This window comes from Equus caballus, chromosome 7 (assembly GCF_041296265.1).
Source record: "Equus caballus isolate H_3958 breed thoroughbred chromosome 7, TB-T2T, whole genome shotgun sequence".
NCBI classification, from domain to species: Eukaryota; Metazoa; Chordata; class Mammalia; order Perissodactyla; family Equidae; genus Equus; species Equus caballus.
In genome coordinates, this window is record NC_091690.1 from 46,021,078 (window position 1) to 46,082,025 (window position 60,948).

Consider the following 60,948-nt stretch of genomic DNA (forward strand, 5'->3'; position numbering starts at 1 on the left):
CCCCTTTATATATATGTGAGGAAATGACTCCCAGAAATTAAGTGACCTGCTCAAGGTCACTCACCTACTAAGCAGAAGGCCTAGGACAGCCCCTGCCTCTAAATCTAGTGCCATTAGCACTTATCATAACACATCATATCTGTCAGCATTTTACTAAGCACACCTACATTCATTAGGAACTGGGATGGGTACCCACCAGCAACTCCCCCTGCAGAGGACTGGAGATGACAAGAGCCAGGGAAAGGAGTGGGTGGTGAGAAGAGGTGACACGGTACAGGCAAAGGTGAAGATGACTAACCTTCTCCCAACTGCTTCATCTCAGGTTGCAGAAGAGTTGCTCATGGCCACCTGTACTCCAAGGGGCCTTATTTCAAAGAAAGTTTGGGGGGAAGTAAGCTTTTATTTAAGAGGACGCAGCAATTATTTTCAGAAATAATTCTCATAAAAATATTAGGAGATGGGACCCAGCTCCCTCTCACCTGCCAGCCATGGAATGGGGAAGAAAGTATTACACACTCAAGGTTCTCCATGGTCCAGTCTTTAGCCTCCTCTCCAGCTTCATCTCCCCTCATACTCTGTTTTACTTGATGCTTAAATACAACAGCATCCTTACCGTGCTGTCACATATCTCTGTACATTCAGTCATGTAGTTCACTGTCTAGTTCACCCTTCCTTCCCTTCCCTTGGCGAACTCTTACTCATTTCTCCAATCTCAGCTCAGCCACCATATACTTCAGGAAGTCTTGCTCAACAACCAAATTGAGAACTCCCAGAGGACGCCTCCTCTGTGTTCCCCTATCCTACCCTCAGTGCTTACCTCGCCTCAACATTTCCCTTATTACGTGAGATTATCTCACACTAGAGATACAAACAAAATTATCTCCTTAAAACCTCACTCATACCACGTCACTCTGGCCCATAAAGTGCTTCAAGAGGCATCCTATGGAAGGTAAGAGAAGATACAGGCCCCATGCTCTGGCCTTTAAGGCCCTAAATGGCCTGGTCCCTGACCTTCTCTCCAAACTCCTCCTTCGTCCTTGCTTACTGTCATGCCACTGTCTGTTTTCAGATCCATCACCCTGCCAAACCCTCTCATGCCTTAAGACTTATTTCCTCAGCTCTTAGCACAGTTGTTCCTTTTTATTCTCTAGGGCTTTGCTTGAAAGTTGCCTTTTTACAGGCACCTTCCATCTCCACCTCAAGAACTGTCATCCTTTCCCACTGTTCCCTATTTCTTTTCTTCACTGCAACCACAGAATTTTATAAGTAAGATATTTATTTACTTATTCATTTATTGTTTTCTTGTTATTTAAATCTCTAATTTAGTGGAAAACACACCCTCAACTCTTCATGTTACTGGAAAGCACGATCCAGGCTTTTTAATCTGTATCCTTCCAGGGTGTTTTGTGCACTGTTACATCCTCAAATTTGCCAAGTAAATGAATGAGCAAGCAAAGTTCAGGAATGACATAAAAAGAGAGGGAATTACAAAATAGCAGAGATTTAAAGAAATTAAATGTTAGTGTTAGTTTCCATAGTGACTTGCATTGAGGGAATTCTGAGTGCTTTAAAAATATTAATTTACACTCTGTTCACAGGAAGAACTCATTATCTCTAACTTACAAGCAAAGAAAGTCAGCCAAATGAAGCGACTTTTCTAAAAGGAATATAATGTGTTAAATAGGGAGCTTGGTTTAAACTCTGAATAGCTTTATTTTATACCCTGCCCTGTTCCCAAAGTATTTCAGATGGCTTTGAAAGACACAGACAGTTACACAATTTAGCGTGTTCACAAAAACAAAACAAGCCGGTTGCTCAGGAGAAGCACGATTATTCCTGGTACAAGGTCTGAAAGAAACTTCTTTCTTGGGCCCACACAAAGTGCAGCAAACCACATCCTCAATCACATCCTCCAGGCAAGGAAGCAGTGGGGCTCACGGGGTTGTTTGCGGCACTCCTCAGTGTGGGCCGATGGAGCGGGGCCAAGGCTCAGATCCACAGAGCAATTCTCCAAGGAACCAGATCAAGACAGTCCAGGTGTGCAATTCTCTGATGGCCTGTCTTAATCCAAAAAGAACATCTGGAGATTCTGGAGGAATCATTTAACAGCACACTCTTCATACACTGAGCTCTGTGAATTTTACTTTTCACCCAAAAACTTCTAATAAGTATTAAGTAACAGTGAAATGGAAAGTGACAAGCATCTGGAACACGGTCAATGTTGTGTAACAATGAAGAGTTCCATCTGATTTATTAGTCAGGTGACATGGGGAAGGGTATAGTAGCTAAGGTGTAGGTTAAGCTGTTCTAACAAAGAGACCCCAAAGTACAGTGACCTAGATAAAACCACGCTAACATTTTGGGAAAAAACACTGGGAACTTCTGGTCCTGTTGCCTGTGTTAACTAGGCCAAGAGGCTATGAAGCACAATGAAGTTACAAAATTAACCAACAGTACAGTTGAGGTGTTATAAAGAAGAAATCTCTGGGCAGGTCCAGTGGCACAACAGTTAAGTTCACACGTTCGACTTAAGTGGCCCAGGCTTCACCAATTTGGATCCCGGGTGCAGACATGGGACCACTTGGCAGGCCATTCTATGGAAGATGTCCCACATGTAAAGTAGAGGAAGATGGACACAGATGTTAGCTCAAGGCCAGTCTTCCTTAGCAAAAAGACGATTGGCAGCAGATGTTAGCTCAGGGCTAATCTTCCTCAAAAAAAAAAAAAAAGCAAGAAATCTCAATGCGTGCAAGAGAGTAACACACCGTGCATATGTAACTCACATGGGGAAGGTTTTTAACCAGGAACTATGACTGACTGATTAGCCTAGAATTCATACATAGAGAAAAGAACAAATGAGCGTCTGTGGGCAGTCTTTTAAGTGCCTCTTATCTCCTTCAATAAGCAGAAATCTCACATTGGGGAAGAACCCATTGAATAGAACTAGTGTGAGATGTTTTCACTCACAGGTTCACAGTGACTTAACATATGTGAAGTCACGTGGGCCCAGGAGGCCCAACTCCATAAGCTGTTGGACCAACTGAGGCAGCAAAGCCATGAGGAAAGACTGAAGTTTCACCTGGAAAATATCCAAGATATTCTCCAAAACATGAAATACTGGTAGGCAAACCAGATTCAAAAAGACAGAAGGGGATGGCCTGAAATCCATAATTAAGGTCAGATGAAGCCTGCTTAGGAGCCCAGGGGTGTGCCCAGGAAGTTCAAGATGAAAATCTTGCCTCTAACTTCGGAGAATGTTGTGGACTTTGCTGCTCTGTTCTCAGCCAACTCAGGAGGTTCCAGGGAGAATTTTGATCTGAATAGCTTATGGAGGGAGGTTTCAAGGTCATGTAATTTAAACAAGTGCAGTCAAAGAGATGGCTGTAAGTGAGGAAAGCAGGGCTCCTTGAGTGGTGAGAGTCACTAGGACAGATGGGAGAGATGGGGGGCTGGGGAGGGTGTGGGTGCACCAACGATGCACTCCTCGGGTCCCCAAGATGCCAGATGTCTGGGAAGCAGCTGCCACCATGGCCTTTACCACTGCAGCCACCGCCAGTGCCATTTCCCCAACCGCCAAGTACACCACCGCAGTAGGCTGGAAAGGGAAGTAAAAAGTAGGTTCCAAGTTCACCACTGTGGTCTCAAATCTGGACCTGGGCATGTTGGGATTGGGTCTGATAGGAGCTGTGGGGCAAGAGGAATTACCCTGAGGCAGGGGCATGAAGATCCCTGAGCTCCTCTCCAAGTGTCATTTGTTGCATTTGCACCTGTTGAGCTGAGGTGGATCCCTGCCCCAGAGGTGACCAGAGGCAGCCCCCTCCACATGCCACACCACAGGGGGTCCCACCCCACACAATGCTTCCCAGGAGGCTGTGGGACACCACCCCCACTGCTGGTGCCCTTACACCGGCTGCTGCCAAGTTCGTCATCCTCCCTCGGGAGCCCGGCCTGGGCTGGAAGGGGCCCGAATGTGGAGGGGCTGAGACACAGTTTGGGCACACTAGCTGCCTGGCAGCCTTCTGCTCCAACCAGGCTGATGACAACTGCCAGGGTACTTTCAGGTCTCAGGACCCTTTTCCCCATCCTAGACCCCAGACAGAGACTCATCCCAGGAAGCTGGAATGGCTGGCCTCCTTCAGACAAAGCAGGCTCCCCCAGAGCATACACCTCTCCCTGTGCCCTTCCACAGTGCACCCAGGGAGACGGCCAGGAGAGGGCCTGCCTTGGACCTTAGTCATGGATTTCTCTCAAGAGTAGAGCTCTGGGCAGCAGGAGGGCATGGCTTTAGTGACTCCAGAGTGAAGGGAGGTGCCTGCCCATGGAAGGGCAGGCCTGCCAATTTCCCCACTATTTCCACAGGGGGCGTGGCATGCCTAGTATGGCCACACTCCTTTGGCTAGTGTTCCTGAGCCCTGTTCACTTGTCAAACATTTACTGCTCCCTGTGTTGAAAAGTTCCTTCCTGACGGGAGGCCTTGTTCTGTCAAACAATAAAGGAGGCCCCGGATGATCAGCATGCAGGATGGATAGCCTTGCCCTGCCCCCTGGTCCCTGATGGGCAAAGAGGGAAAGAAAGCTATTTTCAAAGGATGGGAGTGGGACCTGAGCAGAAGGGGAGAAGGGGATGTGAGACAGAGTTGTAGAAGTTGTGAATCCCAGTTCACCAGCAGATGCACCCGGCCACCACCAGTGGGCTCCCCCACACTTTCAGTGCCACAAGGACCTGTCCCTCAGCAAGCCCAAGGGCCTTTCTGAGACCAGTCACCTTTGCTGTGCATGCGTAGATAGAAAGAAGGGTTTTCCCTCCATGGAGCAGGACTTCCAGAGTGCTAACAGTCAATAAGACCCATGGGATTTGTCAGTCAGTTGGGGAGGGGCGGGTGCACCCACCATCCTCTCTTCATTTCCCTGAGATCCTAGATCTGGTGAGAGTCACTTGAGGTTTCCATGAAATTAGTGGAGTTCTCACTGTGTTGTAGGGGGTCTTGTTGAGGTAATGGTTGGCCTCTGTGATATCAGGTCTTGGTGAGGTCACAGGGGGGGTCTCTATAATGTCACTAGAGGTTTCTTGGAGGTCATGGGAGTTCTTTGTGTGTTCAGGGAGTTCTCTGTGAAATCAGGAGACCTCACTTTGAGGGAAGAGGGCTTCACTATGAGGTCAGTGGAGGTCTCTGGGTGGTCAGACAAGTCTCTGTGTGGGCATGGGATGTCTCTATCTGGTCAGGGGGAGTGTCTAAAGTGTCAGGGGATGTCTCTGTTAGGTCAGCTGAGATCTCTGTCTGTCAGCGAGGGCAGAAGGGGCCTCTATGAGGTCAGAGGTGGTCTCTGTGAGGTCATGGTGTTACCAAAATCAAAGTGGGTTGAATCCTTGAGAGTTAAGTTGTCACGAGCACACTAAAGCTATTTGGGGACATAAACCTTGCCTTGTTTCTTTGTCATCCAGCCCTTGACTATTGGGGACTACTGATAATGCTGTGTAGTAGCTTCCCTAACTTCATCTGTAGTAAGTTCACAGAAGGTGTCAGTTCACACAAGGGCAGTGTGGAAATTAATGGTAACTACAGAAGCTCTCCTGATGGAGCGGCCATTTTTGCAGCTGCAGCTGCCACGTTATGTCCTTTTGTGGAATCTGATTCCTCACTTTGATGGGCTTTACCATGGATCCCAGCTACTTTCTTGGGGACCTGTACCACTTCTAGCAGTTTAAGCATCTCTGGCCCATGTTCAACGTCCATGATTCACTCTGGAGATCTCTATGGCTGGAGGTCACTTCTGGGCAAGCATGGCTTAAAGACCCATTGGAATCAAGGAGAAGAGCAGCAGCATTTAAGATATGACAGGATTTTAGAGAAATCTGAAGGGAATCTAGCATCATATCTTGATAGTGCACTATTCTCTTTTGGGATAGCCAGAGGCGTCATCAGTCACTGGTAGACTAGAGAATTGATGTAGGGGTCCAACCCTCATAGGTAGGCCCATAGCCAATTTTTTTGCTTTCTTGATTAAAAAGCAGGTGGCAGCTACAGCTCTCAAGCATGGGGGCTATCCTTTCACCACGGTGTCTAGCTTACCCCATTCAAAAGCGTCCATTTCTGGTCTGCGTAGTTTAACAGAGAGGCTGATAGCCATGCATCCAATGTAAAGAATCCAAAGTAAAAAAAACACAGCCATACCTTTAGACACCTTATATCCCTTACTGGTCAAGAAGTTGAGCATACTTACCTCACATCTGACTCTATCCTCTTGGGGATAGAATCACACCCCGCAGGATTACCCTTCTCCCCGCCCCCATTTTTGGGTGCCAATTGCAAGCTCAGGTCGTGACCTGTGCTCCTGACAAACCCGCCAGACCGCAGGTTCCCACCACCCTCCTTGGGTTTGAGGGCTCTGATAGAGCGGCTCACACAACTCAGGAAAACCTCTCACTTCTTAACAGCCACATGGAAGAGGCGCATAGAGCAAAACATGTGCAGAAGGGAGGAGGGGCTCCCCGAGCCTCTCTGGGTGTGCCACTCTGCTCGAACCTCCACGTGTTCGCCAACGCGGCAGCTGTCTGAGCACCATCCTTTCCGAGTGTAACGGAGACTCCATCGCCTAGGTATAGTCGATTCGATCACAGGCTGTTGGCTACTCAACGCGATCTTCAGCCCCTCTGCCCCTTCCCCCACCCCAGGGCCTGAAACTTCCAAGCCCCGAATCCAATCGCACAGTTGGTTTCCCCGGCACTCAGCCCCCACCCTTAGGGCCTTTCCAAGGCTCACCTCGTTAGCATCAACTCAGGTGGCATTGAAAGGGGCTTGTTAGGAATAACACCAGACAAACCACTTCGCCTTTCTGGCTCTGGACTTATTTCAGGAACTGAGCACTAAAGTAATTCTCGTAACCAAAGATGCCCCATGTGGCTCTCATATGGGCAATGACAGGAATTTTAGGCGCTCTGTGCCAGAAACAAAGGGAAGACGTTTACCATTATAGGCCCAGGAGCGCACAGCATTGAGAGCACTAAGGTCTCGAGCAAATCTAGATTCCCCTGTTCTGAAAACTTACTGATCCCAGGAAAGATTCCTCCTTCTGGCTTCTGGCTTCCAGGGGTCTATGTTTTACCGGGGGCCAGCCACCTACCTGCCTCCGTTTTACCTTTCCTGGCGTGGCACCGGCTGCTCACTCCACCTGTCCTTGGGCCCATAGTTCCGAGTTAGCCCTGCTTGAAACATGTAGGGGAATCTCTTCCTTCTCAGGGGCTGCTGTATCCTGTAAGAGGGCCAGCAGCTCACCTCCCCCACTTTTTGGCCCTTGGATCTCGATTTTCTCTTGTTCCCGGCCTGTGGAGGCCCCTAACTTACATAGCATGTCCCTCGCTAGAAGTGGGTGGGGAACGGGGCATTCTGGTACACACAGTGTGGAATCCTTCAGCAGTTTGGACCCTGTTTCACAGGTCCAGGGCTCCAGAAATCTTTTGGTCTCTCCCTTTCCCGAGACCTCCTTCAGTTCACACTTTCGTTAAGAAAGGTTTCCCTTGTGGGCATTCAACACCAAGAACATGGCTCCACTAGAGAACAAAGATTCAGCCTGCTCTCCTCCTTCCTGCCAAGGTCACTGGGGCCTCCTGTAGTCAAGGGAAACTGCCACAGCTCGGTCTTCTTCGATCCCTTCCCTTCCTGGGGATAGTTTGGACAATCCTGCCACCAACACCCTTCCTGTTGGCGGTCCGCACACCGGTTAGCCCCCGCTGTTGTTGGTGGCCTCCTGGCCCCTCGGTGGGGGCCGGGGTTACTCACCCATGGCATATGCCTCCTCTCCCTCAGGTTACCTTGAGGAGACTGGTGGGCCACAGCGAGCAGGGCGGCCTGCCTTTTCATCTTCTTGTCTTCCTTTTCATCCTCAGCTTCAACCCGGTTATTGAGTACCCTCCACGCAGCCACTCGTAGCTGTGCAGGACTGGTAGCAGGACCGATGGCCAACTTTTGGAGTTTCCCATGGGTATCTGGAGCACTTCTGAGATCTGAAATATGGATTCAGGATCACTGTACTGCCCCAGGCCTCCAGGTCCCAATTTGTGTATCGCCTGAGGCAGTCCTGCGGCCTCTGGAACAAAGTGTGTGTGTGTAGAGGGGGAGCCGGCTTTCCTCAGGGCCCTATTGGACCTCTCTTAATTTAGGCCACATAATGAGTGGCTGGCTTACTCTTTTCATGGCTTTCAGAAGCGGACCCTGAAAATATCCCCCCTTTCCTCGATCCTCAGGATCATTGGGATTCCACCCTGCCTCGGTCTCTGGCACAGCCTGTCCACCAGGCCTGCAGATGTCCAATCCTGGGTCATCTTCCTTCCCTGCTTGTTCTCTGGCTTCGAATGGAACGGATGAATTTGCCTCAGGCATGCTAACCTTCTCCTGCAGAAGCCCACAATTCATATGGGATGAGAATTCATATGGAGAGAGGATAATAATATTGTTAATAAAGTTATTTTTATTATTAATAGCTAACAATTATATAGTGCTTACTATATTCCAGGCAATATTCTAAGTGCTTTCTAAATATTAACTCTTTTAATCCTTGCAAGTGCTCCATGAGGTAGGTATTATTTCTTTCAAATGAGGAAACTGAGGCACCAGAGAGAGGCTAAAACCAACATGTAACTGATAAATGAATTCATCAATAAGGCTGGGTAAAATGCAGACTCTCTGCCTTCGGAGTCTTGGCTCTTGATACTCTATACCTGTGCTCCTGCAAGTCCTATGAAACTCAGAAGCTTGTACGATTGTGGTGAGGCACAGGGGCTTTAGGCAAACTGCTGAGTTCCACAGTTGACTCCACCCTTGGCTTGGTACTGAACACAGTCCTGGATTTGAGAAGCTCAGTATCTACCGCCCTCTCCTCTAGGACCCAGGAGAGGTGTGGGATTCAGATGCAAATATGGGGAGGATTTTAAGTTCTAGGGGCAGGTTGTATCCAAAGAAGCTCAGGGCCTTCAGGTAACTTCTCCTCTCCAGTTTAGCACCTCCCCTGCCCTTCAGCCCCCATCCATGCAGAAAGGCAGCATGAGCCTGGAATCACACAGGCCTCAATGGAAATCCTGGCTCTGAAATGCACTGGCTTTGGGTAACAACTTAGGCTTCATGATCAAGGTAAAATCAGAGGAAGATGGTGCTGCTGAATGAGCATCCCAGCAGCTGAGTTAAAGGGTAACCAAAATGACTGCCTGACTCAGGGGCATAAGGCTTTAATGCACACACACTTCACATGTCCCAGGCACAGGCTAGACATTCTACACGGCTCATCCCTTTTCATATTCCCAATAGCACCAGGAGTTGTGTTGTTCTATACCCACTTCACAGGTGAATAAACTGAGGTTCAGAGACCTTAAGTAAGTTGTACCAAAAGTTGGGCTTCTTTGAATCCTTGTTACCATTATGGACTTAATTGTATCCCCCCAAAATTCATATGTTGAAGCCCTGACACTTAGCACCTCGGAAGGTGATGGTATTTGAAGACAAGGACTTTAAAGTGGTGATTAAGTTACATGAGGCCATTAAGGTGGAGCCCTAATCCTGTCTGACTGGGGTTCTTGTAAGAGGAGGAAATTTGGAATCACAGGGAAACATCAGGGATGCGCTCAGAGGGAAGAACATGTTAGCACAGTGAGAAAGTGGCCATCCACAGGTCCCCTACTATCAGCACATAATCAGGAAGGGCAAAGAGGTTTTCTAGTGCCATTTTGTCCAGAGGCTTTATCTTATATTTGGTAACTCCTAGCAGCTCTGAAAAATAAATGTTATGAATGTGGAAATATCAATGGATCTGGGACTTTGTTGTTGCATTATTGTCATTTCTCAGAGGGTCAGAAGATGTTATAGGCATAAGCCTGTCTCTCCTAAGAAGGGCCTGGAAAGAAATTACAGAAAGTGTAGAAGGCAGGAGCTACTTCTACTATAGCTCATTTCCAGATTCGGGCTAATATCAGATCTTCATTGGATTATTAGTGTTTCTTGGGAGTGCTACTTCCTCAACTTTCTCTTCCCTTCCTAGGCCTCCAGCAGCTGATACGGTCATCAACTGCCTAGCTTGTGGCCCTGCATACCTATGCCTTACCTATTCATATGTCCAAAGTGACATGAAACTCAGGAGGCCATATTTTCTGATTTGTGGTATCATTTTAGGAAAAGTTGTATGAGGTATAAACAAAGCAAACTAGTTAAAAATCTAACAATCATTTTTATTTGAAGAGAATAAGATCACATGACATTAGAACTCCTCTGGAAAACCCAGGACATATATCTCACAACTTGCTTGACTTTTTTTTAAGATTTTAGTTTTTCCTTTTTCTCCCCAAAGCCCCCTGGTACATAGTTGTATATTCTTAGTTGTGGGTCCTTCCAGTTGTGGCATGTGGGATGCTGCCTCAGTGTGGCTGGATGAGAGGCACCATGTCTGCACCCAAGATCCGAACTGATGAAACACTGGGCCACCTGCAGCAGAGCACGCTAACTTAACCACTCGGCCATGGGGCTGTAAGTTGTACCTTTTGATAGGTAAGAAGGAGATAGAAATTCTTACCAGTGGCTATCTGGTTGCTAGAAACAGAAACTGCCTTTTGTTAACATAAGCAAAAGAAATATTTTTAAAGGCTATGGAATGACATATAAAATTGAGGGATAATAGAACTTCAGGAAGAACCAGAACCAAAAAATAATGAGAGATACAGATACAGAGACAGAGAGTGGGAGGAAGGGAAGAAGGGAGGGAAGGGTGGGTGGAAAAAGTGATAGAGTTAATTAAACAAGGTGGCCACAGCATAGGCTAAGGGAGGGTATGGGATATTGACAGTAGTCCGTGATCCCAGAGAAGAATGTATTTATATATAAATGGAGGAAGGATACTGGACAAGCAAGTATAAGTGATTTTCACTAACAAAGCATTCCTAAAGTACTCATAAGCATTACATGACTCCCTGATTGTCACATGCACAAGTATTGCTCAATGAAATTCCTGCTTGGGGACTTCACCAAATGTCATCTATTTACACTCAACACCCATTTCTATCCCCTTCTACATTCTTTCTTGTGTTGCAGTACTTCCCATATTTGAGAGGGCTAAAAAGAACATTTCCAAAACTCCCTTGATGCCACGCTTCTAGAATTGATTTAAGTTCCATCAATGTAATGCAGTTGCATGAGATTTGAAAGGCAGAAGGGGTAGTGAAGGGCAGCAGGGACATTTCATATATTTATTTTCCTGCATTAGTAGCAACTCCAGGTCCTGGCAGGCATCAGTTTTTCCAGTGGCCCAAAGGCACTTTGCACTGCCTAGTCACCAACCTCATGGTCAGGGGCACTGAGACATCAGCGAGAATTTCCTGCTGTTCCCCCATCTCTGGACTACATCTGCTGAGGCCTGACCCTGAGCCTGAGCCTAGCAGCAGACACCAAACTCCATTCTACTAGCCCTTGCAATAATTCTGTGGATGTCTAATTTCCTATAGTAAAGCCCTTTCTAGTGGAGATACTTAAAGTAGTTTCTGTTTCCTGCATGCACCTTGAATGATACAAGTATCAAAAACTCCTTCAGCATCAATTTAATTTCCAGCTTTATTGCACATTCTTTCAGTGCAATGATATGGTTCACCCATCTTATGGCTCCTTTCCTTGCACAGATGACACAGTTTTCTTGAGTAATTGAGCAGAGTGTCCTCTGACTTGCCTACAGGTGAGTTCAGTTATTTTGTTCCTTGAGACCACTCCCACTTCCCAGAACTATTGTTGACTATGCTGCTTAGCTTCAGTGGTTTCCTTGTTGTGTTTCATCTCATTACTCCCAGAAATGTAGACGCCTCACCAGTGAAGAAACACTAGGAGTGATGATTGCCTTGATGGCTGTTCTTTTAGGCCAGTTGGATCATAAAAGGCATAATTCTCCAAATATTATTATATAATGAAGCAGTCTCTGGTGATAGCCCTGTGATAGGTACACTTATAGAAGAAGTTAGAGTTGGTATTATGTATTAGAATTTCAGTCACATAGTCCCTTGGATCTAGGAATCCCAAAGCTAGGTACTTATGTTACTGATATCTCACAAAAAAATCCTCTCAGATTTACATATAAGTTTAGTGCAGGAATTTTTTTTGGTAAGTGTTTTTAAAAATGAAAACAGCAAAACGATCCTTCAGGGACCATTTAATTGAATTACAATATATTCAATTGATAAAAGTATTCAGCTGTAAAATAGCATGGTTGGCCCAATACAGGAAGATTTCCAAGATGTAATATTAAGTGAAATTATAAGGATGAATTGCACAAAATATTTAGCAATTAGCAAGTTTTGAGTATGACAGGTGAAAAAAATATGCATTGGTATTAACTACACACATGAACTGTTCACTAATTCCCCTTGGGATCAAAATACAAGGTTCTGAGAGTTTAGAGTGGGGGTGGTATATCATTTTGTATTTCAGTGGAGAAAGAGAAACATTACCAGGTATTTCAAACAGAGGGAATTTACAACAGAGGATTGTGGGTTGGTTATGCCAGGATTGGACGACTGAGAATGAGGGTATTCATTTCCTAAGGCTGCTGTAACAAATTACCACAAACTTGGAGGCTTCAAATAATAAGCATGAATGAAAAAAGAGAATGAAATATACAAAAAGAAGTGTACATGAGACATATAGGAAATGCTGACAATACCCAGTACACACGTAATCAACGTTTCAGAAGGACAGGAGGAAGAGAATGGAGCTAAAGCAATATCTGAAAGAATTATGGCTGAGAAATTTCCAAAAGTTATAAAAGACTTCAAGACACAGATCCAAGAAATGCTATGAATTCTCATGAAGACAAATACAAAACATTTAGAGAAGAGTGGGCGGAGCAAAATGGCAGGGTGAGCTGACCCGGGATTGTCTCCCCTCCAAAATACAACAAAAGATTGGAAGAACTGAATTTCAGAGAATAAACATAATGCCAGCTCGTTAGAGACCTACAATACCAAGAAGGCGGAGATCATAACCTTGCTTACACCCTCGGAGGCGTTGGAACGGTAGGCGAGAACATCGCTCCCTCCCCTAGAGTCTGCGATCACTACGGCGCGGGTCGGGAAGGAGCGGGGGAGGGGCCGCATTACCGGGGGATCATCCAGGACTCCTGCCGCTGATTCAGTGGAGACCCGCTGACGGGGGGAAAGCTTCCATCCGTGGGGACCCTATAAATCAAGGGCCTTGGGAGACCAGAGAACAGAACTGATCTGAACCCAGACCAGTGCATGTGAGTAACAGCCCCTCCCCCCAACCATGCCAGTGGGCGCAGCCATCTTACCCCAAGGCGGAGAGCTAACATGCCGCTCTCGACCCCCATCTAGTGGCGACAGGCTGTAACTGCAACTGAATTCTACCACCATGAGAAAAAACCGCTCCTCTACCATCCAGCAATTTATAAAAGCCCCAGACCAGAAGGAAAACAATAAAAACACAGAATTAAGTCCTGAGGACTTGGAATTAGGTAAAGTAAGTGATAATGAATTCAGAGCAGCTATAACCAAAAAACTCAATGAGGTAGAGAGAAAGATAGAGAAACAAGCCGAGTTCTGGAGTTACTTCACAAAAGAGATTGAAATCATAAAGAAGAATCAAACAGAATTACTTGAGATGAAAAACACAATGGACCAGATAAAACAGAATACGGATTCTCTGAATGCCCGTGTAGACAACACAGAGGAGCAAATCAGCATAATCGAGGACAGACAGGCTGAATGGCACCAGACAGAGGAAGAAAGAGAACTAAGAATTTAAAAAATGAGGAAAATCTCTGAGAGATAACGGATTCAATGAGGAGTAAGAACATAAGGATCATAGGAATTCCCGAAAATATGGAAAAGGAAAATGGAGCAGAAAGTGTGCTTAATGAAATTATTGAAGAGAACTTCCCAAATCTAGGGATCAATGGAGAAATGTGTGTAGAGGAGGGTTTTAGATCTCCTAGATTTGTCCATGTAAAAAGACCCACCACAAGGCACATAATAGTAAAGTTGGCAAATAGGAATGATAAGGAAAGGATACTCAGGGAAGTAAGAAAAAAAGAGAATAACCTATAAAGGAGCCCCTATCAGACTGTCAGTGGATTTCTCTACAGAAACCCTACAAGCTAGGAGAGAATGGAGTGATATATTCAAAGCTTTAAAGGATAAAAACCTTCAGCCAAGAATACTCTATCCAGCAAGAATTTCCTTCAGATATGAGGGAGAAATTAAATCTTTTCCAGACAAACAAAAGTTAAGGGAATTTGTAACTAAAAGCCCTCCATTACAAGAAATCCTCAAGAAGGCTCTCATACTTGAAAAAAGAAAAAAGAGAGAAAGGGGACACAATCCACAGACTAGGGAGACCGATGGATAGAACCAGAACAGGATAGCAAATATTCAACTATAGCATTAGGGTAAAAGTAAGGAAACTACCAAAACAAGGACGATCTTAGCACTCTAACTACAAATTAATAAGACGAGTTGGAATAAAAAATGAAAATAATTATTTAGGAGGGGAAGAGCAAAGGGTCTAAATCAGTATTGGTCGAGTATGTAAGAGACCACCAGAGAATAGACTATATTATACACGAGATTCTAAATACAAACTTCAAGGTAGACACTAAAATAAAGTACAGAACAGAGTCACAAATCATAGATGAGGAAAAATCTAAGAAACCCAGCATAAGAAATTGCAGTAGTAAATGGGTAGTCTAAAGCACACAGGAAAAGAAACACAGGAAAACAAGATAATGAGCGACAGATTGACAGCATTAAGTCCACATGCATCAATAATCACTCTCAATGTGAACGGATTGAACTCTCCAATAAAAAGACACAGAGTGGCAAAGTGGATTAAAGAACAAGATCCAACAATTTGTTGCCTCCAGGAAACACACCTCAGCCCCAAGGACAAACACAGACTCAGGGTGAAGGGGTGGAGGACAATACCTCAAGCTAATAGCAAGGAAAAAAAGGCAGGTGTTGCAATTCTCATATCAGACCAAGTGGATTTCAAAATAAGACAGGTAAAGAGAGACACAGAGGGACAATATATAATGATCAAAGGGACACTTCATCAAGAAGAAATAACGCTTATAAATATCTATGCACCCAACACAGGAGCACCAAGATTCATAAAGCAACTATTAACAGACCTAAAGGAAGATGTTAAAAACAACACAATAATAGTAGGGGACCTCAACACCCCACTCACATCAATGGACAGATCATCCAGACAGAAAATCAACAAGGAAATAGTGGAGCTGAATGAAAAACTAAAACAATTGGACTTAATAGACATATATAGATCACTTCACCCTGAAGGAGCTGAATACACATTCTTCTCAAGTGCACATGGAACATTCTCTAGGATAGACCATATGTTGGGAAACAAGGCAAGCCTCTACAAATTTAAAAAAATTGAAATAATAACAAGCATCTTCTCAGATCATAGTGCTATAAGGCTAGAAATTAATTACAAGAAAAAAGCTGAGAAAGGCACAAAGATGTGGAGACTAAACAACACACTACTGAACAAGCAATGGATCCTTGAAGAAATTAAAGACGAAATCAAAAAATACCTGGAAACAAATGAAAATGATAGCATGCCATACCAACTCATATGAGATACAGCAAAAGCTGTATTAAGAGGAAAATTCATCGCAATACAGGCACATCTTAACAAACAAGAAAAATCCCAAATAAGCAACCTTAAAGCACACCTAACTGAACTAGAGAAAAAAGAACAAATGAAGCCCAAAGTCGGCAGAATGAGAGAAATAATAAAAACCAGAGCAGAAATAAATACTATTGAAACGAAAAAGGCAGTAGAAAGGATCAATGAGACAAAGAGCTGGTTTTTTGAGAAGAAAAATAAAATTGACAAACCACTAGCCAGACTTACAAAGAAAAAAAGGGAGAAAGCTCAAATAAACAAAATCAGAAATGAGCGAGGAGAAATAACAACAGACTCTGCAGAAATACAACAGATTATAAGAGAATACTACAAAAAACTATATGCCAACAGAATGGATAACCTAGAGGAAATGGATAAATTCCTGGACTCCTACAATCTCCCAAAGCTCACTCAAGAAGAGGGAGACAATTTGAACAGACCAATCACAAGGAAAGAGATTGAAACAGCAATCAAAAACATCCCAAAGAATAAAACCCCAGGACCAGATGGCTTTCCTGGGGAATTCTACCAAACTTTCAGAGAGGATTTAATACCTATCCTTTTCAAGCTATTCCAAAAAATTAGGGAAGATGGAACACTTCCTAACACATTCTATGAGGCCAACATCACGCTGATACCAAAACCTGACAAGGACATCACGAATAAAGAGAACTACAGGCCAATATCACTGATGAACATAGATGCAAAAATTCTAAACAAAATTTTGGCAACCAGAATTCAGCAATTCATCAAAAGAATCATACACCAGGATCAGGTGGGATTCATACCAGGGACACAGGGATAGTTCAACATCCGCAAATCAATCAACGTGATACACCACATCAACAAACTGAGGAATAAAAACCACATGATCATCTCAATAGATGCAGAGAAGGCATTTGACGAGATCCAACAGCCATTTATGATAAAAAAAACTCTGAACAAAATGGGGATAGAAGGAAACTACCTCAACATAATAAAGGCCATATACGACAAACCCATAGCCAACATCATACTCAATGGGCAAAAACTGAACCCCATCCCCCTGAAAACAGGAACAAGACAAGGATGCCCTCTATCACCACTCTTATTTAACATAGTACTGGAGGTCCTGGCCAGAGCAATCACGCAAGAAAAAGGAATAAAAGGAATCCAAATAGGGAGGGAAGAAGTGAAACTCTCGCTGTTTGCAGACGACATGATCTTATATATAGAAAACCCCAAAGAATCCATTGGAAAACTGTTAGAAGTAATCAACAACTACAGCAAAGTTGCAGGGTATAACATCAATTTGCATAAATCAGTAGCATTTCTATACTCCAGTAATGAACCAACAGAAAAAGACCTCAAGAATACAATACTATTCACAATCGCAAGAAAAAGAATAAAATACCTTGGGGTAAATTTAACTAAGGAAGTGAAGGACCTATATAATGAAAATTACAAGGGCTTTCTGAGAGAATTGGATGACGACATAAGGGGATGGAAAGACATTCCATGTGCATGGATTGGAAGAATAAACATAGTTAAAATGTCCGTTCTACCTAAAGCAATCTACAGATTCGACGCCATCCCAATCAGAATCCCAATGACATTCTTTACAGAATTAGAACAAAGAATCCTAAAATTCATATGGGGCAACAAAAGACCCCGAATTGCTAAAGCAATCCTGAGAAAAAAGAACAAAACGGGAGGCATCACAATCCCTGACTTCAAAACATACTACAAAGCTACAGTAATCAAAACAGCATGGTACTGGTACAAAAACAGGTGCACAGATCAATGGAACAGAATTGAAAGCCCAGAAATAAAACCACACATCTATGGACAGCTTATCTTTGACAAAGGAGCTGAGGGCATACGATGGAGAAAAGAAAGTCTTTTCAACAAATGGTGCTGGGAAAACTGGAAAGACACATGTAAAAGAATGAAAATTGACCATTCTTTTTCACCATTCACCAAAATAAACTCAAAATGGATTAAAGACCTAAAGGTGAGACCTGAAACCATAAGGCTTCTGGAAGAAAACGTAGGCAGTACACTCTTTGACATCAGTATTAAAAGGATCTTTTCGGACACCATGCCTTCTCAGAGAAGGGAAACAATAGAAAGAATAAACAAATGGGACTTCATCAGATTAAAGAGCTTCTTCAAGGCAAATGAAAACAGGATTGAAACAAAAAAACAACCCACTAACTGGGAAAAAATATTTGCAAGTCATATATCTGACAAAGGCTTAATATCCATAATATATAAAGAACTCTCGCAACTCAACCACAAAACATCAAACAACCCAATCAAAAAAATGGGCTGGAGACATGAACAGACATTTCTCCAAAGAAGATATACTGATAGCCAATAGGCACATGAAAAGATGCTCATCATCGCTGATCATCAGGGAAATGCAAATCAAAACTACACTAAGATATCACCTTACACCCGTCAGAATGACAAAAATATCTAAAACTAATAGCAACAAATGTTGGAGAGGTTGCGGAGAAAAACGAACCCTCATACACTGCTGGTGGGAATGCAAACTGGTGCAGCCACTATGGAAAACAGTATGGAGATTCCTCAAAAAACTAAAAATAGAACTACCATAGAATCCAGCCATCCCACTACTGGGTATTTATCCAAAGAGCCTGAAGTCAGCAATCCCAAAAGTCCTGTGCACCCCAATGTTTATTGCAGCACTGTTTACAATAGCCAAGACGTGGAAGCAACCTAAGTGCTCATCAACAGACGAATGGATAAAGAAGATGTGGTACATATATACAATGGAATACTACTCAGCTGCAAAACAGAACAAAATCATTCCATTTGCAATAACACGGATGGACCTTGAGAGAATTATGTTAAGTGAAATAAGCCAGCAAGAGAAAGATAATCTGTGCATGACTCCACTCATATGAGGAATTTAAAACTATGGACCAAGAACAGTTTAGTGGATACCAGGGGAAAGGTGGGGTGGGGGGTGGGCACAAAGGGTGAAGTGGTGCACCTACAACATGACTGACAAACATTAATGTACAATTGAAATTTCACAAGATTGTAACCTATCAATAACTCAATAAAAAAAAATTTGTAAGAAAAAAAAAACATTTAGAGCCCACCAAACATGGTATGGTCTAAGGTCTAAAGTGGTATTCCACAATAATGAAGTGTGGGCCCAACTTTGCATCTCTTCATTGTGGGGCCTGTGAGTGAGGGAGAGGAAGAAGCAGCAATCATGGAGCAGGGCTATAGCATGGCTGCTGATGAGGGATAATTAGGAGGGAATGAAGGCAGCCTCAGAGGTTCATTGATCCCCTCAAACATTTCTTGAAGACCTGTAACTCAAGATTTGACAGAAAAATGGCTAAGAGTTTGGCTTCCCTTTTATCAAGGAAAAAAAAATACCTATAGTAATTCTTACTTAGAACTACTTATACAAAGGGACAGAAAACCCAACTCAGTTGGTATAGACAATGAAGAGATTTTGTTTTATGTAACTGCAAAGTCTGGCAGCAGCAAGCGTTATAGGTGTGGGTTGATCTAACCATTCAGGTGTCAAAATCAAGGACCTGCTTTCATTCTGGCTCTCTGTTCTGCTTTACTTGGTGTTGGCATAATCTCTAGGCTCTACGTGGTAGTCCTCCAACTTCTCCAGGTGGGCACTCCTCTGCAATAGCAAATAGCCATGGCAGCTATGTCATCATATCTGCATAGCTTGCTCTTTTTGTAGGTCCTTCCAGGAAGGAGAGAACATTACTAGCTAAGAAATTATAGCAGACATCTCCTCTCACCTCTGAGTCTCAGATTGAGTTTCATGCCCATCTTTGAACCAAGATCGTGATTGAGATACGACGTTAGTCTTCAACTAAGCAGAGACCAAGTTTAGAGTTGGAATTGGGGGTTAATCCTACCAAACCACAGCACTGGGATGGGGGAGGAGTGGTCTCCACAAAGCAAAATATAGTTGCTAACAGTAGAAGTGGGTAATCACTAGAGGAGGAACAAATACTGGAAGCCAAAAAAAAAAAAAAAATCAACTCAAATCACATGGCATGACACTTGACCCACTTCTCTTCCCTTTTCCTCCTGGGTTAGCTCGGCTCTCTTCTCAGCTGTTGCTTGAATGCACCAAACACCCCGTCCTTGAGGCCTCTGCTCTCTCCAGAGCTTTATCCTGGAATGCTCTTTCCTCAGACATTTGCTTGGCTTTCTCCCTTGTTTCTCTATTAACGGCTCTATTTAAATGTCACTTCAGAGAGGCCTTTGGTGAATTCCCTATCAAAAATAGCAACTGCATTTCTCTCTACCCCCATAATTGGCTTTGGTTGTGTTTATAGCATTTATCACGATTTGACATTATTTTATGTCTCTCTTTGCCCTCACCACTGGAATGCACTCTCCATGAGAAGATTCTCTCTTGCTCATTGTTGTATCATGGTGCCTAAAACAGTGCCCAGCATGTAGTAAGCATTAAACAAATGTTTGTTGAATGAATGAATGAGTTAGAATCCAAGACCTAACTCCACCTCTGTAATCTTAAGCAGGGAACTGAAGCCTTTATTGCCTCTGTTACCTTATCTGTCAAATGGAGATGCTTTCTACCACAGAGCATTATTCTTCAAGTAAGAAAATGTGTAGGAAATGTCTGACATGTACAGATCTTTGATATATATTATTCTCACAAATGTATATATATTCTCACAAAGCTTCATTCAGTGGACCCAATGAGGCCAGAATCCTTTATTTAAATCAGTTATCGACCCTGGTGTCACTTTAGGATTACCGAGGGAATTCTTCACAGGTGCTGATCTTGGTTCTCACCCTGAGTCTCTTATTTAATTGGCCTGGTGTGACCCCCAATGATTGGCAATTTTTAAAGCTCCCCAGCTGGGTCTAATATGCAGCCAGTGATCAAGACCACTAATTTCTAGTCATTGCTGGGCTGATGGCAGGGCTGGATGTGTAACCCTCAGACTCATGGAAGCATTGTAAAACCTGGCCCTTCCAACACCTGGAAATCTCTAGAAGCCAGCTTGGCTTATTTTCTCCAGTACAAACCTTCAACTGGCAGACTACACAGACAATCCTTCCCACTGTGTTAGAAAGAAAAAACATCAGCTCTGCCTCAGATTTCTCAAATGATTTTTACATGTGCAAACAACGACCTGTTGCCATGCTTGTAGATGTTAGGGGAGAGAAAGGGAAGCTTAAAGGGGACCCGGGAGACTAGTGTGTATTTTCTTCTAAAGAAACTTTTAAAAGTGCAGAGAAACTGGCCTGGGACAGGGTCTAGGATCTAGATCTTATACTAACAGGGATGATGCATGTGAACAGTGCCCAGAACAATTCCTGGCCCATCGTAATTAGTGTTCAATTAAGCAAACTAGACTTGCCTAAGGTGTTATGATAATAATGACACAACAACAAACAATGAATCCTTTTTTGAGCATCTTCCCTGTGTTAAGTATTTTAGGTAGGTAATTTTTTATCTCTACAACATTACTGTAAATCACTGGTTTTCTCCCCTTTCACAACTGGCAAAATTAGGATCTGAAAGCTTGCAGCTGGGAAAGGGAAGACTCAAGATTAGCATTCAGGGCTGACACCAAAGTTCATCTTCCTGCCTGTATACTATATACTGTTTCTAGAATCCCCTTAACTCTCAAACTCTATGACTCAGAGCAACTTGAACGTTTTTCACCTGCAGTAAACAGAAAGCTTTTCCTTCACATAAAATAACGTAAATAGTGATAAATGCTGTGAATACAACCAAAGCCAATTGTGGGGGTACTGGGTTAGAGATGCTGTTCAAACCTCATCCCATTCAGACCCTCTGACTATTGATAGGAGAGGGAAAGTGGAAGAGAGAGGTTTTGCCTGATCTTTGAGGCATACACCTGTGTGGAGAGAGGGGGCAGAAATACCTGGTTTTCTGTTAAGAGGTAGGGCCATGGGAGGAAGCTGCTGCCCACTCCCCAAACTGTGCAAGTCCTCCTGATTCAGGGCAGTTCTACAGGCTCTTTTCTCTGCTTATCTGGAACTCTCTGCTCCTTGTGAACATCCACCATCACCTTTGCCTAGAAATTCCTATTCACCCTTTGGATCCACAGTTTAAGTGTCACTTCCTCCAAGAAGCCACCTCTGGTTCTCCACCACTCCCACCCCTACCCTAAAACAAAATATTTTCACATCTTCTTTTGTTGTGTTTATGGTAGTTTGTAATTAAATAATAATTTTGAGTAATTGTTTAGCGCCTACCTCCCCTTTGTCAGCTCCATCAGGGCAGGAACCAGATCTTTCTGATCTACCTCCATATCCCCATCGCCTAACACAGTGCCAAACACATAGAAGGGCCTCAGCATTTTATTTGCCTGGGTGTAAGTGTTACAATGAAGCGACCAAACTTAACCCTTCCATTTTTTCTTTCTTTCTCAGGAAACAGAGGAAAGGGAACCTCTGCCACTCCAGTGCAGCCTGACATTCCTGAGATGCCTCAAGACACAACTAAACATATGGTATGCACCTGGGTATGTGGAGCTTGAGGAAGAGCTTCACTCATCTTTGACCTTCTATTCTCTGATGCTGGGTGGGTTCCTCCTTTCTGTTTTTGTTGTTGTTGTTGTTGTTGTTCATTTGTTTATTTAATGATTGGCCCTGAGCTAATATCTGTTGCCAATTTTTTGTTCTTCTTCTCACAAAAGTCCCCTAGTACATGGTTTTATATTCTAGTTGTAGGTCCTTCTGCTTCTGCTATGTGGATGCTGCTTCAGCATGGCTTGATGAGATCCATTCCCAGGATCTGAACTGGTGAAGCCCTGGGCTGCTGAAGCAGAGCATGTGAACTTAACCATTCGGCCACAGGGCTAACCCCCCACTTCTTGGTTTTTGATTTCCACCCACCACCGTGATGTCAGACTCTCTTTGACTTTGAGAGTCTTCTCTGGCAGAGAAGGGAGGTAGAAACCTCCTCAAGTGTGGGGTGGTTCCTGTCTGAGCTGATATCGTTGCAGAAACCTCTCTCCACCACCTGGTGATGAGCTTGGCACCTGCCACAAGAAATTGGACCTGTAGCATGTGCACTGGTTCTGAAGCCTGTGACCAATCATCCCACTGCCATCAAAATGAAGGGTGGTTCTGAGACCTATTTCAACTTTTTTTTTAAGATTTTTTTTTTCCTTTTTCTCCCCAAAGCCCCCCGGTACATAGTTGTATATTCTTGGTTGTGGGTCCTTCTAGATGTGGCATGTGGGATGCTGCCTCAGCGTGGTTTGATGAGCAGTGCCACGTCCGCACCCAGGATTCGAACCAACGAAACACTGGGCCGCCTGCAGTGGAGCGCACAAGCTTAACCACTCGGCCACAGGGCCAGCCCCCTATTTCAGCATCTTAAATTCAGCTTCCAGAGACTGAGGGCGACCTTTTTCCCCAGACATCACATTTTAAAATGTAATCGGCTCTTTGATTTTTGCAAACAAAATCTGGAAAGCAGTTAAATTACATTTTAATATTCCCAGCACTTAGCCAGGAAAAGATGCAGACAGAATTGAAAAGCATCCTGAGTTTTTCTGTCATTGTTTTTGTTTAAATGCCCAGATTAGACCATAATTCATCTCAAAATGGCAGGAGGCCTCTTCATGCACTTCACACTTCAAAATACTTTAGAAAATCATGTCAATTTTGGCAAGCTCTTGCCATGCCAGAAACAACAGCAAATGCTTTTCTCCTTGAGTATCATCTATTGTGAATAAGACTATAAAAAAAATACACCTTGCTCTTTTATTTTGCCTCTGTTTTGAGGATTTTATGGCATCTCCGCAGTAATTGATTTGTGTCACATTCCTGCATAAGTAGCATTCATTGTCCCACTTTTTAGAAAGGGGAATTGAAGCAGAGGTGTGGTAAAGGAACTTTCTTATGATCCCAGAGAAAATCACTCATTCATTCCCTTGTTCATTCAGTAAACATGTCTTGAGAACCAGCTATGCCCTGGCCACTAACCAGACCTTGAGGATACATAAATGACTATCTCACAGGCCAGTCTCCAGATCTCTGGTAGAAGAGAGAGTCTTTCTAATAAATGATAACAACATTCCACAATAAGTGATGAGGTGGATAAAGGGGCCACAAAGAATCGCCCCTCAGCCAGCTTGTCTGTAAGAAAAGGCTTCCCACAAGAAGTGGAATATGAGTCGAATCTTGAAGGGTGAGTAGGACCCCAACCATCCAAGGCCTAAGTGGCAAGAAGGGCTTTTACAGCAGAGGGAGAAGCATGCACAAGGCACAAAACAGATTTGTGTTTTCTGGTTTTATGTGGTTGGAGAAAAAGATGTATATGTGGGATTGAAAGAAGATAGGCAAGAACAAGAACTCGAACAGTCTTACATGCCAATCACGGAACGTGGACTTCCTCCAGACACAGTGGGACCAAAACAGTATAGAGTGTGTTAGTTAGTTACTACTCACTCACTCACTTAGTTCAGCCTAACTCAGGTTCATACAAATTCCCCCTTTCCCTGTCTTTAGTGGTCAAAGAGAGTGTTGATCTATCTGAAGAAATATAAAATTATTAAAATCACTTTTTCAGATCCAAGGACGTCTTTGAACTGTCTAAAGTCATCCTGCATGCAAATGTGCATTTGCCTGGGTAGATTATCTAAAGCTTTCATTGGATTTCTCAAGTGATCTAAAGCTCTAAAATGTATAAGAATCACTACTCTGTTTATTTTATGAAAACTTTCAGCCCTTCCCAAAGTTGATTTTATCCAAGTAGAATTCTTTTATATTAATCTCTTAAAATTTACTGGTTGCTTGTTATCCATGTGGGTACCACACCATGTACCATTCTATTATTTCAAAGAAAACAATTCTTCACATTTCCCAGCAGCAGGTTAATCCATGTTTGCTAACCAACTAAAACTGGATTTCTAATCTCAATTACTATTCTTTAGACCTATGGGATTTTCATACTTTCTATGTGAGAAGTTTGAGACAAAGGTACTATATTGGAGAAATACAGGTATTTGAATGTTGGGGGAAGCACAGATGATTTTCAGAAGTTAGAGTCATAATTCTATGGTGAGTTAGTTAAGATTATTTGGGTTGAAATTAAGAGAAGAAACTCTACTAAATTTATTGGAAGGAGAGAGAAGTGTATTATGCTACCTAAGGTTAGAAATGTAACAAGTAACAGTGAAGTAAAATCAGGGACTTGAACTTCATCATGACTTCCTATATCTTTTCTCTTCTCTCTGCTGTTAGCTTCATACTGTCTCTCTCTCTCTCTCTGTCTCTATCTTTCTGGACAGATCAGCCTTTTCTCATTTCCAGTATACAGCGTGTAAAACCTGTGAGAGTTCCTACCTCTCACACAGAATGATCTCCGTTTGTATATCCCTCTGTCTTCATCTCTCACAAATCGTTCCAAAATCTCTGAACAATGAGTGCATTGGTCCCTTTGCATTAGATACCCAGTCCTGCACTGTACACTTAGATATGGCTGTTCTCTCCCTAACCATATGGCTCAGCAGGAGGGAAAATTCCTGGAAAAGTGAGGTTGTGAAGATCAAACAATGGATGCCACTCTGTACATGGTAGGTGACAGAATGCCTGTCATGGCTGCTGGGACTAGGTTGTCCATTATTCTAAAAACACCTCTATTTTGCAGTAGACATGAGATGAGGATACCAAACTGAGGTAGACATAACCTCTACATCTCCTTATAGTTCTGTGTCTACCATTCACTGCCTGATCTCAGTAAGTCACTTCCACTCTCTGGGCCTCGTCTTCCTTAGTTAAATTAACAGGACAGACAGAACTAGAAGTTCTTTATGGTCCATTACAAGGAGCCCATGAGCCTAAGACAATGTCACTATTCTTTCAGTCACTCTTTGTCAAGAACCTCAGGCTCATTGTCCAGAGGTTTTCCCATGGAGAAGTTATAAGCAATCCCTGAAGCCCCTCCTCCATGGATCCCACTAGTATAGAACATCACAAAAAGTCTCAGCCAGTTACAAAAGCCTTTTCTTTGTGCAAATCAGAAATGCAAACTGATAAAAGTCATGATTTCACCCTTCTCTTAAAAAAATAGAAAGGATTCAACACAGTAATATACATCCTGGAAGGCTTCACAGATGTAGTCCTATAGCACTCAGGACTTGAAACCCATCCTCCAAGCTTTACAAAGCCAGACATTATGGTAAATCTCGCTAGTTGTACGGCCTCATCTTTGGCCAAGAGACTGGAGAAGATCTACGTGGTGAATGTGTTGCCAGTGAGATAGTTGTGTTGTTTTGGTAGAAAACTCTAGAAGAAGATCTGCAGCCAGAAAACCCTACTGCTGAGACTTCAGCCCCCAAAGATCCCCCAAGCTCTTTGAAAATCAGGCCAGTCTCACAGCCTTTCCTGAACCCAGTGATGAAGAACGAGTCTGAAGAATAGGAGACATGGATCAAAAGGTTCAGGAAGCTAGAAGATGCCCTGTACTTGTGTGATCTGAATAATGCAGGTGAAGTGTGAAGCTTAAAGCTAATATACTTCTGTTTGTGTTTTAGTCTGAAAGTGGAGATCTCATTTTCTTTCACTTGTTAACAAATACAATTTGTATATAAACCATGTGCCTGGCACTGTGCTGAGCACAATCAGGGAATACAAAGATGGATCAGATGTGTAACCTCCACCAGGTTGTTTAAAGTTTCTCTGTGTCTCTGGAGAAATCCACTTCACCACCTGGGTCTAACCCACAGTCCAATCTTGCAATTCCCCTGATTGACATTTTCAGCATGCTTGCCAACAGACTGAACTCCAAACTTCTTAGCAAAGCAAAACCTGATCCTTGTCTACCTGACTAGTGTCTTCTCCTTCAGTTGTTATTCTCTCAGCATACCCTATCCTGTCAGAGTCAACAACGTGCCTTCAATCAAACGTGATTTCTCCTGTGGCCATGCCCTCCATCTGAGCTGTCCACCTCTCCTTTACCTACCTCACCCCCTCCCACCTCCCCGTCTTGTCCAACTGGCTAATTAATGCCTAAACATATTTTACATTGGAACTCAACTCCACTCCTCTGAGACTCCACAGACAGATCTAGGCTAACCTTTATCTGATCACTTAGAGTTCATTAACATCCAGTATCATACTTAATATATTGTATTTTTTTCATTTGAGGGCTTGTTACTATCTCACCAGTAGACTATATTCCCTTTTTATCCCCAGCATCTTGTGCAATTCTGTTCAACACTTTTTTTGAGGCAATAAGTAAATAAACAAATGTACATAAATAACTAAATCCAAGATGGGAGGTGATAAATGCCATTAGGGTGTGCTATGTGGGCATTCAGAGAAAGGAGGTTCCTTCCCATAAGGTGATCAGGAAGTCTCTGGTAAAATGGGACTGATCATTAGAGATCAAGGGCAGTTTGTATACAAAGGAATGAAATAGAGTGCCCTCTCTGGCAAAGGTGCAGGTTAGCCAAGCAAAGTGTTATGTATGAAGCTCGATGCAAGGAGTTTGCTTTGTATAAAATGTAAGGACTATTAAGAAGAACATCAAATGATAGAGGATGGGACCAGATCCAGATGCCAGACCCTGAGATCAAGATTTCATTCAAAGATAGTGAGTAGTAGTCAGGGTTTCTAAGCAGGGGAGTGGTATGATCAAGTTGTTCTCCAGAAAGTTGGTGTTTCTGTGCAGAATGAAGGAGAAATTGAAAGCACGAAAAGGAGGATGGAGGCTATCGGAGTGTCCAGCTGAGAGAGAATGTAATCCAGAACCAGGTCAGAGGCCTGCAGAAGGGAGGAGCACATACAAAAGCACATGGGCTGAAATCGTTGTACTTAATCACACGCTGTGGTTTGTGAAGACTTAGTGTCCCCTATGTGGCTCTGGAAACATGAAACTTGTAGAAACAGAGATAAGAGTGGTGGTTTTCAGGGGACACGGGGAGATGTTTAAAGGGTACAAACTTTCAGTTTTCAGATGAATAAGTTCTGAGGATCTGGTGTACAGCATGGTGAGGCTAGTTAACAATACTGTATTGTGTACTCAAAAGTTGCTATGAGAATAGAGCTTTAGTCTTCTCATCATAACAATGATAACAACAACAAAATGGTAATTATGTGAGGTAAAGGATGTGTTAACTAACCTCATTATGGTAGAAATTTTACAACATATACGTGTATCGAATCACATTGTACACGTTAAACTGACACAATGTTATATGTCGATTACATCTCATTTAAAAAGGAGTTAATGTGCATATTGGTACATTCTAGAAGTAATCATATAACAGTAGCAATGCTTGTCTTTTCATTTTCTGTTTGTTTCATTTTGATTTTCAATTTCCAAAGCAACTTAATTCTAGACCACATGACATATAACTGCCTTAGAATACCCAAGGACTTCTAATAATTATATCAAAGAGAAGGGAAGATAAAAATTTCAAATGAACAATTCATCTAGCTGAATTAGAAAATCATTTATTAAGCATCTGCTATGAGCCCAGACTGTGCTAGAGGCTGGACCAGGAGGGAAACCAGAAAGGATGAAACATGTCCTCTGACCCTGGGGAGATTTTAGGTAAGATACAAAGACTGGCAATAATTCAACACCAGCAGAATTTTTTTTTAAAAAAAAACAAACAGCATGTAATACAGTGTTATAATTGAAGATACAATGAGAGTACAAAAGTCCAAAGGAAAGAGAGAAGAGATGAAAAGAAGCTCATCATCTAGTGTGAGCTGGGTACTTAGAGAGGGCTCCATGGAAGAGAAAGCTGGAGCTGAGCCTTGAGGAGAGGTAGACTTTGGATACCTGGGTTGGAATTCCAAGTTCGAAACCATCTCCTGCAAAGGTTAGAGGACGCGAATGAGTGTGATGGGGAAGAGAGTGAGCAAGACAGGACTGGACTTCATGTTGGATCTGACAAATAAAAATGGCAAGCAATAGGATATATTGGAGTATATGAGGAAGCCATTTGGTTTAAACCTAATTCTGCCTGACTTTGTTTTTTTCCAAAAGGGCCTGACTGTGGCTATTGAGCATGCATTGCATATCTGCTTAGACATTTCCTATGGCCAGAACAAAGGCCCTTGAGATAAAGGTGCAACTTCCCCCTACATTAGCATTTCCTTAGGGATAAGCATTTTTCCTTAGGCTAGGAACTGACTGCTGCACTCACCTTTGACCACCCAGCTCACCTGTGACCACTCAGCTGGAGACAACAGACTGCCACCCTGCTGTGTTCACTGAGACAGAAGACCTACCTGCTATTTCCATCAATCACTGTGCTGACAGAGCAGTCTCTCGACTATTGTAAAAGGGACATTTCAATCCTATGTGAAACATCCTCTCTGGGGGTATATAACGAGTCTGTGCACCCCACTTCTTTGCTGCCCTTTCTTCCTTCGGGAAGAAAGGTCCCGGGTTATAATCCTCAGATTTAAGCTCAGAACAAACTCACCCAAATTTTCATTTATAGATTGGTTATGGGTTATTTTCATCATTCAGACAGTGAAGTTGAGACCCTTCTGTGAAACATGAGGGGTAGGATGGGCCCTAATTCTCTACCCAGGGCCCACCAAAGGCTCAACCAGAGGACACAATGAAAGCTGAGATGGATAACACAGGGAAGATACTAGAAAAAAGGAAATCAAAAGGTTATTGAAATAATCATGAGCCTAGGCATTAATAGCAGGACTATGAGGCTGACGATTGTGTTAAAAACAAAAATGAAATAAAAAAGAAGTTAAGTGGAGAGAAAAGACACTTCCAAAGAAACAAATGCTGAGTTGCAATGATGACAGGTGACAGATCATAAACTCAGTTGCTAAGAGACTCCCCAAAGACTAGGGGACTGTCCTAAGGAAAAACAGAGTTTTGTTGACTTTGAAGGCAGATTCCAGCTCATTTGAAATGCCTTTTTCTCATTGCCTCTTCAATATTTATGCCTGTTTTCTCTGTTTCTATGAAATTTGTTAGTTCCTCAACAGCCAAGGAAAGTGTCAGTGGGATCTATGAACATCTATAACTATCTTTAATGATGAAAGAGGATAACTGAGGTCAATTTGTTGGTTTATTAACCACAGTATTCAGCAGACCACCACGGCCCTATTCTAGACACTGAGCAGATGATACCTGAGGAGGATTTTAGGCTGGTTACTTTTAAAACTACAGATGAGAAGCAGGCTTCGAGGACTGGAATTTTGCTTGCCCTTTTGAGAGACATTTGCATTTGTGAAGGAAGAGGGGGATGAGCTTGTAGGGACCTGAAATTGGCCACCCCAAGATATGACTCTTTGGCATCGGGATTGTTTTGGGCTGATTGCTTTTGATAAACTGGGACAGGGAAGGAGCCTCTGGGGAATGGAACTTGCCCTTGTTGGGACACATTTACATTTGTAAGGTAAATCTCTATCTGTAAAAGGTGCCTCCCTCTCTGTACCAGGAAGAAGAGAGATGACCTTATCCCTAGAAACTCTTAATGGGGAAGGCAAGAACTTAAGTTGGTTGCTGTCTGGCAATCTCATGTAACTGATTTAGGGTGGTGGCTTCTGACCTTTACTTAATCCGATTTGATTCTTGTCTAAAAGTCATGGGATCACCCAACGACCAGACCCCACCTGCACTGATACCATTTTAACTTTTTTTCATGTTCTTTCCTTTGTCTTTGTAAAGAGATGACTCACATACCTATGCCTTAAATTTAGCCCTAACTCTCAACTCGGGGCAGCAGCAGGAGCTCTGACTGCCCGTGGGTCCTGTCCCCACGCACCAGCTCTGCCTGCCCATGGGTCCTGTCCCCATGCCAGCAGGGGCAGCAGCAGCTGCTCTGCCTGCCCATGGGCCCTGTCCCCATGCTATTCTATTCTCTAAATAAAAGAGCACTACTGCCAGATCTTAAGGGTCTAAGAAATCTTTCTTTCGACTCCTCGGCTCACTGACCCCGCATCAATACCTACTGTGCCCACTGATGAATCACTGTTCTTTATTATATGAGAGGAAATATGTAGGCCAGGGTGTTCATCATCCAGGCTGAAGGCAGACCATCCATCATCAAATTAGTGTTTCTTGGAAACTAGTCTGTGCTTATTCTCTAATGGAGATTGTCAAGAAAATACCCTTGAGGGGAAGGAATAAGCAATGACTATGAGTAACTAACCATGTTTTCTAAAAGAAGAGTGGTTGGGATAAATGTTTGGGGGAATAGTAGTTTTGCAATTTTCCCAGTGAACTAAAGGCTAGAAAGTAGTTTAGAGTTCAAAGAGGCAGAATGCAATGAGAGCCCTCAAGAACATTCTCTGCATGGGTCTGGACTTTACATACACTGCATCACTAACTCCTCACATCGACCACATGCTGAAGGGATTAGTGTGTCTTTGAGCCAGCTCAAAGTGATAAAATAACAGCCAGTGGGAAGTTGAACCATAATTTAAAACCAGTTCTATTGGTCCCACTATCCCAAACTCCCACAGCATACCAGGAAGAGCATGAAGTTTTGCTTGTTGTTTTGTTGGTTTGTTTATTTGTTCATTTTACCAGAAGATTCAAGTCCAGACTTCACTAGTTGCTGAGTCCTGAGAGCCAGTCACTTATATTCACAGAGCCTGTTTCCTCATCTATAAAATAGGACTGATAATATTAAAACATACCTCCCAGATCTGAGAAAGTGTCCAATGAGATTTGAAAATTCTTTGTAAACTGTAAAATGAAGTCCATATTAAAGAGGTTCTTCTTATCGTTACCCCCCAAGTGGGCTTGTCTGCTCGCCTCAAGACATGTCAGTAGTCAGGAGGCAAGGTGGTAGGAGAGAAAGGACTTCATTGCAGCTTGCAAGTGTAGGGGAGGAAGACATTTCCTCTTCCCAAATGTGGATTCTTCTGGCCGGAGAACGAATTAAATTCACATGAGACAGAATAGCAAGAGAAAATTAAACAAAGCTTTATGAGGAACCATGGCCCGGGGACTTTCTTCCCAAAGGAAGAAAGGGCACCGAAGAAGTGGGGTGCACAGAGTGGTTATATACCCCCAAACAGGGTGTTTCACATATGATTGAAATGTTCCTCCCACAATAGTCACAAGATTGTCCTGTCGGCACAGCGCTTGATGGACACAGCAGATAGGTCTGCTGTCTCAGTGAACGCCTCGGGGTGGCAGGTGTGTTGCCTCGGGCTGGGGGGTCACAGATGAGCGCTGCAATCTGTTCCAAGCCTAAAGAAAGATGCTTAATCTTTAAGGAGATGCCAACGTTGGGAGGGGGAGGGAAGTCAGTTACAGGAGGTTACCAGAGAAGCACAATAAAATGCAGATTTAAGTCCTTGCCTTTGGCATTGATTAAGAGTTTCTAGAGAGAAGGTCATCTCCTCTTGTTCCTGGTACAGAGAAGGAGGCACATTTTACAGATAGAGATTTACGTTACAGATGTAAATGTGCCCTAACAAAGGGCAAGTTCCATTCCTCAGAGCCTCCTTCCCTGTCCCAGTTTATCCAAAGCAATCAGCCTCAAATAATCCTGATGCCAAAGAGACATATCTTGGGGTGGCCAATTTCAGGTCCCTACACCAGCAAGAGGGAAGATGGCTGACTCATGTCTGAAAGAACCATCTTCTAGAACAAAGACTGCAGGCCAGTTATGTATACAGGGCCAGTCTCCAGGTTGGGGAGGTGGCTGGTCTCTGGGTGGGGCAGGCATCTGGTCCCAGCTCTTGATAGTCCTTTGTTTTACTGGAAATGCATCAGAGAATGGAGCAACTGCCCTATACTCTGTCCTTTCAATTGTCATTGAGGATAGCTATCAGCATAATCTCTCTGCCTGGGGTCATGGCATTCCTAAGGAACTCAAAAGAACAAAGTTATCATCTTAAAGCAGATGGGAGGGCCACAAAAATCTACAGAACTGGTCTGGGCTAGTTAGTCAGACCTTATTTAAAGTTATAATATGGTTTCTTTTCTACAATATGGCTTCCCTTATGTCAACCTTGTTTTGAGCTGCTATCAATTGCCCTCTGTCAGTTATATGCCCAGCATAGTCATATGCTGGTGTAGGGAATAGGGCCATCGCGTTCAATCTGGCTACTTCCTGCCGAATCAAGGCAATGTGAGAGGACCACGGCATGGAAGTTACCCTCTTCTTAAAATGGGCCAAGAGATCTTTCTGATCTACCTCCATATCCCCATCGCCTAACACAGTGCCAACGACATAGAAGGGCCTCAACATTTTATTTGCCTGGGTGTAAGTTTTACAATGAAGAGACCAAACTTAACCCTTCCATTTTTTCTTTCTTTCTCAGGAAACAAAGGAAAGGGAACCTCTGCCACTCCAGTGCAGCCTGACATTCCTGAGATGCCTCAAGGCACAACTGAACATATGGTATGCACCTGGGTATGTGGAGCTTGAGGAAGAGCTTCACTCATCTTTGACCTTCTATTCTCTGATGCTGGGTGGGATCCTCCTTTCTGGTTTTTCTGTTGTTGTTGTGGACGAAAATAATCCATAACCAATCTATAAATGAAAATTTGGGTGAGTTTATTCTGAGCTTAAATTTTAGGATTATAACCCGGGAGAGTCTTTCCACAAAGGAACAGAGCACTCCAAAGAAGTGGGGGTACATAGGGCGGTTATATACCCTCAAAGAGGGTGTTTCACATATGATTGAAATGTCCCTCCCACAATAGTCACAAGATTGCCCTGTCCGCACAGCACTTGATGGACTCAGCAGGTAGTGGGTCTGCTATCTTCGTGGGTGTAGCAGGAGGCAAGTCTATTGCCTCAAGCTGGGCGGTCACAGGTGAGCGCAGCAATCAGTTTCTAGCCTAAGGAAAGAAGCTTAATCCTTAAGGAGACGCCAGTGTTGGGAGGGGGAGGGAAGTTGCACCTTTATCTCAAGGGCCTTTTGCTCTTGCCATAGGGAATCTCTAAAGCAGATATACAATGCATGCTCAACAGCCTGGGTCAGGCCCTTTTGGAAAGACAAGGTCAGGCCGAATTAGGTTTACACCAAAATGGCTTCCTCATATATTCCAATATATCCTATTACTTGCCGTTTTTATTTGACATTGTTCATTTATTTATTTAATGATTGGCCCTGAGCTAATATCTCTTCCTCGCAGCGGAACAAACAGCAAACGGAGCTCCTGTCCTGCCTGCCCCCTGCCCCGGGCGCCAGGCTGCCGCCTGTGGTGTAGATGCAGGGAGGGTACCCCTGGTCTGACTGAGCCGGCGCGCAGGGCCTCCTCCCAGCGAGACCCTGGGAGACACAGACCGCGCCCCGCGAAGAGCAGCCTGGGAGCGATCGAGCGGCCGCTCATCAGCAGGGCTGGCGCGAGGGCGGCAGGGGTCGGCCCGAGGGAGTCCGCCGCCGGGAGCGCAGACAGTCGGGCCCGGGCGGGGCCCACCGCGCCCCGAGGGACGCAGGGAGGGGATGGCGCGGCTGCGCTCACGCGCCCCGTCTCACGGCCCACCCGCTCCGGCTGTCCGCGTGGGCCTCCGCCTCCCCCGGCGAGGACACTCGGGACCCGGCCGCCCCGGCTCTGTCCTCATGCCCCGCGCGGCGGCCAGGGCTCCTGACCGAAGCACGTCTTGCTCTGGGGACAACCCGCGCTCGCCATCCCCCACCGGGTGACAGCAGCGCCCCCTCGGGGGCCCGCGACCCGCAGGAAGCAGCGGCCGCATGGCTGCCTGAACGCGAACGCGAACCGTCCGCAGCCCAGGACAGCCACTCGCCGTCCACAGCCACGCGGCGGTACAGACGCGCCCCGGCCTGCGCCCTGCCATCTCTTCCAGGGTCGCGTCCATCCTGGCGTGCGGCCTCAAGACCCCGGATGCTACCTGCCCCCCGGGGGCGAGGGGGCTCTGGGGCCTCTGCGGAGAGACCCCGGACCCCCGTGTCCCCGAGTCCCCACATCACTCAGGCTCCACGTGCGGCCCCGCCCCCATGGCCGCCCCCCGCCCCTCGCAGCCCAGCCCTCTCAGTCGCTCCGCCTCTGCTGCCTCAGTGCCTCCTCGCTCCACATGGTCCCTTCGCCCTCCCTTTAGGCCCTGGGCTCTTTCCCTCATTCCTCGGCCCTCCCCGCCCAACAGTGGCTCTTTCCCTGGATCCTCCGCCCTGTGGTCGATGTTCGGTCCTTTCCGTAGACACTTGGCCCTCCCCTCTCCACCCGGCTCTCGGTAGATGGTCTGCCCCTCAGACACTCTCGGCACTTTCTGTATCCCCTCGGCTCTACCCTTCACGACTCTGCGACTCGGACAAGCTCGGCGCTCTCGGCCAGCTGTCGGTTGTTTCCGTCTCCGCCAGGGCTCTGCGATTCCCACAACCTCGGCGCACTCAGCCAGCCATCGGTTGTTTCCGTCGCCCTCCGGCTCCCCGCCCGGATGTGTTAGTCTCAGTTCATGCACAGCCCGCGGGACGCGCTCGTGTGCGCTGGGCGGTGGCTGTGTCTGTTCTGAAATCGCAGCTCGCGGAGAACTGTGCGCCAGGGTAGGTGCAGCGCGGTCCTGGTGAAAGTCTGGGCGTGTGGCCGGGCGGGGACGGTGGAGTGGGGCCTGGGTCAGGGATTGGCCTCAGGATCAGGGCTGTAGGCTTCATGGATAGTGACAAGCAACAGGGTGGACGAGCGCCCGAGGGAGCCGTTTGGGTTGAAACGAACTCGGCCGGCACTGGTTTTCCCGAAGGGGCCTGGCCTGTGGGGTGCGCGTGTATCCACTTTAAACGTTGACTGTGTCCCCAAGACAGGAGCGATCAGTAAGGATGGGGACGCAGCGTCCCCACATCGGCGTTTCTGGAAGGAAAACCGTCTCCCCCTAAACTCGGGATTGAGTGCCCACCCGGCCGCCTGAGACCTCCGACCCGCTGTGTTCACTGACCTGCGGTGTCAGCAAAGCCTCTGGTGACAAGTGAAGGGACATCCCTGTCATATGTGGCGGATGCCATTTGTTCCAAGACCCTATGTAGCCGCTCTGTGACCCCCTTGTTTGGTGCCCTTGCTGCCTTGGGGAGAAAGGCCCCGGGCTAGTCCCCACAGCTGCCCTATAGTAATTCACCCAGTTTTCAGTGGTAGATTAATTATGGAGTATTTGCGGCGAAAGGGTTAGGGTTAGGGCTGGCGTCAGGGATGTGGTTAGGGTAGGGGTTGGGGTCGGGGTCAGGGTTTAGGGTTTAGGCAAAGGTTTAGGGTTTAAGATGGGGTCTGGAATTACAGGCAAGAGGTGAGAAGAGCGAGGTGAGGGTGAGAGTAAGGGTGAAGGCGAATTTACTGGTTGGGGGGTTAAGGATACAGGTTAAGGTTCGAGGTTTGGGTACAGGTTCTGGGTTGGGATTAGGATTAGGGTTAAAGGTATGGTGATGTTTGTCGTTAGGGTTAGGGAATTAGGTTTAGGGTTAGGGTTGGGGAGATAGGTTTTAGGGTTAGGGTTAAGGTTTAGGGGTTAGGATTAGGGGTAGGGTTAGGGTAAGGTTAGGGTTAGGATTAGGGTTAGGGTTAGGGGTTAGGCTCAGTGTTAGGGTCAGGGTCAGTGCCAGGGTGAGGGTTAGGGCTAGGGCTAGGGCTTAGGGCTTATGGCTAGGGTTAGTGCTAGGGCTAGGGCTGTGGTTAGGGGTTTGGTGTTAGGGTTAGTGTTAGGGCTAGGGCTTAGGTCTTAGGGCTAGGACTAGAAAGTTTGGGTTAGGGTTCGTGTTCGGATTGGGGTTGGGGTTAGGGTTAGGGGTTAGGGTTAGGCTTAGTGTTAGATTTAGGGTTAGGGTTTAGGGTTAGGGGTTAGGGTGTTAGGGTTTGTTAGGGCTCTGACCTTTTGACATTAGGTTTATTTGCTGAAATTCATTTTTTCCAATCCTTTGTTGTAGTTGGATGGGAGAGAGTCCTGGGTCATCTCTCCCTGCCATTTTGCTCCGCCCCTCTCTTTAATCATCTTTTTTGACATGTTTTAGGTCAGGTCTGCTGGCAATTCCATCTGTCTTTCTTTGTCTGAGAAAGTATTTCTCCATCATTTTTGAAGGGTAATTTCACTATATAGAATTCTAAGCTGGTGAGGGTTTTTCTTTCAACACTTTAAACATTTCATTCCACTCTCTCCTTGCTTGCACGGTTTCTCCTGTGAAGTCCACTGTGATTCTTAGCTTATTCCTCTATAGGTGTGTTTTATTTCTCTGGCTTCTTCCAAGATTTTTTTAGTTTTTTTTTTTTTTACTTTTTATTTTTCAGGTTGAATATGGTATACCTAGCAGTGCTTTATTTCTTTCTTTGGAATTTTTCCTGCTTGATGTTCTCTGAGTTTCCTGGATATATGATTTGGTGGTTATTGTTCATTTCGGAAAGTTCTCAGCCATTATTACCTCAAATATTTATTCTGCTCAGTTGTCTCTTCTGGTATTTCAAGTACACGTGTATTTCACCTTTTGATGTTGGCCCACTGTTCTTGGGTGCTCTGGGTTTTCCCTTCGTTATTTCTGTCTGCGTTTCTGCTTGGGCATTTCTACAGCCCTGTCTTTCAAGCACATCGATTCTTTCCTTGGCCAAGCTGAGTGTAACGATGAGCCCACTGAAAGATTTAGTCATTTCTGTTACTGTATTTTTTAAATTTCTAGCATTTAAAAAAATATTTTTCAGAGGGTCCATCTCTCTGCTTACATTACTCATCTCTTTTTGCACATTGTCTAATTTTTCTTTAGAGCTGTCAACGTATTATTCATAGCTATTTTAAATTCCCTGTCTGATAAGACCCATATCCGTGCAGTGTCTGAGTCTGGTTCTGATTATTGCTTTATCTCTTCCCAGTGTGTTCGTGCCCTCTGGCTTGCCTTGTAGTTTTTACTGAGAGCTGGACGTATTGTATTAGGTAATAGGAACTGAGGTGAATAGACCTTCAGTGTGAGGTTGCCTGTTACTCTGACTAGAAGTTGGGCTGTCTTTAATGTTGCTATAGCTGTAGGTGTTAGAGGCTTCACTGTCCACTGGTGTCCTTTTTTCTGTCCCTTCTTGTACTTGGATTTCTCAAGAAAGTTTTCTCAAATAGAGTCTGTGTCCTGGAGCTCTCTCAGATGTGATTTACTGTTAGCATACTGGAGCCCTCTTGAGCTATGAGCAGGGCAAGCATTCTGCAATCTTACGATTAAATCTCTGTGGTTTTTACTGAGACTAAGTCTCTGGGCTTTGACTTTCAGAAGAATTTCTTAGCTTTTTCTCCCTACCTTCCAAAGTGAGTGCCTGTAGCAATATCTGGGTTCCTCTTCCTCACCCACTAAACACTCACTAACAGTCACTGTGGGGCAGGGCAGAGGTGGGAGCTCAAGAGGAGGGAGAAGGCCTCAGAGTCCTGAGCTGGCTCAGCCCCGTGTGTGCGTGTGTGTGTGGGGTGGGGGGTCACAGCATCCATGAGGCCCTCTAGGCCACAGATGGAAGGCTTCATCTCCCCCTGCCCCTGCCCCTAATGCCCCAAACCAAAGGCAGGTGTGTATGGGAGGGGCCAACAGTATTTGCATATTCAAATGCAAAGCAGTAAAGTACCTATATTTCATCTCTTGGTGACATCCCACATCGTAATTTTGGGAGCCTCAGGCCTCCCCTCCTCCCTAAGGGATTCTCACCCTGGCCCTTGCTGGTGAAAGAAATCTCATAAGAGAAGAGGTTCTGTCTTCCCCCCTAGCTGCAGGGAATCATATTCTCTTCTGCCTGGTAAAACTGTCTTGTTTCGGTGACTTCTTGCAGAGGAGTCCTGTGAGATGCCTGGACTCCATGGTGGTGGATACTGTGAAGCATGAAGGAGGCCTTCAGCCTCCATACCTGCTGCCATTCTGCCGGTCATTTTACAGGCTAGCTCGAAGCCCAGCTGACACTATTTATATGAACATCTTGGTTTCAGAAAGATGCATACCTTGCTTGTCTCCCACACACACAGCGGTGAAACAGAATCCGACTCTGCCAGATTTGTAAGTCGAAGCTGAGTTTGATGAGCTCCCAAATCTAATGGTAGGAGTGGCTCTGTGACTTGCTGTGTTGCAGCAGAGGTCTGCCTTGTTGCTTGTGAAATCCAGGGAGAGGGGCACAGGAACAACAGGGGTTGTCAGGTTAAGGATCAGGGTGAAGGTCAGATCCAAGGTCAGAGTTAGGAGTCAGGGGTTAGGGTTCTCGTTAAGGTTCAGGTTAAGGGTTAGGGGCTATGGCTTAGGCTAAATTTCGGGTTCAGGGTTTGGGCTTCAGGGCTAGGGCTAGGGTTAAGGCTAGGGTCAGGGTCAGGGCTAGGTCTAGGTTTAGGGCTAGGGCTAGGGCTACAGTACGGGTTCAGGTTCGGGTTCGGGTTGGGGTTCGGGTTCAGGTTTGGCTTAGGGTTCGCGTTCGGGGTTAGGGTTAGGGTTCGGGCTAGGGTTCTGGTTCGGGTTAGGGTTCGGATTAGGGCTAGGGTTAGGGTTCGGGTTAGGGTGTTAGGGTTCGGGTTAAGATTCGGGTTTGGGTTCACGTTCAGGTTATTGGTTACGGTTCACCTTCGGGTTCCTGTTCTGGTTCTGGGTCTTCCTTGGACCAGTCTGTGCCATCTGCTCTGTTTGTGATGACTTCAGAGCCTCCTTAATGCTCAGCTGGGGGTCATTAGAAGGGCAGAATTATAAGGGGGTAGATGAGCTGGAATATCATTGGGTTGTCATGCATTTGGCTTGGTTTTCTAAGACTGCTCCAAAAACTACAAACTCTAACATTGTTACTAAATGTGGAAACTACTTAAGGGTGGAATTGATGTTGGACAGGCTTGGGTACAGAAACAGATTGGAATTTTAATCAATAATCCTTCTGTGGTTTCCTGAAGGTCAACTTAGTTTTCTTTCTGATGACTCTCTGGATGTTGAAAAGCAGACTCTCTTCCGTCAACAGTGATGTTCCACCCTGCAGGACACAAGGTAATCCGGAGGAGAGGGTGACAACCCACAGCCACGTGTGGTCCCAAGAGTGAAGCCATGTCCCTTTGCAACCCCTGCTGCCCCTTCTCAGGGTCTTCTGAGAACCCAGAGTAAACAGATCCAGCTATGCTTCTGTGGCAGCCAGCTCAGACTCAGGGGTGTGTGGCTGACACCACAGCCAAAATGTTCCGTCCATCTCTAAGCCAAGCTTGTTACTCCCTCAGCAGCAGGAAGAACGGACATTGGTTGATAAACATTCTTTGGACTTTTGTCAGCAGTCCCATGACAAAAGTGCAAAGAAGACTTATGTTCCCATGAAGCACTTAGAAACACTGTGTCTGCTCCCACACCAGCCTACGCTTTCATACAACACCATTAGTTCAGGCTCCTTCTCACCCTCATCCATTCCTCTCTCTGGAAAAAATCCTAGTCAACATCAGATCTAGGAGTTTGGGCATTCCTTTGCTCCAGGAACCCTTGTGGAAATTTAATGATGTTTCTTCTATATTCCTATCATCATCTTTTCTGAATGAAAATAGAATCTTGCCTTTGTTATTTTTAATGCCCAGGCCCCAGCACAGAGCCCGATGCACAGTACCTCCTCAGTAGTGTTGGCTGAGTGAAAATAGGGATCCCTGTGGAGCGTCATAAAATTTTTGAAGCTTACATTTGAAGTATCACTATCCTCCTCAATCTAAATCAAACTGCCCTCCTGTACTTGAGTGCTGTTTCCATTGTGGGGAATCATTGATGGCAAAGATCAAAGATGATCACAGCGCAGCCTGAGAACTCATCACCAGCAGAGGAAGGCAGGAGCATCCATGGGGTGGAGATGTAAATGGCGTTTTCTTTTGTTGCTCTGGGTGCCTCAGGAGCCTCCTTTCTCCTCCTCCACAGGATGCTGACTTTTAAAGCTACAGCTCAGCTCTTCATCTTGGATGCACGTGGTGTCTGGGAATCCTGCAGGTGGGTTCAGCTGCCCACGTCATGGCCTACCTCTTGACCATCATCAACAGCCTGCAGGGCGTCTCCATCTTCCTGGTGTACTGCTTCCTCAGCCAGCAGGTACCACTATCCAGCTGCCGCCCAGGACTCTTCCCATCCTCACCCCTCTCAGTGAGCTGATCCAGAGTATGCTTTTCCTCTGCAGGTTCGGGAACAATACGGGAAATGGTTCAAAAGGGTCAGGAAACCCAAAGCTGAGTCTGAGACTTTCACGCTTTCCAGCAGGGCCGTGTCTGATGACTCCAAACCCATCACGGTATGATCATGCGTTGCTCCCAGAATACTTCACCAACTGATCTGCCCGAGCAGCATGTGCCTATCACACTGGACAACCTGGGTGAACAGCAGATGATGCCCTAGGCTGGCTCACGCTTGACTTACTCCTGGACTCCTTAACCATTAGCAGTGGTCTCAGTTTAAAAGTTTATTTTAATAAACATATTTTGCTTAGGGAACTGTGTTCATCTTGACCTTTATACATCAGTGCTCTTACTGAATACCTGCTATGTGCTGTGCTTGGTTAACTAGATAAGCAAAAATCAATGACCCAAAATGGTGATGCATGTTCTACTCAGAGCCACATTGTTCTGTCCTTCTCTGCACACCTTCTATCTCACAGTCACTCAGCAGCACTCACAAAAAGGGGGAAATGGAAGGAAATGATGCACATATTTATGAATTAGACATAAGGGTTAGCTGGCATTTTAGACTTTCTTAAAAAGACTTCCTCATATTTTCAACAGCTTCTACATTATGCAAAACCTTGAAGGAAAAGCATTAATGACATGGGATAATTCATGGCACAGATTACAAAGAACCAACACAGTGGTTTAATCTTACAAAGTCCTTTTACCTATGTTTTCTCAACTCTTCCATCTTCTATGAAATCCCTTGAGTCGTCCTTACCATTTAAAGGACTCTAGGATTCTGCCAGGAAGTCCTTGTGCATTTCTCTTGTTACCTTGTTCACCCAGCACTGGTTCCATTGTTCAATCTTCTCTCTCCTCCCCCTTTCTCAAAAATGTTCTCATCACCTATTTCACAGACAAAATCAAAGACATTACGATGCTTTGTATATTTCACACAATCCACCATACCCACCAAACGTCAGCGTGCATCCCCTCCACATTCTTGTGTCATCGACACAATTCCCTTCTCCTCTCTGAAGACAATGCTTACACCTGCTCTTTGGATCCCATCATTCCTGCCTTATCAACTATCCTCACATTATTGTTCACACATTCTCTCTCCCTCTCTCTCTTTTCTCTTCCTCCCTCCCTCCCTCTTTTCTTCCCTCACCTTCTCAACAGTGTTCTTGCCAAAGTTATGGAAACGTTTAGTTTTCTTCCATTTTTCACACATGTACTACTTGGCCCTGTTCTAGCTACCAGCCAATAGTTGACTTTTCTCTGTGTCTCCATTTCCCTGCTTTAAACTCACTCCCTAACTCCATGCAGTATGGCTTCTTTCTCCCATGATTCCACCAAAACATGTATCTCAGACCTACAGTGATCTCTGTGTTCCTAAAAGCCTTCTCAGAAACTTCTCACACTATTCCCCACCCCTTTCTCATGAAACTCTCCATCTTTATCCCCTATAGATTCTATTTACACACCCCTGCATGTCTTTCTTCCATTCTCTCTAGCTTTTCTGTCTGTCTCCTTCATAGCTCCATCCAGTGGGTTGGTTCCAGAAAAACTTCAGTTCTCGTTAAATTCTTTCCTCCTAAACAATCATGTCCATTCCTTAGATTCAGTCACATATCGATGCAAATGATGCCTCTGTATGTTTCTCTAGGTCTGACCCTTCCTCTGAGATCTAGAGGAACATCTCCACTTACTTATTTGACATTTTTGATATCTCAAAGACACCTTCAACTCATCCTTCCTATATAAGACTTGCAATCTTTATCCTAATCCAATTCTTTCCCATGGTGTCTGTCTTTCTGAATGGCACTACATCCATCCTGTGACACATCTTTGAGCCCTGAAAGTTACACTTAACAATCATCTTACTCCCCATCACAACCTATTCATTATACAATGCTGTTTTTGTTTGTCTTAGGTTTCCCTTTTTTATTTATTTATTTATTTTTTGGTAAAGATGATTGACCCTGAGGTAACATCTGTTGCCATTCTTCCTCTTTTTTTTTTTCTCCCTAAAGCCTCAGCACATAGTTGCATATCCAACCATAAGTCCTTCTAGTTCACCTATGTAGGGTGTCACCACAGCTTGGCTTGATGAGCGGTTGTAGGTCCACCCTCAGGATCTGAATAGGTGAATCCCAGGCTGCTGAAGCGGAGGGTGCCAACTTAACATCTATGCCACTGGGCCAGCCCCAGTCCTGTTGTTCCCATATTCTCAATATGTGCCCAATATGTCCAGCTGGCTCAATCTCCATCACCCCCTCCTTGGCCAGGCTGCCATCTTTACTTGCCTGACGAACTGCACTATCCTCCCAACTGACCTGCCTTTTCTATTCTTGTCACCGTCCAATGCATCCTTTACATAGAAGCCTGAGAGAGCTTTTCAAACACAAATGGAATCATGTCACTCCTTTGTTAAATCCATTTCATATAGGACCAAACCCCGAATCCATAATCAATGAGAATTTGCTTGGGTTGTCTCCTGCTCACCTCTCCAGCTTCATCTGCCACATACTCACCATTGTTCCAGCCACATGGGATTTCTTCCAATTTTTTAGATTCACCGTGCCTCTTTGGAATAAAGACTTTGTACATGTTCCTTCTTCTTGAAACACTCTTATGTCTCCCTTGGCTCAAAACTATATAAGCCTTCAGATCTCAGCTCATGCGTCAACTCCCCCAAAAAGCCTTCTCTGCCTGCTCAGAATAGGTCAGACTCTCTGGTTTTTCTCTCTGATAGCCACTGTGCCTTTCCCACAGAGCATCTGTCAGAGTCATTTCATTCTGGTTTTTCACTATCTGGTTAATGTCTGTCTTCCCTCTAGATCTGAGCTCCAGCAGGCACCATGCTGCTTTTCCTTCCTATTGCACCCTCAGCATTTCACACAGGGCCAGGCCTATAGAAATGCTCAATGCATAATTGCTGCATGACTGATCACATTAAGGAATGAACAAACTGCAGCTGCAGAAGAGGCAGGAACTGTCTTGTTTTCAATCTCTCTCCACGTCTAACGCTTCCCAAGTGCTCAATAGTTACTTACTGAACAAATGAATGAATGAACTTCCTGATCATGATGGAGGTAAAATATTAGAATAAATTATTGATCAGTTTAAGGTGCCTCTTTCTCTTGGGAATTTCAAGATAATTCTCTGCCTTACTTATTGTTTTATTATTAACCATCATGTCTACCTGTTAACACCCTAATATTTCTTTATGATCCAAGAGCTTTGTCTAGATCTTAGTTCCCAGACTGAAACAGATCTGGAATGAAATAGCAGCTCTACCAAGTACTTGCCATGTGAACTTGGTCAAACTGAGAAACATTTTAAGTCCTCAATCGCCCCCTTCATCTCCCGTGTACAAATGAGACAGTTTTCTGAGTCTCGCCCAATCAGAACTAATTAATTGCTTCCATTTGCAGGATTTCGAGTGAATTGTGCTTTGGTGGGAAGGGGATGACCATCTCCCCACAGTAAATGTTGCTTCATCCAAGGATGCACAGGTAACCGAGCAGGAACGAATGCAGCATCCCTCACTACAGCTGATGTTGAACACGTAAGGGAGGGACCCACGGATCTGAGAGGCTCAGTTCTCACTGTTCCACAGGCCTGTCCCACTCAGGGCTTCCACTCATTCAGGAAGAACATAGCAAGTAATCCATGCCTTTCTGTTTAGGGGGATGCTAGCATTACCTGTCCCTCGTGTTCTTGAGTCAGCTCAGCCTCAGCAAGGCCGTATCCTCATCCCTGGGAGCTGGTTCCCAGGAGTCCCTCAACCAAATTGGAGCTGCCCTCACTCCAGAATCCCAGAAAACTGATTCTTCCACATCTATACCTCGAATGTATTTGTTCCCTCTTGCTGTTGGACAAAATTACCACAGACTTACTGCTGAACCCAACACACATTTATCTCACTGCTCTAGAAGTGGAAAGTCCCAAATCGGTCTTAGGGACCAAAATCAAGGTGTCATCAGAGCTGCGTTCCTCCTGGAGATTCTAGGGGAGTATCCGTTTCCCCACCTTTTCCAGCTCCTAGAGGCTGCCTGCATTTCTTGGCTAGGGGCCCCTTGATCCACTCCGTCATCACAGCTTGCAGTGTAGCATCTTCAGTCTCTCCTCTGCTTCTGTCACCATATCTCCTTTACTGTCTTTGACTATGACTCTGCTGCCTCCCTTTTTCCCTTATAAAAACCCTAGTCATCACATTGGCTCACCTGGATACTCCTGGATAATTTTCCCATCTCAAGATTCTTAGTTTAATTATATCAGCAAATCTGTTTTTCCATATAAAGTAAAATATTTACAAATCTAGAGATGAGAATGTGAGCATCTTTGGTGGATCAGTTTCCTCTCTACCATACTTATTGTACAAGGTTTAGCTTACCTATTGTAGAGCCATCAAAATTTGGCTCATAGGATAGATATTTGAACAAATATTTATCATCCTCTCATCCCACCAATTTCCCTCCTGCTCACAGATGGTATACACAATGAATCAAAGAAACATGTACCTTCTGTGAGAGAAATGCAGCAATGGCATCAGATAGCTAATGAAACCTTCTAAAATTCGAGTAATCTCATCACATATATCTACTATCATTGAGTAAAGGACCAAGAAGATTCATTGCTTAATGTAATTTTACCTTCTATGATCTCCTAAAATTTGGTGTCTCTGCTGTGTAAAGATGTAAAGGTGTCTCCCTCTCATTTGGCATCCCTTCCATGGCTTCCTGAAGTTTCATCCAAGGAAAACAAAATAGTTGCTCTTGTTCTCAGGTCTGAGTAATTTCCTGAAGTACAGTATTTACAAAGTTTTTGAGTAAAGATAAGCAGGTGAAGTCGCCCACTTAAATTTCAGAAATTTTGCTTAGCTTCCTGTGCATGTAGGAATAAATGACTCACCTTGGGGGTGGAAAGACGAAGCGCGTGAAAGGAATTTAATGCCTTTTCCCTTCTATCTTAGGTGAATAACTATAGGTAGTCCTTCCCACATTTCACTCATTTCTCAGCTGCCGTCTTATGTAACTCCAGGCGTAGAGCACCGTTTCACAAACCCTGAAGCAGAGGGAGCAGGAAACACATTTGAAACAGATGGATAATTTTTTAGAGCAGATTTAATTGCTGTTGTCTTCTGTAACTTGGGGGTTAGGAAATGTAGGGAGATGGGATTTCTGAGAAAGACCAGGGTCTAGCAGAAGGCAGTCTGATTCAGCCTTTTGGTCTTGCCTTGACGAATCCATCTGGCACAGAAATTTGTGATTACTTCCTAAATTTCTTATTTTTTTCCAAAGCAAACTTTTAAGTTCTCTTTCTATGGTCTTATACATCATGTCTAAAACATTTTCTCTCCAGGCGAATTGAAAGATCTTTCGAACTATAGCCTCTTCTCCCATGGGAAATCAGAACTGTTATTCTTTGAGCCATTAGGAGAGGAGAAGGATGACTTGGCGGTGTGTGTTTCAAGAAACCCATCGTGTCAGCAATGTGGAATAAGTCATGGTGGACATGCTCATGCTGGATTCCTGTGAAATCTGGAACTTTTCTGTGCCCCACAGTATGCTCAGAAAGCACTCCACACAGAAAAGGGCAGCTGAGGGCCAGTTCTTTGGTCTCTTTGGGTTAAGCCTTTTCTGAAGCCTCTCCTTCCTACAAATGCTCTTCCAGTTGCTGAAAGTCTATGAGCAGCAACACTAGCCTGAAGGTATTTTCAAACCAACAACATCTAAAAGATCAGGAATGTTCACACCATAGTCTGGATTTTCAAATTTCTTTGTTCTGTTTTCTATGTTTTTCATTATTCACTCACTCAAAAATATTGATTACTCACTGTGTGCAAGGCAGAGATCAGGAGAGAACAGGCCCTCCTTCATGGACTTGACTCAGAGGCTGAAAGATTCTTATAAACCAAGTCCTGCAACTGGACACTTGAAGTATAAACTATTTCACAGACTCAATCCCCTTTCCTCCTCACATGAAGCTATATTGAAAGCTCAGATCATCATATGTATATTTTAGGCTTTGTGGGCCAGTGTAATACTCAGGGTTCTCCAGAGAAATAGAAGCAATAGGATACACAGACACACACATACATAAATATGAAGTATGAAAAGACTTATTATGAGGTATTGACTCACATCATAATGGAGGCTGAGAAGTCCCACAGTCTGCCACCTGTCATCTGGGAACCCAGGAAAGCCGGTGGTGTAGTTTGAAGGTCTAAGAGCCAGGGAGCCATCGATTAACATCAGGGCCTGAAAGCCTGAGATCCAGCAGCACCGAGGGCAGGAGACTGATGCCCCAGCTCCAGCACTCAGCCTGAGTCAATTCAACTTCCTCCATCTTTTATTCTATGCAGACCCTCAGTGGATCGGGTGATGCCCATCCTCACTGGACAGGGCCATCTGCTTCACACAGTCCACTGACTCAAATGCTAATCTCCTCTGGAAACACTTCACAGATACACCCTGAAATCATGCCTAACCAGCCATCTGGGCATCCTGTGTCCCAGTCAGGAGGACACAAAAATTAACCATCACAGCCATATAGTTACAGCCACAACTCAACTCTGCCACTGTAGCATGCAAACGGCTATAGACACTCAGAAATGAATGATCGTGGCCATGTTTTCATAAATATTTATCTATGGAGATATTATGGTGGTTCTGGGGAGCTCCTCATCCGACACCAATTTATTCATTCACTCTTCAAATATTCGGTGAGCACTTACTCTTTGGAAAGGCATCATGCTAAACTGAAAGAAACTAAAGTTAACAAGGCAGACATCATCTCATTCTCCAGGAATCGTGAGGACCTGTGAATTGGTCAGGTCGGGCTGCCGTAACAAAACCACAGACTGAGCAGCTTAACAGAAATTACTTTCTCACAGGTCTGGAGACTGGGAAGACCAAGAGCAAGGTTTGACAGGGTGGGTTCTGGTGAGAGCTCTCCTCCTGGCTTGCAGATGGCCACGTTCTTGCTGTGTCCTCACATGGCCTTTTCTTCCAGCTTGAGCCTAGAGAGACAGAGAAATGAAACTCTTTGACATCTTTTCTGTAAAGAGCACTAATCCTGCTATCAGGGGCCTGCTCTCATCTAACCCTAATTATCTACCAAAGGCCCATCACCAAACACCATCACATCAGGGGTTAGGGCTTCAACACCTGAATTTACTGGCTGACACAAACATTCAGTCCACATCAATCTGTAAGTTGGAAAACCAGAAGAAGGAGAAAATGCAGTATAGTAGATACTGTGGTCTAGGGACACACAGCCCTGTGGGGACACGGCAGATGTGGAACCAGCCATGGTTAGAGAGGGCAGGTGGGAGAGAGCTCTCGGTCAAGTGAGGGCAGCGTTCCAAGATGTTTACAGTTTGGGAGGCAGATCTCAGCATTTGCCCTCATATCTTCACCTTTAAAAATCTATCAAATCTATTCTCCTTATTTATTACGGGAATAACAATAATAATTTCCTTGTGGGTTATTTTTAAATGTTAACTGAGAAAATAAAGATTAAGTTCTGGTAGGAAACCCGAAGACAAACAAGAATTAACCAGGACGAGTGAGCTTGGGGGTTCCCCAGCTCATTTATCCAGAACTCTGTCACTGAGTTAGAAACAGCCATGAGACAGGCTCTGAAGTGTGGCTCCACTTCTCATGACAGGGCTCCAGTACATGACCACACCCATCAAAGAGAGCAGGTGCGAAGGTTGAAGAGGTCTCTCCTTTCAGCTCTCCACGTTGGGGGTCTGCTGTGACAGGTCCCCTCACTGGCTGCCCCCTTTCCTGGTTCTGATGGTCACCGTGTGGATGAGGAAACAGGGACTCATTGAGGATTTAGGCCCTTGGTGGAGAACATAGAATCCGGACACAAGAAAGTATATAACAAGAAGCTGTCAGACACCAGCAGTTAAGGATCCCATGATCACGGAACCGGAAGTGTCTAAGTCAGGGACCACAAAACTACAAACAGCAGGATCTGCAGACTTGGACTCCTCAAATCTCAGAGATGACTTTGATGCCAAGAGGCTGGGCACTTGGGTCCTAGAGATTGTGCATGCAAGAGTGAGGATCCCGGATACGGAAGTTCCTCAGGGTAGGAGGGGTGGCCTAAGAAGTGAAATGGAAGGAGGGGTATTGGGGAAGGAGTGGACAAAAGGAGTGAGTGGAGGGGCATTGGGGCTGCTCAGGACTGCAGGAACCTGGGAGGGACCGAACTGGACCACTCAGTCTTCCTCTGGAGCATTCTGGGGTGGGAGTTCGTAGACTGATGTGAGATGAGGACAGGGCCCTGGGAAGAAGTGGGTGGGTAATTGTGCGAATGAGGATGGGAAGGTTGGGGAGAAGGTGAGGGGACCTGATTGGAATTGGGTTGTGTTGGAAGAGACTGGTATTGGGGGACCTCGGGAGTTAGTGGGGGGCTGAGGGTAAAGTAAGGGCAACAGGGAGTTGGAGAGAGACTGCATCAGGGGTAACTGCAGGCACAGAGAGGGGCAGGGTAGGATGGGAGACACCAGGAGGGGCAGAGGATACAGGGAGATGTGCAGGAATGGGGACCTCAGAGGACTTGGGGCTGCGGGACAGGGGCTGTGTGAGGCGGTACAGCAACTGGAGGAACAGGAGGGGTGGGGGTGATAAATTGGGGAGGTCTGGGGGCCTGAGGGAAATGAGGAGAGCTGCCTGGACTGGGAGAACTCAGGATATGCTGAAGATTACCGTCCCAGCAATCCGGGATGGACAGAGGTCCTGTGGTTCTCAGGTGACTGGGAACACTGAATACAAACAGGGTGGGTAACAGGGACAACGATGGGAAACTGGAATGTGTGGTTGACAAAGAAGGGAGTGAAGTACGAGGGTCCCAGAAGAATGAAAAGGAGTGAGGATTTAGAGAGGAATTAGGGTAACTTTGATATGGGGTGGAGCGTGGGAGGGAGACAGGAAGGCTTGAGGGGTCTGGCTACCTGATAGGGCTCAGGGGGCCAGGTGAGGGGCGGAGAGGCTGCTGCTGCAATGCGGATAAGGGAGAGCATGGAGAGAATGGGCAGGCTGGGCCAGCGAGACCAGGGAGAGAAGCAGCTGACGGGCATTTGAAGGAATCAGAGTGTTCCCACTGCTCTTTGGCAGCTGGGGGCAGGGCGATTCTGGGCTTCACGGAGGTGACTGAACTAGGGAGCTTGGAATGGCAGAGAAAATGGGACAATTAGGGGACAGGCAAGGGGTTTGGATAGGGTAGGGGTGGCAGACGTAGTTGGACGAGGGAGATAAAGGTAGCAGAATACAGTGATGGTTGCAGGACAGAGTGGGGAGGGAGGTGGAGAAAAGGACTGAGAAGTGGTGAGAAGAGGGGGGAGCCTGGAGGAGCGAGGTGAAGAGACCAGTCTCAGGAGTTCCTCCAAGAAAAGAGGAGGAAGGGGCAGCTGTGCCCACACCTCTCTCTCTGTCCCCTCATCCATGGGCAGCTGTGCCGTGGAACGGCTTCGAGCAACTGTTGTTGGGATGATGAATCCAGCACTGACTCCTTCTTCGGAGAGAACACAGGATGGTTTTCTGATTTCAAAAGCAATGCAGGAAAAACACAGAACATTGGAAATGTTTGAAAAGCACAAAGACAAACTAAATGCCAGGAATCTCACAGTGAAAATATCATGGTTGACTTGATGTGCATGTTTCTCTGTCTCTCGCTCTCATCCTTTGACTTCCTGTCACCCACACTGAAGTGGGTAACACCCCCTGGGGCACACTTGGTTCTCATCCCCTCCAGGTTGTTCTGAGGCCAAAGAGCCTGGCTTGGAGCTGGTCCAGGAGGCTTTTGCTCATGTCGACTACCACTCACTCAGAAGCCACCACTGGGAGGGTGGAACCCTATGAGTGAGGTCAGTGTTCGCCAACTCCAGGCACTCCTATGACGGCATCATGATTTCTGCCACACATGATGTCCTCTGTCAGTTACATTTATCTTTACCCTGACTCTCAGGCTTTTTCACTTAGCATCATCCTAAGAAATTACCAATTTTCTTCTTCAATCCTTTAAATAAGTCCAAGTTTATAAAAATTGAAAAAAGTTCCATCTATATATCAACTAACATCTCAAGGATTATATCTTGGACAGAAGATTTTAAGGGTGTTCATTTCTTCCATAGCACTCACCTCCATTTGTGCTGAGCTCCGTTCCTTTGTGCAATTGCTAACTCACACATGTCTCTCTCACCACATTTCTGCTCTAAGGAGTTAGAGCTGTGTGTGTTTTGCCTCCCCATTGGGTATCAAGTGCCAAGCACATAGCACAGGGCCAGACTCACGGGAAGGGATCTATCACTGTTTGCTAAGTGACCAAATAGATTATTTACACATCAAACAACTCTGTAAGCAAAGTAGCTTTTACACCCACTTTAGGGTGAGGAAAGTGAGGCTTAAGGATGGGCACTAGTTTGTCCATGTTCACGCAGCCAGCACGTAGCAGAGACAGGATGTGTCCCCATTGTAGAGAGACTGCAGATAAACACAAATGCTCAAAAATGCTGCTACCCAGAGACAATGCCTGAAAGGAGGTTGACAGGAAATGAAGTTGGACAGTCTGCGTGGAGTGGTACTGGAAGCAATCTGCATGCTGGGAAAGGAGGAGTTTGGGGTTTATGCCATCTGCCTTACAAAGCGATCTGGAGCTTTCAGACAGGAAAGTGATTTATCCTTCTGAGGATTGTTGTCTTTATGGAGAGAGACGAGTGAAATAAAGAGACTGGAAAATGGCAAAATGTGTTTCTGTTCCCACACCCTGAGATGAAGCCATCCTCTAGGGTGAGAATCAGAAAAGTCAGGGTTTGAGCATCACCAGCCACAGGCAGAAGTAATTATCCACCTACATGGCTTGCTTTCTTTCCTTTTAATAAATTAAGATTTAATGTTTTTACTCATCACTGCACATGAATTATGTAAAACATTTCTTGTTGTAAATCATTTAAACACCCCAGAAATCTACAAACTTAAAGTTTCTCCTCACATCCCGTTTCTGACCCATCTCTCCCTCCAGACACACACAGTCGTTCTTTCTACAGGCCTGTCCTGTTTACAGTTTATGTCTGTCCTTCTAGTCATGTTTCTATGCATGTACACACATATTTGTAAATCTCCCTGCATGCTATAGAAATGGATTCATACTGTGTGTAGGATTGGAGAATTCCCTAGTATGGCTGTACCATGTTTACCTCTTTCCTATCAATGCACATTTGGGTTGCGTCCCAGCCGTGAACATTCTGAATATAGAAGCTGCATATCTGACATTTTGATGGACCTCTGGGTCAGGGACTAATGTTTAGCATGTGGTGCTCATAATGGAAGGGGATGAGGCCTGTCTCCGAGATCCTGCGCCTGCTATGCCGGAGGTCAGCAAGCCTTCTGTAAGGGCCCAGACAGGAAATATTTTCAGCTTTGTGAGCCATCCAATTTCTGTCACAATGTCAACTCTGTGGTTGTAGCAAAAATGCAGCCACGGACAGTAGACAAACAGCTGGGTGTGGCTGGGTGCCAGTAAAACTTTATTGACAAACACAGGCAGCCAGTCCATGAGCTGTAGTCAGTTGAGGAAAAGAATTATCTTTTCAATAAATGATAATAGGACAGCTGGATATCCATATGCACAAGAATGTGGACCTCACGCCTTATTAAAAACCTCACACCATTTAGAAAAATTAATATCAGACAGAGCGTATAGCTGGGTGTAATGACTAAGATGATAAAGGTCTTGGAAGAAAACATATGTGTAAATCATTGTGACCTTGGCTAAGCAATTCTTTTTTAGAGATGACACCCAATTAATCATGCCTTTCTGTAGGGGAATGCAGACGGTGCCTGGCCCTCCCCGTTTTGACTCAGCTCGGCCTCAGCAAGGCCTTACCCTTATCCCCAGGAATATAAGCTTGGGGATGTCCCTTGCTTTCCCCAGCTTTGCACAGAATCAATGGCCTCTATTCTAGACAAAGGATGCTCTGGGTCAGTCCCTGGAAAAGGTGAGGATGGGAAGAGTACTGGATGGACGTGGGCAGAAGTACCTCGCACTTCACAAATGTTATAGATGACCATTTGTTTTTGTCCTTCCACTAGAGGGTAAGAGCTGAGAAAACATAAATCTTCTGTTTGTTGTTTTTAGTTCCCAAGGCCCAGCACAGAGCCAGGTGCACAGAATGTCCTCAGCACTGTTGGTTGAATGAAATTAGGGATCTTCATGAAACATCATGATCTGTTTGAAAGCCACATTATGGAGTCATTACCATCTTCAGTTCAAGTTGAAATACCATTCTGGACCCAAAGAGCATTTCTCTTTAGGGATCATGGACAGTAAGATCCGAGATGGTCACTATTCAGTCAGAGGCATCCATGGAGTGGAGATGAAAATGCTCTTGGTTTTCTTGCTCCAGGTGCATGAGGAGCCTCATTTTTACTCCTCCCCAGGATTCTGAAATTTAAAGCTACAGCTCAGCTCTTCATCTTGGGCTGCGCTTGGTGTCTGGGAATCCTGCAGGTGGGACCAGCTGCCCACATCATGGCCTACCTCTTCACCATCATCAACAGCCTGCAGGGCGTCTTCATCTTCCTGGTGCACTGCCTCCTCAGCCAGCAGGTACCACTGTGTGACACCCACTCAGGATTCTGCCCATCTCACTCCTCCCAGTGAGCTGACCCAGAGTCTGCTTTGCCTCTTCAGGTCCAGGAGCAATACAGGAAATGGTTCGCAAGGGTCAGGAAAACCAAAGCTGAGTCTGAGAAGTAGATGCTCTCCAGCAGGGCCGTGTCTGATGCCTACAAACACAGTGTGGTAAGGGCACACATTGCTCCCAGAGCACTTCACTAACAGATCTGCTTGAGCAGCACATGCCTACCACGCTGGGCAACCTGGGTATATAGGAGGAGATGCCCCAGAATGACTCAAACTTAGTTTGCTCCTGTACTCATTCAGGCTCTCCCCTGTCATGAAAGGCGTTCTTCCCGCACTTTTGTCTACTGTCTTTCTATGCTCATCTTTACGCTTGCACATGGAGGTCCCATTCCCCACACGTGTGGAGCACCCATTTGGTGTCACATGGTCCATGTGCTTTTTAATTTTCCTTGGTGAGAAGATAGAAAACACTTACTCACAAGCAGACAAAGATGCTATAGTAAGCTCCATAAGCAGGAACTAATGATCTGAAGCAGTGATGCACGAGGCACTCAGAGTCACAGCAGCATCCTTTATCCCAAGTCATTCCATGCCACCTCTCTATATAAAAAAATAAATACATGGGATATATAGTCATAATGGGAAAGTAAAATAAGCATTAACTTGGATTTGAAACTTTCCTTAAAAGTCTGCAGTTGTACCTGGTATTTTCAAAACACACAGACAATGCAAAACCAGGGAGGAGAATCCCAGAAGCATAGGAGAGATCCCAGCATGGTGAATCACACCAAGCGTTTGTGTTTTCACTTACAAACCCTCTTCTCACATTTTTGTTCACATGTTCTTCACATCAGCACTTGGAGGTGAGTTTTATGATGCTCCCATATGATAGGTGAAGAAGGTGAGACTCATGCGGTCTGTATAAATTGTGCAAAGATTTGAGCCAATTTGTTCTTTCTCTCAACTTCCATGAGCTCCCACCCTGCCCGGCAAGGCCTCTGTATTTGCCTCCTCCGCCTGCTGGTCCCCCCTCTGCAACTGCCACTTCCCGAGTACTCCACTCCTCAAATTTCTCAACTTTCTAACTCTTCCCTCTTCCCAGCACATGTTCCTACCAACTTCTTCACAGGGAAAATCAACTCAGCAGGATGCAACAAGGTCAACTTTGTGCGCTCAAAAACACCAGGCATTTGAAATCTGGTCCATTCTCTCCTCATTCCTTATCCCCACAGATAGACAAAATGTGCTTCCTACATTTCAAGGCTAATCCCTCTGCCTGTATTTGGTTGCTGACACTTGATTTCTCAATAACTTTACATCATTGCTCGTACATTATGTCTCTGGTCCTTGCACAGTCTCCCTTCTCAACAGCTTCCTTTTAACCTTCACTGCAACATTCTAAGTCTCTCTCTTATTAAAAATTATTGTTATACACTTGATCCCTCCCTCTTTTTCCTCTATACACTCAAAACTGCCATTTGCCTCCTTTCTGGAATGAAAAATCTCTCTCTTAAGTTTCCAATGAGCTTCATGTCACTGGCTGGAGTAAATATCTTTTGGTCCTCTCAGTAGTACTGGATGCTGTGGTTACTGCCTCCATCATGAAACTTCTCTTTGTCTCTGGCTTCCATGTCTCAACACTCCCTGGGAATCTTCCTATCTCTCGAGCTGAACTTTATTCATCTTCTTTAGATTTCATCTACTGTACCTGGCTTAGTTCTAGAAACACGTCTATGCTCATATTATACCTGCCTCAAAGACAGTCTCGTGCACAGGGACTCACTGCAGAAGGAAATGATGGCCAAATATATTTCTCTAGCCCTGAAGGACCCATGAGCCCCAGACCACTACCTCCGATTGCCTACTTGACATCCCTACTTAGATATCTCGGAAGCAGCCCAACATGGTCATAACAGAACTTATCATCTTTTTCACCAACTCAGCCCTCTTCAGGGTTTCTCATCTCCTTGGACGGTGTCTACATACATCTTGTCGCACCAGTCAGGACCTGAAACATCCTTCACATTCTCCTCCTCCCTACCTTGTTCCACCCTAAACCGACCCATGGCTAAATTCTGCTAATATTTCCCCTCAGTGCTTACAAATCTGTCTCGTTGACACCGTCTCGATCACCTCCCTAATTCCAGCTCCCATCTTCCCTTGGCTTAATTGCAATATCCCCCTAACTCATCTCTCCTCTACTCTTCTCCCTCTTCCAATGAGTTTTTCACGTAAAATTCAGAGTTATTTTCTCAAAACAAAAATTTAGTCATGTACCTCCTTGCACAGAAATCCTCCAAATGATTCCCCATTGCCACTAGGAGCAAGACCAAAATATATGAGGATTCCAATTCACCCGCATCCTTACCAAAACTTGTTATTGTTTTATTTTATACCTTAGTTTATGTGAAATATTTTTCATTATGGTTTTGATTTGCATTTTCCTAATGTCTAATGATGTTGAGCATATTTTCACATGCTTATTAGGCATTTGCATATCTCCTTTGGGGAAATATGTATTCAAATCCTTCCCCTATTTTTGAGTCATTTCTCTTTTATTGATCAGTTTTAAGAACTCTATATATGTTCTGGATACAGGTCCCTTGCAAGATATATGATTTGCCATTATTTTCTCCCATTCATAGGTTGGCTTTTCAATCAATTGATAGCGGCCATTGATGCAGAAAAGCTTTCAATTTTGATGAAGTCCAATTTATCTATTTTTATGTTTACTTGTGCTTTGTGTGTCATATCTAAAAAGAATTGCCTCCACCAAGGTCACAATGATTTATGCATATTTTTTCTTCCAAGTCTTTTAAAGTCTTAGTTATTACATTTATGCATATGATCCATTTGGAATTAATTTTTTTTAAAGTGTGAGGTTTTTAATATGGTGTGAGGTCCATATTCTTTTCCATATGGATATCCAGTTGTCCCATCATCATTTAAAACGGAACAAATTTTTTTTCCTAGCAAATTGTCTTGCTGTTCTTGTCAAAATAAGTTCTTCATAAATGTAAAGGTTCATTTCTGGACCTTCGACTCTGTTACACTCATCTGTCTTGGCTACGGTGGCTTTGTAGTGAGATTGAAGTTGGGGAAGTGACTCTACAAGTTTGTTCTTCTTTCTCAATACTGTGTCAGCTATTATGGACCCCTTGAAGTTCCTAATGAATTTTAAGATGTGCTTGTCAATTTCTTAGAAAAATTTAACTGGGATATTGATAAGGATTGTGTTAAACCTGTAGATTAACTTGGGCTGGGGGGTTGTACTACTATCTTAAGTATGTTAAGTCTTCTGATCCATGAAAATAAGATGTTTTTCCATTTATTTAGGTCTCGTTTGACTTCTCTGACAATGATTTATAGTTTCAGTGTACAAATCTTGTAATTTTAACACTATCTCTTTTTTATCTTCTTTCTCAGGACAATTAAATTAACAGCTAAACCGAAGATATTGTATCCTGGAAAGTTCTGAACTGTCATCCTTTGGGCAAAGATTACAGAAAATACTTTTTCATGTTTGTTACAAGAAACTCTTCGTGTTGCCATTGTGGGAGAAAGTATCAGGAAATGTTTGACATTCAGTTGCTGGAGAATTGGGGTCTTATGGGCCATACAGCATGCTCATCTCACTCCCACAGAGTCAAGGAGCTATGACCCATTTCCCCAGCTGCCTTGGATAAAACCCTCTGCTCCAACATCCTCTTCTGCAAGGAAGTTCCTCAAGTTGAAGATACATTACAAGAATAATGAACCTTAGAGGACTTTCTTAAAATAGCATCAGAGAGGAAAATAATGTTCAAATACTGCGTGTAAGTAAACATTTAATCCAGTTGCCCAACTTTCCTGGTTTTAGTGCTGAAAGTCCTCTGGCACATGAGACACTTGGGTTACAGGCCAACTAGGACAGTTTGTCTCCCTGCTGACCTGCCTCAACTTCTTCACTCTCTATCTCTAAGGCTTACAAATTTATTCATTCAAAAATATATATGTTTTTTACTCACCGTGTGCTGCACACAGATCAAAACAGATTCGGTTCCTGATTTCACAGAGCTTATGGGTAAAAATATATTTCCTCAGAGTAAAATCAGAAACCTCTGAATAGAGTCTCTACATCCTTACATTTTACAAGCTGAGCTGTGAGATAAGGTGTATATTGCTACTGCAAATTTTGTAAGTTATAGCTATACATAACATATTACTCATGTATGCATATATATGCATCCTCAGCATATAATCTAGAGGAAATCTAAATCCAGAGTGATTACACTTACACGAAATTCCCTGTGGGCCCCACTGACCAAATCTGCATCAATTTGAGTGTCCAGGAAAATGACTGTAAATGATTCTAGAATATTGAATAAAAATATCCATGAGTCCATAGTGACACATAAAATATCAGCTCTAAATGTAGAAGATATGATAGAATTAGAAGATCATGGGTTTTTCAATATCCAATAAATGGCATGGGGTGAAAGGCTGCTGGAGGACAAGCTGGTCCTACAGAGCCCAAGAATCCCCTCAGATTACTGGTTCATCACAAGGGCCAAGATGCACGTCTACAGCGTGGAGATCTGCCAGTCACCATCTGAACTTAATGATCAGGATTAACATCATCAATACGGGAAACCTGACATCACACATCTCTTGAGAAGACATGAAGTTATAACATCCCATTTGTGGTGAATAAAGAATTATTGACAAATCAGTCTGACCCAAACCTAATCCAGCCTTCAGACCAAGAGTGGACAAACTGGAGCATGCAGGACAAGTGCAGGCAGCCGCCTGCTCTTGTGAATAAAGATTTATTGGAGCACAGCCACACCCATTCATGGATGTATTGTCTATGGCTGCTCTCACGCTACAGTGTCAGAGTTGAGTAGCCATGACAGAGACTGTAAGAATGACAAGGTGAAAATATATACCACCTGGCCCTTTATAGGCAACCTTTCTGGCACCTGTTCTTCCAGATCTAACCTTCAGTATACACAGAATACAGAGGACAGAAGAACAGGTTAAATGACATCAAGAGGAAACAATCAGGCAAATTGAGAGTGTGGGGCATTCAACAAGCCATTGGCCTGGACTCTTCTAAAGTCAATAGCATTTTGAAAAGTGACTAGAGCCTATTCTATATGAAAAGAGGCAAAAGTGACATCACGATCAAATTCAGTGTAAATTTTAGTGGGACTCTGGTTCGGAAACACAGCTATAAAAATATTTTGGAGCAACTGGGATAATTTGAATATGGATCAGATAGTCAATGTTATTAGGAAATTGATGATTTTCTTGAGTGTCACAAAAGTAAGTGGTTATGTAGACCACATTCTTTAAATTCTTCAACATTTGATGAAGAAATATTGAAGAATGGAGTGTCATGTCTGCCTCTGACCATCAAATGTTTTAGCAATAAAATGTGTATGTGTGTATATACATTAAGAAAGATTTTTTTAATGTGGTACTACATTAATAATTGTTGACGTTAGATGGAGGATATATGAGTGGTTTGTATCATTCTCCCAAATTCTCTGTATGTTTAAAAATTGTAAATAGAGGGGCTGGCACCATGGCCGAGTGGTTAAGTTTGTGCGCTCTGCTGCAGGCGGCCCAGTGTTTCATTGGTTCAAATCCTGGGTGGGAACATGGCACTGCTCATTAAACCACACTGAGGCAGCGTCCCACATGCCACAACTAGAAGGACCCACAATGAAGAATATATAACTATGTTCTGTGGGGCTTTGGGGAGAAAAAGGAAAAAAATAAAATCTTTAAAAATATTTGTAAATAGAAGTTACATAAAAGTAAATAAACATATTAGTTATTATTTCATTAAAATATATACCCTCATGAATTCCTTCATATCCAGAAAATACATTTTCCTCCTCTACAAGAAACTAATTTTGTAAATAAATATGTTATAAATATATGAATTTGCATAGCTACATGGTGATGAAATTAAATCTGCAAACTAAAAATAGAATATTAAAATATTAGAAGAAGATAGAGGGGATCTCCACCTCTGCCTAGGAAATAGAAAATGGAAATGAGTATCACTCCCAACTTAACAATAAGAAAAATCCATATAAACTGCAGAATCATTCTGCTGCACCCACAGAGAGCAGAGATAACAGGACAACAAAGTAGCCTAAAATCTAAGGGAAGACAGGCTCATGCAGCAGAGACTGTCAGGGCACTGGCTCACCTGTGGCAGAGCACAAAAGGCAGGGATCTGGGTGCCACACAAACGGTTAAGAAGAATTCACCTTCACTTTTTAATGAATTGACCAGGGCCAAGGTGGGCAATTGTGCAAGTGTAGAATCTCTGAGGGAGTGGCAGGAACATGCAGAGACCCTCTCTGAGATGCAGCCACGCTGGGCAGGTCTACAGCTGAAGGCGGAGCAATGGGGAAAACCCTCTGGCAAAACAGCCGCCACCAAAAGCACAAGATTACAAGGTAACCCTAGAATAAACTGAAGCCCAGGGCGCAATGACTCCTGACGGGATACACTCAAGCCCCCTCAAAAACAGCCCAGCAGAAGAATAGTGTGTCCACTTCCAGTAATAAATAATATATCCCTCAGCATCAGGTGCCCTACACACATGCCAGCATTCAATCAAAAATTATGAAGCACCAGCAAAAGCAAGGAAAAACAACCCCTGAAGAAATCAACAGAACCAGACAAAGATAAACCAACAGTCGGAATGTTAAATAACTATGATTAACATGTTAAAGGCAGTGATGCAGTAGATCTCAGCTGAGGGAACATTTTACACCAGGGAACACTTGGAAATTTCTGGAGACACCACTGGTTTCACAGGTGGAGGGGTCCCTACTGGTATCTAGTGAGTGAAGGCAACAGATTCTGCTCGACAGTGTACAATGCACAGGACAGCCTCAGCCACAAAGAATTTCCAGCCCCCAAAATGTCAACAATATTGAAGTTGAGAAATTCTGCCCTAAACTCCCTTATGTTACACAGACGCTAAAAATAGGCGTCTTCCTTTTCTCCATTAGAAACAGGAATATTTCTACAGCGACATATAAGGTGTAGAGAGAAAGTAGCTTTTAACAGGAAATTTCACATTTTCTTCTGTTATCCCCAAGGTTGAGAAGCCCTGTTGTACCTGAAAAGGTAAGCAATATGTATGAACATATGAGAAATTTGAAAGGAAAGTAGAGGCCACGACTTAAAATTTCATTAATAACATGCTTTCAGTCAAAACCCAAAGGCACTGAAAAATATTGACAAGCTTTACTACTTAAAGTTTCTTGATAAAGTCACCATTAACAAGGCCTGATGACAATATACTAAATTATTTGCATGTTAATGAGAGATTAATGTCTATAACATACAAAGAACTTCCAAAATTCAGTAATAAAAAGGCTAACAAAATATTAGAAAGAGATATTCATAGGTCATTAACAGAAGAAGAAAAACTAATTGCTGGCAAATACACAGTAATCGAGGAAATTAAAATTAATACAACAAGGAGCTAATACTGTCAAGCATTAGATTGGAAAAGTCTGCGGGACTGGATAGCATTCAACATTGGTTAGGCCATGGTGAAATGGATAGCCCCATATGGTACGA

The 60,948-nt window shown here is 44.4% G+C and overlaps 1 protein-coding gene and 1 long non-coding RNA gene across 5 annotated transcripts; one reads left to right on the plus strand and one right to left on the minus strand.

The window, feature by feature from the left end:
* The first annotated feature begins 34,832 nt into the window (after positions 1-34,832).
* On the plus strand, positions 34,833-58,798 carry LOC111774263 (adhesion G protein-coupled receptor E2-like). 4 transcript variants are annotated; one of them, XR_011440588.1, is made up of 6 exons: positions 34,833-35,149; positions 39,463-39,553; positions 40,451-40,618; positions 40,704-40,814; positions 44,127-44,207; positions 56,779-58,798. XR_011440588.1 is itself a non-coding variant. In XM_070273006.1 (5 exons), the coding sequence occupies exons 3-5, from the start codon at positions 40,541-40,543 to the stop codon at positions 52,900-52,902; spliced, it is 246 nt and encodes an 81-aa protein (XP_070129107.1). In that variant the 5' UTR covers positions 34,967-35,149; positions 39,463-39,553; positions 40,451-40,540; the 3' UTR covers positions 52,903-52,994. The 4 variants fall into 4 exon arrangements, 1 of the variants encoding a protein (XP_070129107.1); XR_011440589.1 differs by lacking the exon at positions 56,779-58,798 and adding an exon at positions 46,057-46,453 and having other exon boundaries at positions 34,967-35,149; XM_070273006.1 differs by lacking the exons at positions 44,127-44,207; positions 56,779-58,798 and adding an exon at positions 52,846-52,994 and having other exon boundaries at positions 34,967-35,149.
* On the minus strand, positions 39,411-46,767 carry LOC138925006 (uncharacterized). The gene is made up of 4 exons (XR_011440590.1): positions 46,532-46,767; positions 45,607-45,759; positions 45,348-45,494; positions 39,411-41,592 (listed from the first exon to the last, which is right to left on the minus strand). It is a non-coding gene; the product is annotated as an uncharacterized lncRNA (long non-coding RNA).
* Positions 58,799-60,948: the final 2,150 nt, after the last annotated feature.

Bases quoted from the DNA above. Each gene is read 5' to 3' on its own strand.
- LOC111774263 (XM_070273006.1), top strand. From the start codon at position 40,541: ATGGCCTACCTCTTGACCATCATCAACAGCCTGCAGGGCGTCTCCATC. The intron at 40,619-40,703 runs GTACCACTATCC...TTTCCTCTGCAG, and splicing joins ACTGCTTCCTCAGCCAGCAG to GTTCGGGAACAATACGGGAA. The intron at 40,815-52,845 runs GTATGATCATGC...TGTTGTTTTTAG, and splicing joins ATGACTCCAAACCCATCACG to TTCCCAAGGCCCAGCACAGA.